Genomic DNA, 72089 nt, shown 5'->3' on the forward strand with positions numbered 1-72089 from the left:
GTAAGAACTACATTTTGGTGGAGGGTGTTTAAGTGGGTATAAGCTGTAGAATTACCCACAAAGGATGCTAAGATTGTGGTAAAGTTTCTGAGAACTAATATCTTCGCAAGGTTTGGAGTTCCAAGGGCACTAATAAGTGATGAAGGTACACATTTCCTTAATCTTCTTATGGAAAACTTGCTTAAGAAATACAATGTGAAACACAAGATTTCAACCCCATATCATCTTCAAACAAGTGGGCAGGTGGAAGTTTCTAACAGGAAAATCAAGCAAATTCTAGAATAGAATGTGAATGACTCTAGAAAAGATTGGGTGACAAAGTTGGATGATGCAATGTGGGAGTACATAATTGCGTTCAAAACACCCATATGTATGTCCCCTTATCAGTTTGTTTATGGAAAAGCTTATCATTTACCTTTGAAACTGGAACACAAAGCATTATGGGCCTCAAAATTCCTGAATCATGATATCTCTAAAGTTGGTGATTCCATAATTCTTCAGCTGCATGAGCTAGGAAAATTTAGGAACCAAGCTTACGAGAATGCCAATATTTATAAAGAACAAACAAAAAAATGGAATGATCGAAAGATTCAAATAAAGGAATTGTTGGAAGTGTTGGTGTAAGCCCTAGAGGCCAATACTTTTTGGTACTTGTATCGAATTATTTATTAATAATAAAAGGCTTTTTCTTTATTATGGTTGATTAATAAAGTCCCTGGAATAGATAGTCCGTTTAATGTATTAAGTGTGACTTAATCATGAGAACACATTAAACATAAGGACACTATTCTTAAAGTATCCGTAGTCGAGCTTTAGTGTGAAGTGGGATAACATTAAAGCATTAAGACTATTATGTTTGTAGACTGATGATCACATCTCATGGATCATGGATAAAGAGTTATCAAGTCTTAAACATAGGTATGAATATTAGGAGTAATATTTATACCGGATTGACCCGCTATGAGAATACTATATAGAAAGTTATGCAAAGTGTCATAAGTTATTCTCATGGTGATAATGGTGTATACCACTCTTCGACCTGAAACCACTATGGACCTTAGATGTGGAGTCGAGTGCTTTATTGCTGATCCAACGTTGTCCGTAACTGGATAACCATAAAGACAGTTGATGGGTACTCCACGAAGCATGCTGAGGGACATGAGTGACCTAGATAGAATTTGCCCATCCTGCATAACAGGATAAATGTCTATGGGCCCAATATTGAACTGGACAAGGATGACATGATCTATGCCTTGTGTTCAATATAGACATAAGGGAAAAAGGGTAATTATACACATAAGTATTATCACAGAAGGAATTGTAAGATCACATGACATTTTCGTGTCTTGGGTAGCAGTGATGTGTTGCTAGATACCGCTCACTGTTTATTATGTTAAATGCGTGATTTAATATAATTGCCAACGTCACGAAAACCTACAGGGTCACACACAAAGGACGGATTGATGAGAGGTAGAGTAACTAAGGAAAACCGTAAGGTACGGTGCCCTTAAGTGAATTGTAGAACATCGTAAGGTACGGTGTACTTAAGTAGAATACGAAATATGGTAAGGTACCATGGGCTTAAGTGATTTTGGGCATATTATAAGATATGGGCCAAAATACACTTAATTGGGCCTTTTAGCTTGAAGCCCACACAAGTGGTTCTATAAATAGAACCCTTGTGCAGAAGCATTGATAGCGGTTGCATTAATTTCATTTTCTCTCTCTCTCTCTCTCTCTCTCTCTCTCTCTCTCTCTCTCTCTCTCTCTCTCACTCAAAGCCTTCATTCGTACCAGCTAGCACTGAGATTGAAGGAATCCGTTCGGTTGGACTGAGTAGAGACGTTGTCATCGTTCAACGTTCGTGATCGCTCCGTGGATCTGCATCAAAGGTTTTGATCGTCACAAGAGATCTGCACCAAAGGTTTCAATTGTCACAAGAGGTAAATATTCTATCACTGATCATGACCATTCGTAAGGATCTCTAAAGGATAAATTTTTAATTTCCGCTGCGTTTTGGATCGCAATTCTCCTTCAGGAAGGACAATTGGTTCTCTTGTTTAATTTCAGGTTGAAGTTGTTCCTTGGAAAGCTGAAGTCGAGATGGTCTGGCCCATTTATTGTCAACAAAGTGTTCCCACATGGAGTAGTTGAGTTGAAGAATAATATCAATCGAGACACCTTCAAGGTAAATGGGCAGAGGTTGAAACCATACCACCTAGGACAAGAGAGTGGTTTGGTGGAAGAGGTGTGGCTCATAGAACCATAGACTGATCATACATCAAGCTATAGATGGTAAAAATCGCTTCTTGGGAGGCAACCGAAGGGAGGTAATATTAGCTTTATTTTCAGTTATGTGATTTAAATTCTTGTTTGTCATTTACCAAGAGTCGTGTGTCTCTAAATCGAGCGAAAAGGGGAAAACTCTGAAAGGCAGGGAAAATACAAAAAAGAAAAAATTCGGAATCTTTTTTGCCTTATGCCCATACGCGTATGACCCATCCCACACACTTATGGGAATTCAAAATCTGCATTTTTCAAGGTCTATGCTCCTACGCGTATGGAGGTCCCCATACGTGTATGAGAAATCTCAAAGGTCACACGGAAATTGAAAAAACTAGGGCATACACGTATGGCCAAGTGATACACGTATGCAACGGTCACTTGACAACATACATGTATCATGCGTGATATGAAATTTGTACTAACTTTTGCCTCTATTCATACACGTATGGGATGTGTCATACACATATGGCTCTGTCAGGCAGTGTATCATACGTGTATGGCCCTTACTGGAAGCGTACCATACACGTATGGAGCGTACAAGGTAATATATATATTTTTTCTGACATTTTCCTGCCATTTTCCCCTAAGCCATACACGTTGCTTCATTCTCTAACAGATTTCTCTTAGTTTTTATATTTTCGAAGTTTTTTTCTATGATACAAAATAGATCTGCTCAACACCAACATCCATGGACACTTCTTCTTCTTCATCTTTTGATTCTGTTAGGTTTATCTCTGTTGAGCATCAAGAGAGATTTTTAGTTTGTTGGACATGAAAATTATTGAGGAAAGGGCCTCTAATCTACACCCAAATGAGCATCCTTGCATCCATGCTATTCTGAAGAAGCACAAACTAACTTATCTGAACAGTCAAATCCAGATAGTGGCTAAGGAGCTGGTGCTAGAGTGTTATGCTAATTCCTATAGACCCCTCACTGAGGACATTATTGTAGAGCCTGAGTTAATTTCTTGGGTTAAAGGGAAGCAGATCCAGTTTTATTGGAGGATGGTGAACAGATTACTGAAGATGAAGTTTAGGGTACCTAATTATGAGTATTTACTGCATAAGACTGCCTCTACGACTGGATGGACATAAAGAGTGATGTTGGATCTCCTTGCATTAGAGGGGAGAGATTGGAAACCTGCATCTACTCCTATTCCTAAGAATATTGAAGTTGTTGACTTAGATGTCATCCTGAAGGTGTTGATGTATTTTTTGCATCATACTCTAGATACAAACCTGAGTGGATATGAGCTCATCACCATGCGAGCTCATGATTTGTATTTGATGTTGACCCAACGCCCAATGAACATCGGGTGTATTATATCTGTTGATATGGATGAGATGGCCAAATCATGAATAAGAAGTCTCTAGGAAATGCTTTTGTGAACCTCTTGCTGTGCAAGAAAGCATGAGTCTAGGAGTTTATAGATGGCCACATTATAAACTTGGCATGGGCATTGGATGCTGCTTTGATTGTTGATCACCCTAGGAGGGTAACACAGGCTGAAGAGGTACCAGAGACAGAGGAGTATCCAACAAATACTATGGGACCCAACATACCTCATCCCCATCACAGACCTGAGGGAGTACCTCTTATTGATGAGGTCTCTTAGTCACATAAGGACCGAATTAGCATGTTCTTCTTCTTCATGCAGGACTTCTATGCGCACACTGGACTACCAGTGCGCTTTCTCACTCATCAAGTGGACACGTGGGCAACATCTCAATTCTTCAGAGACTGCTTCTCAGGAGATCCTCCAACACCATATTATAGATGCTAGCAGTATCCATGGATTGAGACCATGATTCATCTTGGAGGACATGTTCAGCAGCAACCCCATCAGACTCCTTTCACTCAGCCCACTCTCCAGCAACATCAAAGTCCCTTCAAGAGTCCATGGAAGAGAGACCATCAGGGCCAGATGTCCCCTATCTATGCCTTTGTGCACCATTGCCACCCGACTGCCATGATTAGGTTTGACCAGCATATGACAGACAAAGAGTAGATGATAAGAATTAGTTTTATTTTTCTTTCTTTCATCATATTTGTTTTATTTTTAGTTTACTTTAGATGTTTTTTCTTCTTCTTTTTCTTGATTTCAATTCTAATGTATTGTCCCAAACTATGATTTGAATATTATATCTGTTTTGTTTCAGTCAATTTATTTTATGTTTTTTGTTATTTAAGTGATGATTACTAGCATGAGTGGTTGAAAAAGATTGTCTAAATGAATTTTTTTAATGCCATTTCCATGTCAATACCTATCAATCGTGATATCTCTGAAATGATTTGATGTGGTTTTCTAGAGTTCTATTGAATGAGGTGCCGAATTATTGTAATTTTGAGTGCGAAGCTGCATCATACAAGAGGTATTGTTGACACTGTTAGCTCTTACCAACATGGTGAGGATAGAAAAATTCAAACACAATATTTATCATAAGGGAGAGCATTCAAGTATGTTTTTTTTATCATCTAGAACTTCTATTTGCTCTATTCTGATATCCATTGCATGATTACACACACTGAGGCATGTTGTTTCTTTTAACCCTGAGTTGTTCTAGCCATCCCATATATTATATTTATCCTTTGTTAGCCCAATTTGATCATGTACCCCATTGTTTGTGATTTTACCATATCATTAGCCCATGGCATAAATACCTCCATACCCTGTTCAGAGTTTTTATGTTTGTTTTGGATGTGTTCCATTCTAAGTTTTGGGTTGTTGCTGGAATAACAACATTTAGGTTTGGGATAGTTGTACAACAAGAAAAACAAGGTGAGTGCACCTGAAAAAAAAGAGAGAAAATTTGAAAAATCAACTTAAAAAAGAGTTTCTATAATAAAGAAAAGCACTCATATCAAGGAGAACTCAGTTGGATATTAAAAATTAAAGAATAATCCAAAAACTAAGGAAGCCAGGCCAGCTAACCCAAGAAAAAGCGAAGCCTGGAGAAATTCCAGCAGTGATACTTTGGAATGAACATAGTGAAAAGAATGATCACAGTTACTCTTAACCATTAACCTACTTATCCATATAATATCCCACCATAGTCCAAGCCCCATTACAACATGAAAATACATCAAAAGTGTGTATATTATGCATTTGGTAATTGAAAGGGAGCATATGCAAGCATATGGTGTGGTATTGCATACTATGAATCTGATGTGTATATACATTAACACCTGAGAGAATTGGTGAGAGTGTAAATAGAGCTGACAGAAGAAATAATACCATCAAGTGTAGGTGTGACAAATCATTCAACCTCGATGATCAGGCCAAATGGAAATTAACAACAAAGGAGAATCATGGAAGATCTAAGAGGTATGTGTTTAAAGTCTTTGTTTTGTTGATGACTGATGACATCATGTTGTTGTGCTAAAAGTTGCTTGAGGAAAAACAACAAGCTAAGTTCGGGGTTTCGATCATTCACCATCTGTGTTAGATTTATCATCATCTGAATGTCAAAAAGCATGTGGATTACTGTTAGTTTGGTAGAAGTTTGGGTCTCTTTTTAGTCGATTTCTATCATGTCTTGATATGCTTAGGGTGTTATTGTTTTTGAGCCATTTTACGCTCTTGAGATAGTGTTTCATGTGTTTACAGGTCAGAAGAATCAAGAGGAAATTGATCAGAGAAGATCTCAGACAAAATAACACGTGCGGGAGAAAAAGAGAAAAATTGAGCACCTCTTGCCCATACGCGCATGAGGGGTCTCATACGCGTATGGCCACCCAACACTACCAGACACCATACGCATAACATCAAAGATACTAAAAAAGCAGGTTTTTGCCCATTCGCGTATGGGAAGGTCCATATGCGTATGGAGCCAACCACATAAAGCCCTATTGTGCATGCCAAACCCTTACGTGTGTGGCTCTAGCTAGGCTGTACGCCTTACCCTGGGCCATGCGCGTATGAGGAAGTGAAAAATGTGTCATACGCATATAAGAGAAGGTGATACGCGTATGACATGACACATATTTGAAAAGCCCGAATTTCACTTATTTAGCTGAAAAACAAGAATTTTCAAGGGTTAGACTAATATTCAGTGCAAAAACATGTTTTGAACGCTGGAGAACTCATAATTTCGTGGTGGATCAAGTATTTCATGAATCCTAAGTGATTAATGACCTCTTTTCATCTCTTAATTTGTAATGTCTACATCTTTTATTTTGTTTGTCTTTACTATTATGAGTAGCTAACCCCCCACACACACACAAAATGGAAGGGGGTGTCCCTGATTCGGATTTATGAGATAATTTTGATTTGAACCTTGTAATGACAATAATTTGGTGATATTTGATTTGCTTGCAATTTATTCTTAATGCTTTCACTTTTAGAATAACTGAGTTTGATTTATGATTAATATTTAGGCTAGATTGTAACACCCTAAAAACTCGTACGTAATTATCAAAGAATTTAATTAACGAAATATAATCACTTAGGGTATCACTCACAATAATGGATGCATTGCATGGTAATAATGCAATTAACATAACAATTATAATAATATTTAGTGATCCATAATCGATCACACAATTTCAACCATACGTAACATAATCCACCCTTTTGGACTATCACAAATATAATTAAACACACAATCCCAATTATTCATAACACATCAAATAATTTGTCAATACGGACCTCGTCCATATTCGTCACATCATACACTTCTTTCCTACGTACTACCAACCTCTGATAAAATCATTAAAAATATTTTATCCCTAAAATAAAGTTACAGCCCCCTGTTTCAACTACCTAATGCTTCTAATCCCATCCCAAAATGATTTACGAGTTGAAAGTTATTATCAAAACTGTACATGAAGGCATTACCAAAAAGTTGATGTCTTCTGAAATTTCCAGCACGATTTTCATCTTCTCCAACCCCAAAAACGTCCATGAAATCATCACCAAAAATATTTTACCCCTATAATAAAGTTATAGCCCTCTATTTCATCTACCCAATGCTTAAAAGCTCATCTCAAAATAATTTACAAGTTGAAAGTTACGATCAAAACCGTGCACGAAGGCGTTAACAAAAAATTATTGTTTTTCTGAAATTTCCAGCATGATTTTCATCTTCTCCAACCCCGTAAACGTCCATGAAATCATCACCAAAAACATTTTATGGTTTTAAATTTAGTCATAGACATACATATATCAATTATTATTTATATTCATATAATAATTGATCTATATACTATATCAATCTCTAAAACCTTAAAACATCCTCAATGATGGACATACATGAACACTTTAAAATATAAATTTCATTCAACAAATATCAACATTCATCATCAATCCAAAGAGAATTAAACTTTCCTCTACCCTTCCATTCATAACCCTATTATTGAACCAAATTCTCACCCTTACCTTGTAATTCCAGAAAAATTCAAGCTTTTAGTTATTCTTTCCTTAGAGCTCTCATGAAGAAACTTTTTCTTCAATTCCAAAACTTTCACCTACTGTAAACTTTTTTCTCCACTTCTCTCCTCCTTTCTAATATTTCATAAGACCCAACTTATTACTAACTTACATTATTTATTTTAATTTTTCACAATTCGCACTTTCCACCCCAAACTCATTATTTCCTTTTATTTTATTATTTTATTTAAATAATAACACTAAAATATTATTTTAATCAATTAAATAATTATAAATAAATCTATCAACCTCTAATCACTCTCCACACTTTCTGCCCAATGGTCACTCACCCTTGTTTCCCTAACACATCTCAATCATCACATAAATAATAATTAGATACACACATAAAATTATAATTAATTAATATAAACAATATTTAGAAAAATAGGGTGTTACATGGACCACCATTGTTAACGCTCAATTGCGAGTATTTCATAGTAGATATCACATAGGACTAGGGATATCCTATGGAAATCAGAATATTCTTGATTAAATTAATGTTTGATTTCATACGTAATTTACTATGGTCATATGAGATAATTTAAATGATTAAAGAATTTCTCACTAAGGACTTCGGAGCAAACACCGTTAAGGACCAGTAGCAGAATTGTTAAAATAAGTTGTTGCAAGGTCAGATTATTATTGTCAAACAATTCAATCATACATATTCCCTAGCATGTTCACTCATAATTTTTTTACACCGTTCAACTGCACTATTTACTTTTAATTGCAATTTATTTTTCTTTACTAAAAATACCAATTCAAAATTCTCAATATTTTGTTTAACTAAATTAAAACACGAACTTTGTATTGTTAAACAGTTCTTGAGATTGATACTTAGATTTCACATTATTATTATATTGACAGATTAGTACACTTGCTAATTTATCGATCAATTATGCATCCGTTATTGCTCTCGACTTCTCCGAACTTTCTAACAAGTGAGGCGGGGATTCAATTGGCTGCCAATTTTACCTCCATTGATCTAATCTCTTTGAGCTTTTCCTGTCTTAACTTCATTCTCACATAAAATCAAGCTATTTATATTTACAATAGAAATAAATTTGCCCTATTTTAGATTTACTCCTTTTTGAAGGGTGTGGTTTGGTCCCCTTCCTTTTATAGAAAGGACAAAGTAATAAAAGAGAACATGAGAGAATTCTTTTAAAGATAAATTGATTTTGGCCTATAATTCTATTTTTTAAATATGTCTTGAGGAATAGTTATTTGGTTTTCTTTAGGGTAACATTGATTGAGATTATGACTCGATGTACATACTTTTCATTTATAAACAAAGGTGTCAAATTTTCGTTTACTTACGTGGTAGGTTTTTTTTGAGAGAATAAGGGACTCAACTCTATTAATCGTCCAACTTCAATTATAATCAAACTAAATTATTCAATATTAATATAATATAGATAAGGTATTTTATAACATGGACTAATAATAAAAAGAGAGACAAAGGGAATATTATGTAAGTGTCTCAAAAGTTGAGCAGAAGAAATTATGTATAACCTGGATGTCACTTTATGATGCAGCATCAAAGGAAGTCTATTAGAAAAAATTGAAGTCACATATTAGACAAATGATAGTTATATTCTTTTCTAACATAGAAAGTTTATGAATATATGACAACAAATTTGTAAAGATATGCACGTAAATGGCCCACAAGTGGAATTGTGGTAGAAATTTCTGTTTATTCTATACTTCAAATTTTGGCTATATAGTTTTAATTAACAAATTTTTATAATTGATTCTTTCTTGCTGTGTGATGAAGCATATAATATATCCAATCATGAGCAAATTTTCTTTTTACATAATATGAAAGTTTTTTCATCGGTTGACATTTCGGATAGCTATCAATTCTTTCATTGTCAAAAATGTCAAAAATAAAAGGAGTGTCCAAGAGTTTATCTCAAAAAATAAAAGGAATACTAACAAATTGGTACCTAGAGCTTTGGTTAGGTTTTTGATCGTGTTTTCAAGAATCACACATCAGAGGTCATGTTTCTGGGAACGTGGGTTGTTGTTGACCAATCGCTGCAAAGATGAATGGTAACATAAATTTACCAAACTCCCTTCCAACTCTTGACGGCAAGAATTGGCTTCGATGGAGAAAACATATGCAATCTTTGTTTGACTTTCATGAAACCCTAGAAGTGGTTACTAATGGTGTTCCTGCGATTGATGAAGAAGCAACCGACGCACAGAGAACCGCTCATAAGGATGCCAAGAAGAAGGATTACAAGGCGGCGTTTTACATCTAATTGGCGGTTGATGCAACTAATTTTACAGAATCGTTTATGCTGAATCGACGAAGAAGGCATGCGATATTCTTATCAAGTACTATGAAGAAGGTGAGAAAGTCAAGATTGTCATGTTGCAAACTTTGCAACGACAATATGAATTAGTGTCGATGGGAGAATACAGAAAGATTACAGACTATATGTCGAAGGTACAGAAACTCGTCCATCTCATGAAGGGTTATGGTGAAACCCTAACTGATAAGATGATAGTTGAGAAGGTAATGCGTATGTTGACCTCTCAATTTTAAATTATTTGTATGTCATGACAAAATAATATATTTCTATTTGATAATAATGTAACAAAATTTATACTGAACATCGCCATTAGAAAAAATTGTAGTCACATTTTAGATTAATGATAGTTATATTCTTTCCTAACATAGAAGATTTATAGTGAATAGAAGGTTTATGCTGAATATATGACGACAAATTTATAAAGATATACACCTATTCTCTACTCAATAAAACCAATTCTATTTTGCTATAAAAAAACTGAACTTTAATAAATAAATTATTTCAAAAACATCCCTACAAAGTCTAAAACAATCACATATACTTCATATAATTTCAACCCGAAGATTTCACATCTCACACAATCATCATGAGTTTAAATACATGATACAAATAAGCATCAATGGACAAGGAAACATTAATAATAGATATTTTTATTTCTTCTTTATTTTCCGTCCATTGTGCTGATGATTTCAATTATGACATACTTCCATGGTTTGAATTTTCCATAACTGTAAGTTTGAATGAATCAGCAACATTTCCACATTCTTCATAGATTTATCTTCATTTGATAAAATGATAGATGATGAATTTTCTTTACAAGAACGAGCTAATTTATAGTGCATGTTAAAGCAACACAATGAATGAAAGTTCCAAGTGGAATTGTGGTAGAAATTTCTGTTTATTCTATACTTAAAATTTTGGCTATATAGTTTCAATTAACAATTTTTTATAATTGATTCTTTCGTGCTGTGTGATGAAGCATATAATATATCCAATCATGAGCAAATTTTCTTTTTGCATAATATGAAAGTTTTTTCATCGGTTGACATTTGGGCTAGCTATCAATTCTATCATTGTCAAAAATAAAGGAGTGCCCAGGAGTTTATCTCAAACAATTGCATACGTTCTTTTGCTGCATTACTTTTTCCTTTATAGCGTACTAGACTTGTCGGAGACAATAAAAGTTGAATGGCTTAGTTGAATTTTAATCACTTAACTAAATTGTCTGAACTAGACTCTGGTGTTTTCTATATCCTTTAGGGCATCCTCTGGCTTAGTTCCCAAATAGTTCACCATCATCGTCAGTGCATCAGCTCTGGTCATTCTAGAGTGGTCTTATAATCTTCCAATGATCAGAAGATGTAGTAGGCATGACACATCATCCAGTGTGATTGACATCTCACCATGCGGAAGATGAGAATACGACATCTCAAAGTGCCATCTCTCAATGATGCTGATGGAAATACCATGGTTTATAGTAGTATAATCGGTCATGCACAAAACTCGTAGCCCAAATAACTGCATGACATCTTAAAACCACTACTCCTATGGATGCTGCAACCTTACAATTTTCTGACCATGGTTGATTCATTTTAAAGCGTCACATTATTGAAGAAAAATACATTATCATCAGATAAATACAGATAAATTTTATCTTTCCTCCCCAAACATGCCTAGCAGTATGGTCTTCATACAGAGGCAACAATGATAAGTCATGTGGGCCTCCTCCAAACTCCTCAAGAACGGAAGCAACATGTGTTTCAAACCTGGACTAGTGGGGCTTCTATGGCATAAACATATGACACTTGCCTCTGGGAAGACGAAAATGGCAGAAACGCAAAGTACCAAAAATATGAAAATACTAGTTTTAGATATCACTTGCCTGAAATAATACGAAAGTGTATTTCCATATTTACATGTAACTCAGAAAAACGAAAAATGACATAAACGGAAAGTACGAAAAATGCACAAAAATAATTTCTTAGTTACACTATCTAACAATAAATATAATTACCTATATGTTGATGTATAATACACCATCTAATGTTCCTATTTATTAAAGTATGTATAGAAAATTAAATTTGAAAAAAATCTTGAATTCAAAAACTTACCAAATGTATAGTTAATGTTGAGCACTTCGATTGATTGGATTGATAAAAAAAACTCGGAAGTGAGAAATTGAAGTGGTAAGTGAGTTCAAGTGTGTTTTATTGGAAATGAGGAAGGGCGGGGAATGGGGGGTCTGGCAGGTTTTTGATTAAAAACTTATCCGGAGGTGAACTTCCATAGGCTATATAGAGATACATTTCCATATTAATTTTGTCAAAAATGAGGGTCTGACTCACTTACGAATGAATTCATCATGCCCTAGGGTGTGTCCAGAAGTAAATTTCCAAATTTTAAGGGAATTTTTTATTTTTCATAAGGGTGCGTGTGCACCCTTTAAGGTGGGATAAGTAATTCCCTGGATGTTTTAGGTCCACACTCTTTAAAATGTCTGATCCATTTTTTTATCATCTCTTAACGAACAATCTTGTTATACGGATCTTGATTAAATAATTAATCATGAATCAAACACAATAACGATTCTGAATTACCCTTTGAAGAATACTTTAACTTTGATCACGAACGTCGAAAATGTCATTGTCTCTTTGAAGTCCACACGGGTGCAAAGTCGAAAGTGGTGCTACCCGTTTTCTGAGAATGGCCAAAACTAAAACTAAGATTGGAGGAAAAGGAGCTTATTTATTTATAGAGAGCCATTAAAATCCTAATGTTCTTATTTTGGACTTTTTCAAAGATAACCCCAATCTTATTTATATTCAATCTAGCTCTTTCAATAAAATAAAACAAAATAATTAAATTAAATTATATTTAGTTTAATTAATTGTTAATTCTCATTTACATAGTTAAATCATATTTAATAAAATAAATTATATATGTGTTAATGTATTAAATTATTTAAATACTAGTACACGTAATTAAATAAAATATTATTTAATTTAATCATCCATTCCACTATAAGTACTCTAAGTGTGTGACTTTGTAGGCTCTCATAATGTTGGCAATAATATTAAATCACATATTTAGTATTATAAACAGTGACCAGTATCTAATAAGACACAATTGCTACCCAAGTGATGAGAATGTCGTGTAATCTGACATAATCTTTCTATGATAATGATCATGTATATAATTACCCTTATATCTATATTGAACACAAGACATAAAATGTATAACCCTTGTATAGTCCAATATTAAATTTATTGATCCACGAGTATACTTGATAACAAAAAATAAGCTCAATATCTTATATTGACTTATTTGAGCACGACCATGCATTTTATAGTCATACTCGATCAAGGGCCCCATAGATATTACTCCCGTATATGTAGGAGGAGAAATCTCATCTAGATTACTCATATCCGTTAGCATTATTTGTAGAGTACTCATCAACCATTTTTATGGTCATCATGTTGCAGACAATGTTTGATTGAAAATAAAGTACTCGACTCCACATCTAGAGTCCATAGTGGTTTCAGGTCGAATGGGTGATATACACCACTATCATTATAAGAATAACTTATGATACTTAAATAATATACTATGTAGTATTCTTATGGGTGGTCAATATAGTATGACTATTACTCCTAATATGTATACTTATGTGAAGACTTGATATTTTATATCCATGACCCGTGAGATACGATCATTAATTTACTCACATAATAGTCTTAATGCATTATTATTGTCTTATTTGACAGTAAAGATTGACTACAGATACTTTACGAATAACGTCTTTATGTTTAATGGTGTCTCACGGTTAAATCACACTTAATGTATCATTAAACAAATTAATTATTCTAAGGATTTTACTATATCACATGCAAGTAACATAGTAAATACAATGCCTATATATATATATATATATATATATATATATATATATATATATATATATATATATATATATATATATATATATATATATATATATATATATATATATATATATATATATATTAACAAACAACATATCAAGATCATGATACAAAAGCATATACAACTAATATTGATCGGCTATTAAGGCTTACTCCAACAAACTCCTAATAGCACTAGAGCTTACTAGATATCCTCTTAACAACTATATGTAAATTTTATGCATCAAGCATCATCTAAGCATGCTAATTTATTCGGGTTTAAGGAAATTTTTCCTATGTGGTTAACATACACCTTTTCCAATTTCAACTTTCGATCGTTTATCGAAAAGAAATTGAAGTGCCAAAATATACATACATGGATCACTAGTGCGATCTTGTTTTCTATACTTATAGGATTAACCTATTATCATTGTGAATGAGATCAATAGGTTTTGCAATACAGGAAATACAGATTTCTTCTCAAGAATAAGCAAAGCAGTTATAATTAAATATTTGACTTTTGTATTAGAAAATAAAATTATCTGAAGCATTTTACAACTTACACAGTTTTCATCTAAGCAAAATATTTATTTTATATTGTGATATGGATATATTGTTCATCGATTTTGGAGTAACATCACTGTAACTCCTTTACAACGATTATTTCCAAATCCTCTCAAGAAAATGAACAATGGGTACTTTTAAGGTATCTGTGGACCTTCAATATAGTGATCTAGTCATGAACACTTTAATAAGTTTTGGTAAGTATTGTTTTTGCTCACATTACAAGGTGAATCTAGTGCAATATATATATCATGGTGTACATGATTGATCTAATCACCAAAGTATATAGATTCTTTTCATGTGTCCTTCTTCTCATATAATGAGATAAGGCATTGTCCATCGGACAAAACATCATATGACACATGTAATAATTTTAATGTGAAATCATGCATATTAAGTGTCTCAACATTATGTCAATATACGTACCTAGGCTAAGGTCTAGGTACATCAACAATCTATCTCTATATATTTTGATTCCTAACCTTTTACAAAACCTCGCCTAAGTATTTCATCAAAACTATTTCCTTAACTATGTCCTACATTTGTGGTGTAGAGAATCTGTTTTGATGATTAGTATGTCACCTACAGATTATACCATATTAATGCAATTACTTCCACTAGCCTTTTTGTGTGCACGAGATTTAAAATTGAAATTAATTAATCCAAGTTTTCACAAAAAATCATTAATAAAAAGATTAAGCTCAAAGATGTTTGCTCTAATCCATAATTAGATTTATATAACTTATACACTTTTTTAAAACCGAGATCATTTATGATCTTCTTTATCTCTCGTGCTACATGAACCAATTATCCAATAACAAATTCCTTGTTGAATTGGTTCATGTTCCATTCTAAAAAAGATATGTATTTTCTGGTGCTTGAATTTCTTCAAATTCTATATCACTTCCACAGGCTTCTTTAGATACATAATATCTCTAAAGGAAGACTCCAGTTTTAGTGACAAAACAATTTCGTCTTATGAAGTGTTTTAGAATATGTGTCCCTTATATTTCATTGTAATACATCCATAAATACATCTTTATCTAAATTGTGACCAAGTTTACTTGCTAAGCCTTACAACCCATATTATCATAAAGACAACTGAGGTACTCTTACCTCCATATAAAATATGGTGTCTCTGCGATTACTTTAAATGGAACTTGTTATGGATAAGAAGAATTGTATGTAAACCCAATTTGTAAAAACACTTACAAAGATATAATAGAACTATGTTAGATCGAACAATGTCAAACTTGATACAACTTAAATAGTCATTATATTTTTATATGAGTATTTACCATAACTAACCATTTGTTTGGTTTCAATACCTTTTCAACTTGTTTCCTTCTACTTCATTCTTTAACTCTTCTCTAAAGAATTCTAACTCGTGTCACATATAGAAATCCATAATTACTGAATTTTTCAGTAATATAAATGAAGTAGGAGAATCAAAATTCATCCGGTAACTATCTTTAGAGGTTCATGTAGATTACACATGTATACAATTAAGATATATCATATGTCCTTTCACTTTATTGTATGATTGAGACATTAGAAATATCTTTCAAAATCAAAACTTGCATCTATCAAATGATGTAAAACCAAATGAGTCCAACAGTCCATTGATATATATATATATATATATATATATATATATATATATATATATATATATATATATATATATATATATATATATATATAAAAGGTTCAAATCTTATTTTATCCTTCCCATATTTTTTTTATAGAAGATCTTATCAATATCATAAAACTCAAACCCATAACTCGATTAGTATAGAAAATATTTTTTAGATAATCGAGGCATCATTTATCCTATTATTAAAATATTCATTTTTCTCTCTTGTCAAATCAAGACTTGGAATTAATGTTTTTATTACTAATGAAACTTAATAAAAATTTTTTGACTTCATTTTGAGAATTAATTTTAGTCTAACTATAAGCTCTTATAATCAATGAAAACCCGTTGTTCCATTCTTGACGTAAGCTGGATTAAATTATAATCAATGTCCTACTTCTTTAAAGACTTCCCACATTAATATAAGTGTGAGATCAACATCTGGTTTCACATACCCATGATGTAGAAGTAGACAATTTATCTTTTTATAACTGAATGTATGAAGAAGAAGTCTTCTACTTTGACTATTTGGATAACCATTAACATTTTTCTTATTTCAAAACAAGAAGAAGAAAGCAAAAAGAAATCAAAAAATGTTACAGAGTTGAAATAGTTACATGAGAATCTGAAATATGTCTTTCTGGACACTGAAAAGAACTATCTGACAACCATAAGATTCGGGCTATAAGAAAACGAAGAAGAGAAATTGGTGCAAGTACTTAAGAAATACAAAAGTTTTATGGGATAGACAATTGGGGACTTAAAAGGGATAGACCATTGGTAATAAAGGAAGTGGTGAAATTGTTAGATGCAGGGTTGATTTATCCTATATCAGACAATTCATGGGTGAGTCTGGTGCATGTGGTGCCCAAGAAGGGAGAAACAACGATGATTATGAATGAGAAAGATGAATTAATTCCCACTCGAACGGTAACTAGATGGATAATATGTATTGATTACAGAAGGCTCAACACTGCAACAAGGAAATATGATTTTCCTTTCCCTTTCATTGATCAGATCTTAGAGAGGCTCGTCGGTCATGAGTGCTATTATTTTCTGGATGGATACTCGAAGTATAACTAGATTGTTGTGGCTCTAGAGGATTAAGAGAAAAAGGTGTTCACATGCCCTTATGGTATCATTGTCTACCGAAGGATGTCATTTGGGTTGTGCAACACCCCTGCTACTTTTCAAAGATGTATTACATCCATATTTACCGACATGCTTGAAAATCATATGGAAGTGTTCATGGAGGATTTTTCTATTTTTGGTTCTTCTTTTGATAACTATTTAAATAACTTGTATCACGTCTCAGAAAGGTGTCAGCAAACAAACATGATTCTTAATTAGGAGAAATTTCATTTTATTGTACAAGAAGGTATAATGCTAGGTCACAAAATTTACTACAAGGGAATAGAAGTTGTAAAAGAAAAAGTGGAGGTGATTACTAACCTCTCACCTCCAGTGAATGAGAAAGGAATAAGAAGTTTTTTAGGACATGCAAGTTTTCATTGCAGATTCATCAGAGATTTTTCAAAAATTGCTAAACCTTTGACTAATTTGCTAGTAAAAGACAAGTCGTTCACTTTTGGAAAATAGTTCATGGTTTCATTTAAGACATTAAAGAGTAAGTTGGTTTATGAACTAATTGGGATTGCCCCAGACTGGTCTCTCCCTTTTGAGATCAGGTGTGATACAAGTGACATTCTTGCAGGGGCAGTTTTAGGACAAAAAAGAGAAAAGTTATTGCATGTGATATATTATACTTGTCATGTTTTGAATCATGCGTAGATGAATTATGCATCTATCTAAAAGGAGTTGTTAGTTGTTGTTTATACTTTTGACAAATTTAGGTCTTACTTGCTAGGGTCTAAGATAATTGTATATATTGATCATGCTACTTTAAAGTATTTATTTGTTAAATAGGAAACAAAGCCAAGGCTCTTGAGCTGGATATTATTGATTCAAGACTTTAACCTTAAGGTCTAGGATATAAAAGGATGTGAGAACATTATTGCTGATCACTTGTCCCGCATATCCCCGATTAAGGAAACAAGGAGAAATATCTCATACAGGATGCAACTGCTGATGAATGCGTCTTAGCAATTATTAGTGTTCCATGGTTTGCACACTATGCAAACTATTTGGTAGGTGGTGTGATACATGATGATTTTGATTATAACAGAAAGAAAAAGTTTTTACATGAATGCAAGTTATATCTATGGGATGATCTATTCGTATACAAAAAGGGGTAGATGGATTAATCTAAAGGTGTGTCCCAGAAGGAGAGCAAAAGAACATCCTCAAGGATTGTCATAACTAAGAATATGGATGACATTTTAGTGGAGATAGGACAACAACCAAAGTGCTCATGTCAGGATTATATTGGCCCACTTTGTTCAAAGATGCTCACTTCATAGTTTAAGAAGGTGATAGATGCCAGAGGACAAGTAACATTTCAAAAAGAAATCAGATGCCCCAAATGCTATGTTGGAGTTATAATTGTTTGATATTTGGGTATAGACTTTATGGAACCATTTCCACCATATTTTGGTAAGAACTACATTTTGGTGGCGGATGTTTAAGTGGGTATAAGCTGTAAAGTTACCCATAAAGGATGCTAAGATTGTGGTAAAGTTTCTGAGAACTAATATCTTCGCAAGGTTTGGAGTTCCAAGGGCACTAATAAGTGATGAAGGTACACATTTCCTTAATCTCCTTATGGAAAACTTGCTTAAGAAATACAATGTGAAACACAAGATTTCAACCCCATATCATCCTCAAACAAGTGGGCAGGTGGACGTTTCTAACAGGAAAATCAAGCGAATTCTAGAATAGATTGTGAGTGACTCTAGAAAAGATTGGGTGACAAAGTTGGATGATGCATTGTGGGAGTACATAACTGCATCCAAAACACCCATATGTATGTCCCCTTTGTTGGTGTAAGCCCTAGAGGTCAATACTTTTGGTACTTGTATCGAATTATTTATTAATTAATAAAAGACTTTTTCTTTATTATATTTGATTAATAAAGTCCCTAGAATAGCTAGTCCGTTTAATGTATCAAGTATGACTTAATCATGAGATCACATTAAACATAAGGACATTATTCTTAAAGTATCCATAGTCGAGCTTTATTGTGAAGTGGGATAACATTAAAGCATTAAGACTATTATGTTTGTAGACTGATGATCACATCTCATGGATCATGGATAAAGAGTTATCACGTCTTAAACATATGTATGAATATTAAGAGTAATATTTATACCGGATTGACCCGCTATGAGAATACTATATAGAAAGTTATGCAAAGTGTCATAAGTTATTCTCATGGTGATAATGGTGTATACCACTCTTCGACTTGAAACCACAATGGATCCTAGATGTAGAGTCGAGTGCTTTATTGCTGATCCAACATTGTCCGTAACTGGATAACCATAAAGACAGTTGATGGGTACTCCACGAAGAATGCTGAGGGACATGAGTGACCTAGATGGAATTTGCCCATCCTGCGTAACAGGATAAATGTCTATGGGCCCAATATTGAACTGGACAAGGATGACACGATTTATACCTTGTGTTCAATATAGACATAAGGGCAAAGGGGTAATTATACACATAATCATTATCACAGGAGGTTTTGTCAGATCACATGACATTTTCGTGACTTGGGTAGCAGTGATGTGTTTCTAGATATCGCTCACTATTTATTATGTTAAATACGTGATTTAATATAATTGCCAACGCCGCGAAAACCTATAGGGTCACACACAAAGGACGGATTGATGAGAGATAGAAAAATTGAGGAATACCATAATGTATGGTGCCCTTAAGTAGAATACAAAATATGGTAAGGTACTACGAGCTTAAGTGATTTTGGCATATTGTAAGATATGGGCAATATACACTTGAGTGGGTTTCTTAGCTTGCAGCCCACACAAGTGGTTCTATAAATAGAGCTCTTGTGCAGAAGCATTGTATGGGAATACAACACAACTGAAGAGTTGGAATTTCGTATCTCTCTTTCTCTCACTCAAAGCCTTCATTCATAACAGCTAGCACTGCGATTGAAGGAATCTGTTCGTATGGACTGAGTAGAGACGTTGTCATCATTCAACGTTCGTGATCGCCCCGTGGATTTGTATCCAAGGTTTTGATCGTTACAAGAGATTTTCACCAAAGGTTTGAATCGCCACAAGAGGTAATGATTCTATCACTGATCATGCCCATTCGTAAGGATCACTAAATGGAGAAATTTTAAATTCCGCTGCGCCTTGGATGACAAATCTCCTTCAGTGGTATCAGAGCCACTTACGAAACCATGAATCTGATAACTGTTTTTGTTCTGTATTAATATGATTAAAGACAGAATGAATCAAAGATTAAATTGAGATTGATCAAGTTATATATATGATATATGTAATCCTAATGAAAAATACATTATATATGATATAGTGTTCTCGTTTCGTTCATTCAAACACTCAATGGTTGTTTTCCTTTGAGCGATCAATGGTCATTCGCTTCTTGATCCGACATTAGTATGGTGAAGCAATGACGTATTGATCAATCATACTGAATCAACAATCGAGATGTGTTTGACGGTCTGAAATTGGTGCATCAGGGTTAGTGACGGCACAAGGGTTGTGTTGTCAGAGAGTTATGCGATTGGGGTTGTGACTGCACAAGAGTTGTGCTTTCTAAACACTTTTTGGAACAGTGTTAACCGGTTAACGCATATGGTTAACCGATTAACGCAATACGAAATAATTTTTTTTAAGTTTTTCAAACAGTGTTAACCGGTTAACGCATTTGGTTAACCGGTTAACGCAAGACGGAAAACAGTTTTCCAAGAAATTTTCAAACAGTGTTAACCGGTTAACGCATTTGGTTAACCGGTTAACGCAAGGCAGAAAACAATTTTTGAACAGATTTCAAACAGTGTTAACCGGTTAACGCAAGGCAAAATTCACCCGTTCGGCTAACTCAGTGCTTTAAAAGTATCAAGTGTTGATGCGAAAAACGACGTCGATTTTAAATGAATTGTTCATTAAAATTTTGGCTTTGCGTAGTGTGATCGGTCGTCAAGATTTAATTTGATCTTAATTAATTAAAGGAATTAATAATAATAATAATAAAGTGTTTATTATTGTCTTGTGGTGATCAGTTATGGCCTTAGTTTTCCTTTATTCTGCTTTGGGTTTTAAAATATGACCTGCGTGTCGTGCCTCTCTCTTAATCTCCCAAATGTAACTTCTTTTCTCATCTCACTCCCTCGTATGTAAAACGAGTTTCTTTTATGTAATGTAATGATATGAAGAAAGCAAAGAAGCCAGTGCCAAAGGAGGACAACCTTGAAGATCTTGCTTGGAGAAGCTTAGATCATTGTTAGGTTAGCTTAGGTTCTCTCATTGGCTTGGGAGAACAATTGCGCTAGGGGCCATAACTGTTTCATTATGTATGTATGTATGTTGATGCATGTGAATGTATGTTGATGCATGTGAGAGATGGTTTATATGATAAACAAGCCGGTGAGATCAGAAAAATTGCAATTCCCTCAAATTAAATATTAAGTTTATGATTTCCAAGTTTTAACACTCATCAAGACTAATATCGGATAATGTAGGTTTCCCCTACGCGAGGTGCATGATCTATATATTAGTAAGGTGCGATGGGATAATTGTAATATCCAACTGTTAAAACAATGGGTCAAACTTAACTAAACAAATTATGAGAATATTATATATGGTTGCTTTCCAAGTTTTAGCACTCATCAAGACTAGTATCGAATAATGTAGGTTTCGCCTACGCGAGGTGCATGTTTTGTATTAGTTAAGGTGCGATGGGATAATTGTAATATCCAACTGCTAAAACGATGAGTCAAACTTAATTATAATTTTATTATATATGTTTAGAAGCAAGAGTTGGGAATGATCCATATGATGGATTGGAATAAGGAGTTATTCACCCAACTAAAATTTTCGAGAGTTGTATGAGATACAATTGGAAGGAGTTCCTACCTAAATAACCTAGTTTTGTGTAATCCGCCTACGCGGACTTAGAACGAAGTGAAATATGGATCTCGACCCACTAGAAAATCTTCCAACGGGATTTTTCGAATCAAATGATGAAGGTCATTTATTTTGAGTAAAATAGTGGGAGCATATTTAATTAAAGGCCTAATTAAATATGTCAATGATACTTATATTTTCATTAATCCTTGTGTAGATTACCATGACAACAAACACCTCTAACAACATTTTACGATCAATCCTTGATAAGGAAAAATTGTCTGGGACAAATTTTCTGGATTGGCACCGAAACCTGAGGATTGTCCTCAAACATGATAAAAAGCTGTATGTCTTGGAGACACCTGTTCCTGAAGAGGAACCTCCTAGTTCTGCACCTAAGGCAGAAAGAGATGCTTATAAGAATCATGTCGATGATGCCAATGAAACTGCTTGTCTCATGCTAGCTACCATGAACTCAGAATTGCAAAAGCAACATGAGAACATGTCAGCGTTCGATATGATCGAACACCTGAAGATGATCTATCAAGAGCAAGCAAGGCATGAGAGGTTTGAAGTTTCAAAAGCCCTTTTTCAAGGAAAGTTAGCTGAGGGATCCCCTGTAGGTCCCCATGTGCTCAAGATGATTGGGTATGTGGAAAACCTTGAGAGATTGGGTTTTCCCCTCGAAAAGGAACTTGCGACTGATTTGATCTTGCAATCGTTGCTAGATAGATTCAGTCAATTTGTCCTAAATTTCAATATGAATGAAATGGACAAATCTCTTCCAGAACTGCTCGCCATGTTAAGAACTGCCGAGCAGAATCTGAAGTCAAAAGGGAAGTCCATTCTAATGATCGGAAATGGAAAGAGACAAAACAAAAGGCCCACTAAGCAGGGTGATAAAGGGAAAGGCAAGGAAGTTGCCAAAACGAAACCCACCGTTGCTGCTTTAAAGCCTAGTGGAGGCATAGCAAAAGAAGGCACCTGGTTCCATTGCGGTAAGACCAGACACTGGAAGAGAAACTGCCCAAAGTACCTAGAAGATAAGAAGAATGGAGTAGAGACTTCAACTTCAGGTATTTTTGTTATTGAAATTAATTTATCTACTTCTGCATCATGGGTATTAGATACTGGATGCGGTTCTCACATTTGTACAAATGTGCAGGGACTAAAAAGAAGTAGAGATTTGGCAAAAGGTGAAGTCGACCTACGAGTTGGCTATGGAGCAAAGGTTGCTGCTTTAGCCGTAGGAACTTATGTATTGACTTTACCTAGTGGTTTAATAATTCAGTTAGAGAACTGTTATTATGTACCTGCAATTAGCAGGAATATTATTTCCATTTCTTGTTTGGACAAGTTTGGTTTTTCATTTATAATAAAGAACAATTGTTGCTCAATTTATTTGAATTATATATTCTATGCTTCTGCACAAATGAACAACGGACTATATGTCCTTGATCTTAAAATGCCTATTTATAACATTAATACTAAAAGGATGAAACCTAATGAGTTAAATCCAACTTACCTTTGGCATTGTCGATTAGGCCACATAAATGAGAAACGCATTTCCAAACTCCATAAAGATGGACTGTTGGACTCTTTTGATTATGAATCATATGAGACATGCAAATCTTGTTTAAATTGGAAAGATGACAAAGTCTCCATTCACAGGAAAAGGTGAAAGAGATAATGATCTTTTGGCCCTCATACATACTGATGTATGTGGACCACTGAACATGCCAGCCAAAGGAGGTTTTCAGTACTTCATCATATTTACTGATGATTTCAGTAGATATGGTTATGTGTATTTAATGAAACACAAATCAGAGTCCTTTGAAAAGTTCAAGGAATTCAAGAATGAAGTACAAAACCAACTAGGTAAGGATATTAAAACTCTTCGATCAGATCGAGATGGTGAGTATTTAAGCCTAGAGTTTGATGACCATCTGAAAGAGTGTGGGATCCTATCCCAACTCACTCCTCCTGGAACACCCCAATGGAATGGTGTATCTGAGAGAAGAAATCGAACCCTGTTAGACATGGTCCAATCCATGATGAGTCACGCCGATCTTCCAAACTCCTTTTGGGGACATGCACTATTGACAGCAGCTTACACACTTAACTATGTTCCATCCAAATGGTTGAGAAGACACCATATGAGATATGGAGTGGTAAGAAACCACATATGTCTTACATGAAGATTTGGGGTTGTGAAGTTTATGTGAAACGACAAAATTCAACTAAGCTTGAGCCTAAATCTGACAAATGCTTATTTGTGAGGTATCCTAAAGAAACAAGAGGGTATCACTTCTACAATCCTTCTGAGGGCAAAGTGTTTGTCGCTCGAACTGGAGTTTTCCTAGAAAAAGGATTTTATTTCCAAAGGAATCAGTGGGAGGAAAGTAGAGCTTGAAGAAATTCAAGAATCACAAGGCATTGATACACCTATGGATGAATAAGAGCAGGAAACACAAAATAGTTGTGTAAGAGCGACCTGCTTAAGTAGAACAAGACCAACGTTGGTCAGGCAGGATACGTCACCTACCTGAGATATATGGATATCTGATCAAGGTGATATATTACTCATGGATCAAGATGAGCATGTGACCTACTCATGGAATCTTCGTTTTGATGAAACAGTAAAACAATATGGATTCATCAAGAACGAAGATGAGCCTTGTGTCTACAAGAAGGTTAGTGGGAGCATGATCGTGTTCCTGGTATTATATGTAGATGACATATTACTCATTGGAAATGATATCCCTACCCTGCAACAAGTAAAGTCTTGGTTGGGGAAATGCTTTTCTATGAAGGACCTAGGTGAAGCAGCCTATATATTAGGAATCAGAATCTATAGAGATAGATCACAAAACTGCTTGGCCTAAGTTAGAGTACATACATAAACAAAGTGCTGAGACTCTTTAATATGCATGATTCCAATGGTTATGTGTTTTTGCTTAAATGGTGGCACTGTGAGCTAGAAAAGTTCAAAGCAAGATACAGTTCCTGACTCTACAACCGAGGCCGAGTATATTGCTGCCTCAAGTGCAGCAAAGGAAGTTGTTTGGATCAAAAGTTCCTTAGTGAACTTGACATAGTTCCTAGCATAGTGGTTCCCATTGGTCTCTATTATGATAACAATGGCGCTATCGCACAAGCTAAGGAACCTAGATCTCACCAACGATTCAAACACATACTTAGGCGTTATCATCTCATTCGACAGATAATACTTAGAGGAGATGTGAAAATATGTAGAGCACCAACACTTGACAATATTCCGGACCCACTAACAAAGCCTCTTGCGCAGCAGAAGCATGATGGCCATACTAGATCAATGGGCATTACGGGTATGCCTGATTGGCTCTAGTGCTAGTGGGAGATTGTTGGTGTAAGCCCTAGAGGCCAATACTTTCGGTACTTGTATCGAATTATTTATTAATTAATAAAAGGCTTTTTCTTTATTATGTTTGATTAATAAAGTCCCTAGAATAGCTAGTCTGTTTAATGTATCAAGTATGACTTAATCATGAGATCACATTAAACATAAGGACATTATTCTTAAAGTATCCGTAGTCGAGCTTTATTGTGAAGTGGGATAACATTAAAGCATTAAGATTATTATGTTTGTAGACTGATGATCACATCTCATGGATCATGGATAAAGAGTTATCAAGTCTTAAACATAGGTATGAATATTAAGAGTAATATTTATACCGGATTGACCCGCTATGAGAATACTATATAGAAAGTTATGCAAAGTGTCATAAGTTATTCTCATGGTGATAATGGTGTATACCACTCTTCGACTTGAAACCACAATGGATCCTAGATGTAGAGTCGAGTGCTTTATTGCTGATCCAACATTGTCCGTAACTGGATAACCATAAAGACAGTTGATGGGTACTCCACGAAGAATGCTGAGGGACATGAGTGACCTAGATGGAATTTGCCCATCCTGCGTAACAGGATAAATGTCTATGGGCCCAATATTGAACTGGATAAGGATGACACGGTCTATACCTTGTGTTCAATATAGACATAAGGGCAAAGGGGTAATTATACACATAATCATTATCACAGGAGGTTTTGTCAGATCACATGACATTTTCGTGACTTGGGTAGCAGTGATGTGTTTCTAGATATCGCTCACTATTTATTATGTTAAATACGTGATTTAATATAATTGCCAACGCCGCGAAAACCTATAGGGTCACACACAAAGGACGGATTGATGAGAGATAGAAAATTTGAGGAATACCATAATGTATGGTGCCCTTAAGTAGAATACGAAATATGGTAAGGTACCACGAGCTTAAGTGATTTTGGCATATTGTAAGATATGGGCAATATAGACTTGAGTGAGCTTTTTAGCTTGCAGCCCACACAAGTGGTTCTATAAATAGAGCTCTTGTGCAGAAGCATTGTATGGGAATACAACACAACTGAAGAGTTGGAATTTCGTATCTCTCTTTCTCTCACTTAAAGCCTTCATTCATAACAGCTAGCACTGCGATTAAAGGAATTCGTCCGTGTGGACTGAGTAGAGACGTTGTCATCGTTCAACGTTCGTGATCGCCCCGTGGATTTGTATCCAAGGTTTTGATCGTTACAAGAGATTTGCACCAAAGGTTTGAATCGCCACAAGGGGTAACGATTCTATCACTGATCATGCCCATTCGTAAGGATCACTAAATGGAGAAATTTTTAAATTCCGCTGCGCCTTGGATGGCAATTCTCTTTTACCCTTTTCAATTTGTTTATGGAAAAGCTTATCGTTTACCTTTGAAACTGGAACACAAAGCATTATGGGCCTCAAAATTCCTGAATCATGATATCTCTAAAGTTGGTGATTCCATAATTCTTCAGCTGCATGAGCTAGAAAAATTTAGGAACCAAGCTTACGAGAATGCCAATATTTATAAAGAACAAACAAAAAAATGGAATGATCAGAAGATTCAAATAAAGGAAGTTTTGGAAGGACAGTTGGTTCTCTTGTTTAATTTCAGGTTGAAGTTATTCCTTGGAAAGCTGAAGTCGAGATGGTCTGTCCCATTTATTGTCAACAAAGTGTTCCCACATGGAGTAGTTGAGTTGAAGAATAATATCAATCGAGACACCTTCAAGGTAAATGGGCAGAGGTTGAAACCATACCACCTAGGACAAGAGAGTGGTCTGGTGGAAGAGGTGTGGCTCATAGAACCATAGACTAATCATACATCAAGTTATAGACGATAAAAATCGATTCTTGGGAGGCAACCGAAGGGAGGTAATATTAGCTTTATTTTAGTTGTGTGATTTAAATTCTTGTTTGTCATTTTTCAAGAGTCGTTGTCTCTAAATCGAGCGAAAAGGGGAAAATTCTGAAAGGCAGGGAAAATACAAAAAGAAAAAATTTGGAATCTTTTTTGCCTTATGCCCATACGCGTATGACCCATCCCACACGCTTATGGGAATTCAAAATTTGCATTTTTCAAGGTCTAAGCTCCTACACGTATGGAGGTCCCGATACATGTATGAGCAATCTCAAAGGTCACACGGAAGTTGAAAAAACTAGGGCATACATGTATGATCAAGTGATACACGTATGCAATGGTCACCTGACAGCATACATGTATCATGCGTGATATGAAATTTGTACTAAATTTTGCCTCTACTCATACACGTATGGGATGTGTCATACACATATGGCTCTATCAAGCAGTGTATCATACATGCATGGCCCTTACTGGAAGCGTACCATACGCGTATGGAGCGTACAAGGCAATATATATATATTTTTTCTAACATTTTCCTGCCATTTTCCCCTAAGCCATACACGTTGCTTCATTCTCTAACAGATTTCTCTTAGTTTTTATATTTTCAAAGTTTTTTTCTATGATACAAAATAGATCTACTCAACACCAGCATCCATGGACACTTCTTCTTCTTCATCTTTTAATTCTGTTAGGTTTATCTCTGTTGAGCATCAAGAGAGATATTTTAGTTTGTTAGACATGAAAATTATTGAGGAAAATGCCTCTAATCTACACCCAAATGAGCATCCTTACATCCATGCTATTCTGAAGAAGCACAAACTAACTTATCTGAACAGTCAAATCCAGACAGTGGCTAAGAAGATCCAGTTTTATTGGAGGACGGTGAACAGGTTATTGAAGATGAAGTTTAGGGAACCTAATTATGAGTATTTGCTGCATAAGACTGTCTCTACGACTGGATGGACATAAAGAGTGATGTTGGATCGCCTTGTATTAGAGGGGAGAGATTGGCAACCTGCATCTACTCCTATTCCTAAGAATATTGAAGTTGTTGACTTAGATGTCATCCCGAAGGTGTTGATGTATTTTTTGCACCATACTCTAGATACAAATCTGAGTGGATATGAGCTCATCACCATGCGAGCTCATGATTTGTATTTGATGCTGACCCAACTCCCAATGAACATCGGGTGTATTATATCTGCTGATATGGATGAGATGGCCAAAGCATGAATAAGAAGTCTCTGGGAAATGCTTTTGTGAACCTCTTGCTGTGCAAGAAAGCATGAGTCTAGGAGTTTATAGATGGCCGCATTATAAACTTGGCACGGGCATTGGATGCCGCTTTGATTGTTGACCACCCTAGGAGGGTAACACAGGCTGAAGAGGTACTAGAGACAGAGAAGTATCCAACAAATACTGTGGGACCCAACATACCTCATCCCCATCACAGACCTGAGGGAGTTCCTCTTATTGATGAGGTCTCCTAGTCACATAAGGACCAAATTAGCATATTCTTCTTCTTCATGTAGGACTTCTATGCGCACACTGGACTACCAGGGCGTTTTCTCACTCATTAAGTGGACAAGTGGGAAACATTTCAATTCTTCATAGATTGCTTCACAGGATATCCTCTTACACCATATTATGGATGCTAGCAGTATCCATGGATTGAGACCATGATTCATCTTGGAGGACATGTTCAGCAACAACCCCATCAAACTCCCTTCACTCAGCCCACTCTCCAGCAACATCGAAGTCCCTTCAAGAGTCCATGAAAGAGAGACCAGCAGGGCCAGATGTCCCCTATCTATGCCTTTGTGCACCATTGCCACCCGACTACCATGATTAGCTTTGACCAACATATGACAGACAAAGGAGTAGATGATAAGAATTAGTTTTATTTTTCTTTCTTTTATCATATTTGTTTTCTTTTTAGTTTATTTTAGATGGTTTTTCTTCTTCTTTTTCGTGATTTCAATTCTAATGTATTGTCCCAAACTATGATTTGAATATTATATCTGTTTTGTTTCAGTCAATTTATTTTATGTTTTTTGTTATTTAAGTGATGATTACTAGCATGAGTGGTTGAAAAAGATTGTCTAGATGAAATTTTTTAATGCCATTTTCATGTCAATACCTATCAATCGTGATATCTCTGAAATGATTTGATGTGGTTTTCTAGAGTTCTACTGAAAGGGGTGCTGAATTATTGTAATTGAGTGCGAAGCTGCATCATACAAGAGGTATTGTTGACACTGTTAGCTCTTACCAACATGGTGAGGATAAAAAAATTCAAACACAATATTTATCATAAGGGAGAGCATTCAAGTATGTTTTTTTATCATCTAGAACTTGTATTTGCTCTATTCTGATATCCATTACATGATTACACACACTGAGGCATGTTGTTTCTTTTAGCCCTGAGCCTTTCTAGCCATCCCATATATTATATTTATCCTTTGTTAGCCCAATTTGATCATGTACCCCATTGTTTGTGATTTTACCATATCATTAGCCCATGGCATAAATACCTACATACCCTGTTCAGAGTTTTTATGTTTGTTTTGGATGTGTTCCATTCTATGTTTTGGGTTGTTGCTGGAATAACAACATTTAGGTTTGGGATAGTTGTACAACAAGAAAAACAAGGTGAGTGCACATGGAAAAAAAAGAGAGAAAATTTGAAAAATCAACTTAAAAAAAAAGAAGAAAAAAAGAGTTTCTATAATAAAGAAAAGCACTCATATCAAGGAGAACTCAGTTGGATGTTAAAAATTAAAGAATAATCCAAAAACTGAGGAAGCCAGGCCAGCTAACCCAAGAAAAAGCAAAGCTTGGAGAAATTCCAGCAGTGATACTTTGGAATGAACATAGTGAAAAGAATGATCACAGTTACTCTTAACCATTAACCTAATTATCCATATAATATCCCACCATAGTCCAAGCCCCATTACAACATGAAAATACATCAAAAGTGTGTGTATTATGCATTTGGTAATTGAAAGGGAGCTTATGCAAGCATATGGTATGGTATTGCATACTATGAATCTGATGTGTATATACATTAACACCTTAGAGAATTGGTGAGAATGTAAATAGAGCTGACAGAAGAAATAATACCATCAAGTGTAGGTGTGACAGATTATTCAACCTCGATGATCAGGCCAAACGGAAAGTAACAACAAAGGAGAATCATGGAAGATCTCAGAGGTATGTGTTTAAAGTCTTTGTTTTGTTGATGACTGATGACATGATGTTGTTGTGATAAAAGTTGCTTGAGGAAAAACAACAAGCTAAGTTTGGGGTTGTGATCATTCACCATATGTGTTAGGTTTATCATCATCTGAATGTCAAAAAGCATGTGGATTACTGTTAGTTTGGTAGAAGTTTGGGTCTCTTTTTAGTAGATTTCTATCATGTCTTGATATGCTTAGGGTGTTATTGTTTTTGAGCCATTTTATGCTCTTGAGATAATGTTTCATGTGTTTACAAGTCAGAAGAATCAAGAGGAAATTGATTAGAGAAGATCTTAGACAAAATAACATGTGCGGGAGAAAAAGAGAAAAATTGAGCACCTCTTACCCATACGCGTATGAGGGGTCTCATACGCGTATGGCCACCCAACACCATCAGACACCATACGCATAACAGCAGAGAGACTAAAAAAGCAGGTTTTTTCCTATTCGCGTATGGGAAGGTCCATATGCGTATGAAGCCAACCACCTAAAGCCCCATTGTGCATGCCAAACCCTTACGTGTGTGGCTCTAGCTAGGATGTACGCCTTACCCTGGGCCATACGCGTATGAGAAAGTGGAAAATGTGTCATACGCATATAAGAGAAGGTCATACGCGTATGACATGACACATATTTGAAAAACCCAAATTTCACTTATTTAGCCGAAAAACGCGAATTTTCAAGGGTTGAACTAATATTCAGTGCAAAAACACGTTTTGAATGCTGGAGAACTCATAATTTCGTTGTGGATCAAGTATTTCATGAATCCTAAGTGATTAATGACCTCTTTTCATCTCTTAATTTGTAATGTCTGCATCTTTTATTTTGTTTTTCTTTACTATTATGAGTAGCTAACCCCCCATATACACACAAAATGGTAGGGGGTGTCCCTAATTTGGATTTATGAGATAATTTTGATTTGAACCTTGTAATGACAATAATTTGATGATATTTGATTTGCTTGCAATTTGTTCTTAATGCTTTCACTTTTAGAATAACTGAGTTTGATTTACGATTAATATTTAGGCTAGATTGTAACACCCTAAGAATCCGCACGTAATTATCAATGAATTTAATTAACAAAATATAATCACTTAAGGTGTCACTCAAAATAATTATAGTCTGCTCCGTAACACGGTTTACAACAAAATATTTTATTTTCACTTAGGATGTTTACACGACATCCAACTCATCTGAATATTTGCATAATGAAATCATAATAAAGAAAACATAACAATTTAAAATCTCATAATAGTTTTCAAAACAAAATTAAAAGCAATGACTCACGAGTCTTCTCCAAGTGCTATCACACCAAAGCATAAAACAAATACGAGAGCATGCATTGTCTCTTAGGAAATTTCAACATAAAATAAATAATTCGCTCCTCAGTGTTACATATCAAAGCATAACTAAAGCTAACACGAATAAACTAAAAGAAATAGCTCTAGGAGCTAACTTCCACTCACAACAGTGTCTCTACTCTTGAGTATCAGCATGATGCCCATGTAAAGGCAACATTCAAACAGAAGGGGTGATAACTCATTTCAATAATAACAACATAAAATGTAAATAGAGTACAACATCTACACAATCATGCATAATACCATATCACATTCTCACTCCTAAACTATGATCAACATCACATACAACAACACCATCATCACACATAGTCATATTTCACACATATAATTCATTCATGTTATGCGACTCACGACAACGACAACGACTCATATGTATGTGGTATCAATTCAATATTTGGTTCTTCTTATGAACCTGATTTCCTCTTTGGAATCCTGAATTCCCTCTTATGAGTTTCGGATAAGTCTTTCGTCCCCCTTCGGACCTATGACTTATCTCCTTCAACATATCAACAATGGATGCATGACATGGTAATAATGCAATTAACATAACAATTATAATAATATTTAGTGATCCACAATCGATCACACAATTTCGACCATACGTAACATAATCCACCCTTTTGGACTATCACCAATATAATTAAACACACAATCCTAATCATTCACAACACATCAAATAATTTGTCAATACGGACCTCGTCCATATTCGTCACATCATACACTTCTTTCCCACCTACTACCAACCTATGATAAAATCATTAAAAATATTTTATCCCTAAAATAAAGTTACATCCCTCTGTTTCAACTACCTAATGCTTCTAACCCCGTCCCAAAATGATTTACGAGTTGAAAGTTATTATCAAAACTATACGTGAAGGCATTACCAAAAAGTTGTTGTTTTTTCTGAAATTTCCAGCACGATTTTCATCTTCTCCAACCCCAAAAACGTCCATGAAATCATCACCAAAAATATTTTACCCCTATAACAAAGTTATAGCCCTCTATTTCATCTATCCAATGCTTGAAAGCTCATCTCAAAATAATTTACAAGTTGAAAGTTACGATCAAAACTGTGCACGAAGGCGTTAACAAAAAGTTGTTGTTTTTCTGAAATTTCCAGCATGATTTTCATCTTCTCCAACCCCGTAAACGTCCACGAAATCATCACCAAAAATATTTTATGGTTTTAAATTCAGTCATAAACATACATATATCAATTATTATTTATATTCGTATAATAATTGATCTATATATTATATCAATCTCTAAAACCTTAAAACATCATCAATGATGGACATACATGAACACTTTAAAATATAAATTTCATTCAACAAATATCAACATTCATCATCAATCCAAAGAGAATTAAACTTTCCTCTACCCTTACATTCATAACCCTATTATTGAACCAAATTCTCACCCTTACCTTGTAATTCCAGAAAAATTCAAGCTTTTGGTTATTCTTTCCTTAGAGCTCTCATGAAGAAACTTTTTCTTCAATTCCAAAACTTTCACCTACTGTAAACTTTTTTCTCCACTTCTCTCCTCCTAAATTAAAAACATAATTTCTATCTTTCTAATATTCCATAAGACCCAGTTTATTACTAACTTACATTATTTATTTTAATTTTTCACAATTCGCACCCCAAACTCATTATTTCCTTTTATTTTATTATTTCATTTAAATAATAACACTAAAACATTATTTTAATTAATTAAATAATTATAAATAAATCTATCAACCTCTAATCACTCTCCACACTTTCTGCCCAATGGTCACCCACCCTTGTTTCCCTAACACATCTCAATCATCACACAAATAATAATTAGATACACTAATAAAATTATAATTAATTAATATAAATAATATTTAGAAAAATAGGGTGTTACATGGACCACCATTGTTAACGCTCAATTGCGAGTATTTCATAGTAGATATCACATAGGACTAGGGATATCCTATGGAAATCAGAATATTCTTGATTAAATTAATGTTTGATTTCATACGTAATTTACTATGGTCATATGAGATAATTTAAATGATTAAAGAATTTCTCACTAAGGACTTCGGAGCAAACACCGTTAAGGACCAGTAGCAGAATTGTTAAAATAAGTTGTTGCAAGGTCAGATTATTATTGTCAAACAATTCAATCATACATATTCCCTAGCATGTTCACTCATAATTTTTTTACACCGTTCAACTGCACTATTTACTTTTAATTGCAATTTATTTTTCTTTACTAAAAATACCAATTCAAAATTCTCAATATTTTGTTTAACTAAATTAAAACACGAACTTTGTATTGTTAAACAGTTCTTGAGATTGATACTTAGATTTCACATTATTATTATATTGACAGATTAGTACACTTGCTAATTTATCGATCAATTATGCATCCGTTATTGCTCTCGACTTCTCCGAACTTTCTAACAAGTGAGGCGGGGATTCAATTGGCTGCCAATTTTACCTCCATTGATCTAATCTCTTTGAGCTTTTCCTGTCTTAACTTCATTCTCACATAAAATCAAGCTATTTATATTTACAATAGAAATAAATTTGCCCTATTTTAGATTTACTCCTTTTTGAAGGGTGTGGTTTGGTCCCCTTCCTTTTATAGAAAGGACAAAGTAATAAAAGAGAACATGAGAGAATTCTTTTAAAGATAAATTGATTTTGGCCTATAATTCTATTTTTTAAATATGTCTTGAGGAATAGTTATTTGGTTTTCTTTAGGGTAACATTGATTGAGATTATGACTCGATGTACATACTTTTCATTTATAAACAAAGGTGTCAAATTTTCGTTTACTTACGTGGTAGGTTTTTTTTGAGAGAATAAGGGACTCAACTCTATTAATCGTCCAACTTCAATTATAATCAAACTAAATTATTCAATATTAATATAATATAGATAAGGTATTTTATAACATGGACTAATAATAAAAAGAGAGACAAAGGGAATATTATGTAAGTGTCTCAAAAGTTGAGCAGAAGAAATTATGTATAACCTGGATGTCACTTTATGATGCAGCATCAAAGGAAGTCTATTAGAAAAAATTGAAGTCACATATTAGACAAATGATAGTTATATTCTTTTCTAACATAGAAAGTTTATGAATATATGACAACAAATTTGTAAAGATATGCACGTAAATGGCCCACAAGTGGAATTGTGGTAGAAATTTCTGTTTATTCTATACTTCAAATTTTGGCTATATAGTTTTAATTAACAAATTTTTATAATTGATTCTTTCTTGCTGTGTGATGAAGCATATAATATATCCAATCATGAGCAAATTTTCTTTTTACATAATATGAAAGTTTTTTCATCGGTTGACATTTCGGATAGCTATCAATTCTTTCATTGTCAAAAATGTCAAAAATAAAAGGAGTGTCCAAGAGTTTATCTCAAAAAATAAAAGGAATACTAACAAATTGGTACCTAGAGCTTTGGTTAGGTTTTTGATCGTGTTTTCAAGAATCACACATCAGAGGTCATGTTTCTGGGAACGTGGGTTGTTGTTGACCAATCGCTGCAAAGATGAATGGTAACATAAATTTACCAAACTCCCTTCCAACTCTTGACGGCAAGAATTGGCTTCGATGGAGAAAACATATGCAATCTTTGTTTGACTTTCATGAAACCCTAGAAGTGGTTACTAATGGTGTTCCTGCGATTGATGAAGAAGCAACCGACGCACAGAGAACCGCTCATAAGGATGCCAAGAAGAAGGATTACAAGGCGGCGTTTTACATCTAATTGGCGGTTGATGCAACTAATTTTACAGAATCGTTTATGCTGAATCGACGAAGAAGGCATGCGATATTCTTATCAAGTACTATGAAGAAGGTGAGAAAGTCAAGATTGTCATGTTGCAAACTTTGCAACGACAATATGAATTAGTGTCGATGGGAGAATACAGAAAGATTACAGACTATATGTCGAAGGTACAGAAACTCGTCCATCTCATGAAGGGTTATGGTGAAACCCTAACTGATAAGATGATAGTTGAGAAGGTAATGCGTATGTTGACCTCTCAATTTTATCACGTTATCATAACTATTCAAGAATATAACAATCTTAAAACCCTAAAACTTGAAGATTTGGTTGGTTTGTTGGAGGTGCATGAGATTAGGATCGTCGAAAGGAAAAGAATTCAAGACTCAATACAAGCACTACAAGCTCATACATATCTTCTAGTCGATCATACATATCTTCATCATCTTTATCTATTTGCGATGTCACATTTCTATTATTATCCACTTTTCCATGCCACATTCATGTTGTATAATTTTGACATATCACATCACAACATATGTGATGTAATATTTCTTTCTTTTACTGCTTTTTGATATTCCCGCAAATAACACAAGGACAATAAAAGATACCATTATTGTCGGAAACATTTTTACGGTGAATTCAAGGAATTCAAGAACTCCTTTCTCATACACCGGACCTAATCTACCAGCTTTCATCCAACTACGACCCATAACAAATTCTGAAATTTATATCAAAAGACTAATATGAATGATACACTAATACTACACACATAACATCCTAATATGATTATATGCATATGCATATTCAACACCAAAACCTAAAGCATATTCACAAAATGTGAATATAACATGAACATGGCAACATGAATAATACACATGACAATATCAATGGCGAAAGTATTGATTCATGAAATGAAACAAAAGCCATCATCATTTATCTATTAAAAAAAGAAACAAGTAACCCTAGCGATGAACATAAACATCTAGAAGCGTCAGAGAAAGAATGATAAATAATCTTAGCGAAGAAAATAAACATTTAGAAGTGTTAGAGAGAGCGAGAGAGAGAGAGAGATAGATAGATAGATAGAGATATATAGATAGATAGATAGATAGATAGATAGATAGATAGATAGATAGATAGATAGATAGATAGATAGATAGAGAGAGAGAGAGAGAGAGAGAGAGAGAGAGAGAGAGAGAGAGAGAGAGAGAGAGAGAATGGTAATGTTCCGTAACTCGAAGAGGATGACAACTTTGTTTCCATAAATGATCTTTGTTTCTAGAAATGAATGAAGATGGTGAAGATTTCTCAATCGGTATCGTCTCGTTCGCTAGGGCACCCTTGTGTGTAATGAACAAAATAAAGTACTTGTTATGTTTTAATTTTGTGGGAAATAATTTCACAAGGATTTCAAGCTTCAACCATAGTGAAATATGATATGATTACTACTTGCATAATAGATAATCGATCTAGAAATACACCCTCAGATAGTACAAAGACCATTCAAATATGGTATAAATATCACTCGTAGTATTTGGTATAACGACTAGTCATAATAATTTCTCAAATCAAGATAAATTCTAATAATTGTCCAAAGAGAGTTCAATAATGTTCATTTGACCATTCAAAATAATTTCTCAAACAAGAGAAATTCAAATAATTCTCCAAAGAGAATCCAAAAATTAATACTTGTAATTTCTCAACTCAAACAAGGAGAAATGAGCATAATTCTCTAAAGAGAATTCAAGAAAATACTCATAAAATTCAACGAGTAGAAAGAAAGGGGAAAAAGTTGGTGCTTCAACAATTCGAAAGACGTAGAATTATGAGAGTGAGGATGGAAAAACTCAACAAAAAGAGTTTTTTGGTGTGTTTTGGAATGAAACAAAGAATTTCCTTATATAATGAAGTGAGGTAGCTAAGATATCTCACCTAAGCAATGTGGTACTGAGTTTTTTCAACTAACGCACAATGTGGGACTTAAGGAACTTTTCAAATTCATCTCCCCATATTGGATTATTGACATAATGTTTCAACAATACCCCACTTGAATTTAAAAAAGTGTTTTAGAAGTAACATCAAACGTTTATAAGATTATACATAAACAAATGTGTCTACCACTTGAACCTTTACGTAGCAAGTAGGACTCATATTCAACAAGAGTGACACAATTAGTACCATCTTCTTTGATGTATTTTGGACTTTCTCTCTAGCAAATCCTTTCGTCAAAAGATCTGCTAAATTTACATCAGTGCATACATGATCCATTCTTAGATCTCCTTTAGAGATACAATCTCTAGTAGTGTTATGCTTTCTTCTAATTTGAAGTCTTTTTCCATTATAATAATTGTTCTTAACTTTTACAATGACCGTGGTAGTATCGTAGTTGATCAACACAGCTGGCATAGGTTTTCCCCACAAAGGTATCTCAGCTAGCAAGCATCTTAACCAACTTACTTATTCCTTAGCAGTCGCTAATGCTATCATCTCATACTCCATAGTGAATTGAGCCAAGATAGTTTATTTCTTTGATTTCCAAGATACTAAATATATATCCACTCGTTGCTTTGAAATCATCAGATAAGGTATTCCAATCCTGCATCATTGTATCCTTCAAGTACAACAGGAAATCTCTGATAATAAAAACCGAGATTCATAGTCCTTTTAAGGTACCACATGAATCGCTCTATAGCTTTCCAATACTCATTACTCAATTTACTAGTAAACCTGCACACCAATCCTATGACATATGCAATGTCGGGTCTAGTACAATCAGTGGCATACTTGACTGCCAATGATGCTCGCATATTCTATTTGTTTGAAACTATCATCAGTGTTCTTAAACAGTTTTTCACTTGGATCGTATGGTGTGCAAGCGGGTTTACAATCAAAGTAGTTATATTCATTTAAGATCTTCTCTTTATAATGATTCCAAGAATCACACTCGCTTCTTTGAGGTTTTTCCTATCAAAGTTGTTGCTCAACAATGATTTCACATCATTAACGACCTAAATGTTTAATCTAAATATGAATAAATAGTCTACATAAAGACATATGATAGTGCAAATGCGATTCTCATATTTGTAATAAACATATTTGTCACTTTCATTCACTTTGTACCCATTCGATATTATTAAGTTTTCAAACTTTTCATTTTATTGCATAGACGCTTGTTTTAGACTATACAAAGACTTGTTTAACTTACAGACCTTATTTTCTTTCTCGTGAATCATAAACTCTTATGGTTGGTCCATATAGATTTCTTCATCTAAGTCACCATTAAAAAAAGTTGTCTTTACATTCATTTGGTGTACTATTAAGTTATAAATGGCGAAAATTGAAATTAATACCCTAATGGATGTAATTCTAGTGACTGGAGAAAATGTGTCAAAGAATTCTATATTTTCTCTTTGCCTAAAACCCTTGGCTACAAGCCAAGCCTTGTGTTTATCAAGAGTTCCATCGGGTTTTAGTTTCTTTTTCAAAACCCATATACAACCAATTGGTTTACAACCAGGAGGCAAGTCTACTAAGTGTCAGGTCATGTTAGATTCTAGAGAATTTATATCATAGTTAATAGCTTCTTGCCATAAATATGCATCCAGACATTACAAGGCTTCTTGAATATTTGCTAGATCTTCCTCTACTATATAGGTTGCATAATCGGCTTCATAATCTTTAGTAACTCTTACGCATTTACTTCTTCGAAGTTATGTTTTTACTTCGTTGTTGTTTTAGTGCTTCTTATCATAGGAATGTGATTCGATTCAGTGCCTCCATTATTTCTCGATTTGAAAGGAAATTTGTCTTCATAGAATTCAACATCATTTGATTATATGATCACTTTAGCATTTAGGTTATAACATTTATATGCTTTACTATTTGTTGTATACCCAATGAATACACATTCATATGCTCAACTAGCGAGTTTGACTCACTTCAGATCCGGAATTCTGACATAAGCCAGACAACCCCAAGTTATTAAATAATACAAGTTTGATTGTCTTTTCTTTAATATCTCATAAGGAGAGATCTTGCTTTTTGACTTGGGAACTCGATTCAGGACATAGCAAACAATAAAAAAATTCCCCCTATTAGTGAGGTGGAACACCAGAATTTAACATAATTTCAACAAGTTCAGTAGAGTTCTATTCTTTCTTTCTTCTTTACCATTCATTTCAGGAGAATATGGTGCAGTCGTTTTGTGTATAATTCAATGTTGTTTTTAAAATTCATTAAATAAACTAAAATAATATTCAGTTCCTATATCACAACAAAGTCTCCCAATCTTGTTACTAAATTGAATTTCAATTTCATTCATAAAAGTCTTAAACATAGCAATTTCACAAAAATATCATGTTTAGTGATTGTGTACAAATCTACGCCAATAGAATGACTAAACCTTGACTTTTTTCGAAGAAAACCATAAACAAGATTCTTTATAATCTTTGAAGTATACATGATATCCTTCAAGATTAAAGTCTTTTCAGAGGTGGACACTGGTCCACTTCTCCAATACCGTCAACTTTAGTGTTATGGAAAACTCCCAAAAACACTTTCTTATTCGTGTATGTTTTGAACATTACACGATCATAACAAACATGACGAGAAGAGACAATGTCTATCCACCAACCATCAGATTCACCAATCATGTTGATTTTAGTAATCAAAACAATAAATTACTCATTAATTAAGTTAACCTATGCATTAGGGGCAACACAAGGTTTAGACTCGATCTTAAATTTCTTAATTATATGACCTAGTTTTCTACAATTGAAGCAAGAGAAAACACCAGTGTCATTTCTTTATGGTGGTACTTGTTGCCTATCAATTGGAGTAACAGGGGCCCTTGAAGGGTTCTCATTCTTAATTCGGTTCACACATTGTGGTTCTGATTCTTTAATCATTTGCCAAATGGCTTTAGAACTAAACCAATTTTTTTTTTTTGAAACAACCAAGACTTTTCTTTTTTATCTTTTCTATGAGATTCTTCTTCAACTCGAAGGCGAATAATCAGACTCTCAATTAAAAATTATTTTATCTTGTGGTGAAACAAAATTTTAAAAAACTTTCAAACTAGGGGGTAATTTGTCAATAATAAAAGCAATTTAAAATTGTTCATCTAAACACATACCTTTTGTAATTATTTCATGAGAAGTATTTTGAAGTTCATGGCCTTGTGCTTCCACGGATCTTCTACCATCTGATATTTTAAGTAGTGGCTTATGACACACTTCTTTGTTCCAGCTTCTTCATTATCATATTTCTTTTATAGAACTTCCCATACATGTTTAGCAGTCTTGCAATTACTGTAGTAATCACACAGATTGTCAATAAGCCTGTTCAGAATATGGTTTTGCAAAGATAATCTTTATCTTTTCAGATGAAAATTTCTTTTTTGAATTGTAAATCATCCACTTTAACTTTTGCTGCAGAGTCTAATTCATACGAGTTTAACAGGTTTGTCCCTATTAATTTGTTCAGTTGATCCATAAGGAATAACAAGATTGTCCTGAGTCAAAACGTGGGCAACCTTCTTTAAGGTATAATAAAATTTTCATTTTAGTTGACCAATATTTGAAGTGAGAATCCTCAAAATTAAATTGTTTGTCAGAGAGAGAGAGAGAGAGGCCACATAATTACCAATAACTTCTTCGGTAGCCATGACAGTTTTTCAAACGTCTTAAAATTATTGTTTTACGATTTTGAAAATCAACCACAAAAGAAATTACTGGGTCGAACTGCAGACTATGTCGCTCTCTTTAAGACATTTCGTAGTACTACCTAAAATTATGCAAAACAGTCGAATTGTCGCGTCACCTTCAAGATTAAACAGATCAATTCAATTATAATCAAACTAATTTATTCTAAGATATTATAATATAAATAAGATATTCTATAACATGGACTAATAATAAAAAGAGAGACAAAGGGAATATTATGTAAGTGTCTCAAAATTTGAGCTTAAGAAATTATGTATCACCTGGATGTCATTTCATGATGCATCATCTAAGGAAGTCTATTAAAAAAATGGGTGATGCACTGACGGACAGTGTAAATTTATTTTATATTGTTAATCAATGACGATCATGCATTCGTCAAATAAAATTAAAAATTTTAAACTATTTGTATGACATGACAAAATAATATATTTCTATTTAATGATAGTAATATTCTTTTCTAACATAAGGTTTATGGTAAAGATATACACATATTCTCTACTCAATAGAACCAATTCAACTTTACTATCAAAAAAACCAAACTTTAATAAATAAATTATTTCAAAATCATTCCTACAAAATCTAAAACAATCACATATACTTCATATAATTTCTACTCTAAGATTTCACATCTCACACAATCATCATGAGTTTAAATACATGATACAAATAAGCATCAATGGACAAGGAAACATTAATAATAGATATTTTTATTTCTTCTTTATTTTCCGTCCATTGTGCTGATGATTTCAATTATGACATACTTCCATGGTTTGAATTTTCCATAACTGTAAGTTTGAATGAATCAGCAACGTTTTCCACAATATAATATCCGCATCGTAACCGCGAGACAATCCCAATTTAAAAACTTGCTTAGGTCTAAACCATTTCTTCACTATGGCATGTTGATGAAACAGGTTTAGCCAAGTATGTAGGGTTACTATCTCCAGCCATAATGACAACAATCTTAGGCTCTAAATCCACCACCATTTCCACATTCTTCATAGATTTATCTTCGTTTGATAAAATGGTAGATGATGAATTTTCTTGACAAGAACAAGCTAGAATAACTAATGCAAATGTTACAATTGCAAGCATGAGAACTATGCTACCAAAAATGTAAGGAATAGGAGAAGCAACGTTTTTGAAACCACCACCAGCAGCTACATCCATATTTCAATTACTAACACTTACAAAAGAAAACAAAAAAATTTCCTCGATTAAAAAAGAGGGAATTAATTTATAGTGCATGTTAAAGCAACACAATGAATGGAAGTTCTATGATTTATGAAGTTGCACGTAAATGGCCCACAAGTGGAATTGTGGTAGAAATTTCTGTTTATTTCTTACTTCAAATTTTGGCTATATAGTTTTAATTAACAATTTTTGATAATTGATTCTTTCGTGCTGTGTGATGAAGCATATAATATATCCAATCACGAGCAAAAAAAATTTCTTTTTGCATAATATGAAAGTTTTTTCATTGGTTGACATTTGGGCTAGCTATCAATTCTATCATTGTCAAAAATAAAAGGAGTGGCCAGGAGTTTATCTCAAACAATTGCATACGTTCTTTTGCTGCATTACGTTTTCCTTTATAGCGTACTAGACTTGTCGGAGACGATAAAAGTTGAATGCCGTAGTTGAATTTTAATCTCTTAACTAAAGCGTCTGAATTAGATATGGGGTACAAGTGTAAGACCTTAAATTTAATACCGCCAAGAAGGCAATCCATACCCTAAAAAGAAGGCAATTATAGAGTATCCCTTTAGAGTATAAACAAAGTTTTGTTTGTAAAAAAAACACCACTAGAAAAAACATCTATTATGGTTGGGAGAAAAATTTCGCTTCAATTGATGGTCAGTAATTACGTATAATGCAATAGAAAGTGCACTACTTTTCACCTAGGCTAATGGCCGATGTGAAATACAGGATATCACACCACTTTTTATCATGGTTGAAATATCTGACTGTAGAGAAAAGTGGAATGATCATGAGTTTGATATCCAATAACAATATTTTTTTCATTTTTAAAATAGCATGTATCACTAACTTGTCACCATGGCTGTGGCTTTCAACCAAGGTGATAGATAGAGGAAAATCACTTTTCTCCGCACTGTGGTGAGATACTTGGTTTTATTAAAATATATTTTTTAAATTTACATAATTTTCATGATAACCTATATTTTAATGAACTAGAATAGGTATAAAAAACAACAACTGAACATTTGTGAACCAAAACCAAAATGGAAAATGTTATGAACCAAAATAGCACACACTTTATACATTATTACATCAAACAAAGAAACAACCAACATACAAAATTAGTGCGCACTTGATTTATTAATCAAAAGGAAGCAAGAAGCATAACATGAACGAGCGTCTTTTGGTATCTTGTCTTTAGACACCTATAAGTTGAAATAATACTACTTGTGAGTCTAACACTTATTGACATACATGTACAAAACACTTAGAAATTATAACATCAAACAAGGAAACAATCAACATATAAAATTAGTGTGCACTTGATAAAAGAAGCTAGATGCACAATGTGAATGGACGTATTTTGGTGTTTTGTCTTTAAATACCTATAAGTTGAAATAACAATACTTCTTAGTATAACACTTGTTGGCACACATGTAGAAACCCTTAAGAAATTATAACAAACAACGAATTATAAATAATCAATAAAAAATATTTACTAATTAGTTTTTTCATATGTCTTCTTGATGATATAAACAAATAACATGTGCATCATCTGTATCATTTTGCTCGTATGAAGTATGCACATGTGTTACAAAAGAAGGGGTCTCGGGAATATAAGAGTTAAATCCTGAATTTTGTCATTATGAGGAATTTGTTTTTCATGGAGAATAATTGGTTATCTATTGTTAGAAGGATCAGTGAGATACAACACTTATTTTGCTTAGGATGCCATGATGAAAGGTTCGTTCATATAAGTTGCCTTGCGAATATTGACCCATGTGAATCCCAACTCATCAGTTTGTACACTAGTGTTATTGCCAATCTACTTGCATTTAAATAAAGGTACTTTTAATACAACATAACCAATCTCGCAAATCTCCTTAATAACCACAAAGTATAGTCTAGTGGCAATTAAAGGATTCTTATCTATCGAACTAGAGAAGTGCATGGATTCAGAATCAACCATAACTCCATTATTTAGCGTTGTACTAGGATCATCCTTTGATTTTCTATAAAAGGAAAATTTACTAATGTCATATGCAGTCCAAGTTATTACATTAAACTTAGGCATATATGACATCTATTTAATTGTCTCACATGCACTCCTATTATTAGAAATCCTTTCACTAAATCAATTTATGAAACTATTGTTATGATCTTTCAACAACCACTAGTCAATCATCCAGGAGAACTTTTCCTTGATAAGTGTTTTGTGAGCGGATAAGTAAGGTTGAATTTCATCAATATTATTCAATATATACAAATGTGTTTTAAAAACTAATCACGGGTGTTGTTTCTTTTGGATTGACTGATTTTGCAAAATAACAAGATGAATAAGTGTTCAAGTTTGTCAACTTGCTTCAAGATGATTTTCTGGCGCAAAAGGGACACATGTGGATATGACATATGAGCCTTTCTCAATAGGCAAGATTCCTGCATTTTGGAACGAATTTTCTGTTGAAGATTTAGTTAGATTTTATTACTTTTATCTAGCAATATGATTATTTGATTTGTTGGACAATTGTGAAGATCAAATAAAGTTTAAATGTGATTACAATTTGAATTTGAATTAAACCAAATCATATTTTCAGTTGGAGATATTTATGGATCAAATAATATTCAACTGATTGTGCAAAGATTTTGGACGAAATTAAGGATAATATACAAGGTGAAAAACCCATATTACTTTTGCTATATATGGAGCTTAAGACATGCATTGGAAGGCAAGCAATATTCATTGAAGATTTAGAGCGATAGGGTTTAGAGTCCTTGTTATTTATTTATGTACATCTCTATGTTTCAATAACTTGTCATAGAAGGTTTGTCTAGTTGAGGTATAATATTCAACATTGATAATTGGATTAATTACCAATCACTAGGGCTTAGCGATTGTAAGACCCCAATTTTGACCCTAAGATCTCTCATGCAATCTCATCATATGCATTAGCATTAGGATCACACATTGGCATCCTCCTTATCCCTCATTCATTGGGTTTGCATTGGGAGAGATCACCAAGCACACTTTTTATTGTATCATACTTTATTTTTCATTATTTACTAACCAAAATACCAAAAATATGTCAATGTATAGTTTGTTACTTTTGTAGGTAGTGTGTGTGCTCACTTATGCTCCATCAAGCTCACATCTAGGGTTTGAGACCCTCAATTCTAGGAGTTCAACCAAGAGATGGTTCACATTGGTTTTAGGCATCATATATGGAGCCCCATGATCTTCACATTTTGATCAAGAAATCATCAAGAATTTGGAGTTTGTTTGCTTTGGAAACCCTAATTCATCTGGGTATCTTGTGTAACTTCTTCAACAAGTTTCTTTAAGAATTGATCAAATATTTCAAGGTATACTCCATATTACATCATCCTACACATATATTATCCTCCATGAGTCCTAAAAGTCAAGAGAATGTCAAGTTAGTAAGTTGGTTCGTGCTGGTTGACCAAGGAAAGTCAACTAGTCAAAACTGGGGTTCCCTAGACCCTATCTCCTATAATTTTTGTCATATGAAAATGATTCCAAGAGAAATATTACTCAAAATGACATTAAAAACAACTTTCATGTTGAGGTAAAGATATATTTTTGCTTGGAAAATCATATTTTATGGTGAAAGATTATAGGTCATTTTGTCTGAACCCTAGTCTGGAGGTCAACTTCCCAAGACCATAACTTGCTAAATTTTTAGAGATGAAAGCTATTCAAATTCCATGATTAAATTCAAGATTTCTAATTTAACTTTTATGTGTGTAGGAAGTTCAAATTCAACTTGAAAATACATGTGCCAAGAGGAAACATTATAGGTCACTTTTGACCAATGTTATTGAACAAGTGATTTTCCTCAACTTCTAAAATGCATAACGCCTTCATTCCAAACCCAAATGAGGTTAAATTGGTGATCAAATTTAATAGGTTTGAAAGAGATACAACTTTGATGAAGGAACGTTTTTAATTTAAAGTCCAAAGAAAAAGTTATTCAAGGTGGAAGAAGTGAACATTTGATTTGGGACTTAGAAAATTTTCAAATATGTTTGATTTTCCAAACTTCCACCTCAAAATTCATCATGATCAAAGATTCAAATGAAAAAGTGTTCAACATGAAAGTTGTTCCCCTTGATCTCACATTTCCAGAAAGTCCAAGATCATCTCATTTGGATCAAAATTGAGGGACTTGTGCATGGCTCCATTGTGGGAAGTGTTTTGGCAAGATTCAGATTCAAATGATTATTCTTCTTTGCATGCTTCCGCATGATGATTTCAGTACACTTTGCACACGAACTGGAGTTGGATTACATCAGTCCTTAGGCCTAAATCATTGCCCATGCACCCATGCAATGAGGTTTCTAAATTTGGCCAAATTTCAAGTGGTACAAAAATCAAATTCATTGCCTATTTAAACAAGCTCAAGGCTTCAGAATCAAGATCAACACCTTGTCCAAACTTTGCTAGACTGATGCAAACCCTCACTGCCATAGAATTTCTGAAGGTTTCTCTTGAAATCGAGCTTGAAATTCATCTTCTGTTTGGAAGTTCAAACTCCAGAAATTGACTTCCATTTTCATCTCAATTGGTTTCTGCAAGCAAGAAGAAGAGAAAGCAAGCAAATCCAGATCAAGATCAAGTGAAATTAGACCAACTCGAAAGTGATTTTTCAGAAACTTCATCTCTTCGATTCTCTCTCAATTTTTCACCATTCTTTATAATTTTTTGTTGTCTGAAGTTCTATCAATGTAGGCAAGAAGATTGAGTTGCTTTGATGTCAAATCGAAGAAACTCAGTTCATGATCCTCAAGATTCAAATCCCTGTATCTTTTTATATACTTGGAATTGGAGAAAATTGAGGCCAGATTCGTGCTCCTGAGCATTTTTCCTTAAAATTAGTGTATTCACTTTTCATTTTTCATGAAGTTGAGCTTGAACCAGACCGGTGGTGATCATCGGACAAAGATGACCGGAGCTAGGGCTCCGGTGGTATGTTTGCATTGCCCAGACCATCTGATCTTGGTTCCACGTTTTAATCAGGACCCTTGCTTTTGATTACCACGCGTGTTGCGCTTTTACTTAAGCCCACCATGGGTAACACGCGTGTGGCCATCAAATCTTCCACCTTAATTAATGAGGGAGAACGGATGGCCCTTGACTTTCCATATTTTCTGATTTTTCATTTAATCCATTTATTTTAATTAATTCATATTAATTTCATTTATAATCTGAAAAATATGGGACTTTCACCAAAAATCTTTAAATATTTTCCTCTTTCATTTTCTGAATCAAAATTATTTTTGGGATTAATTTTGATATTTTTCATGATTTAATTGTTTTTGTGCATATTTTTAATTGTTTAAAAATACTTATGAAATTTTTTGTCTAAGGTCCTTTGACCTTTTTTGACCTAGGATAAATCTCTTGGCCATTTATTTGGTGTTTTGAAGAGGTTTTAGGTTTTGACCAAACTAAATTTTATTTAAATGCATTTCTAATTTGATATTTTAATTGATTAATTGTATAGAAATTATGTTGAGCTATTTTCATTGACTTGTGATGTTTGACTATGTCTTTGGGTCTTGGTCAAGGTTGATTTGACTTTTGTTAAGTTAAAATCATTGGATTTAGGGGATTGATGAAATCTACATTTCATCTCCCAAAATGAATGAATGATTTTAATTTGATAAAATTCCTCCCATGACCAATTTTTATTTCTCTCATCTCCCCTCCCTCTTCATCTTCAATCCCATTTGTAAGTCTGAAATCAGTCTAAGAGGGGGGTGAATTAGAAACCTTGAATTTTTCTTGTTGTAAGGATTATTTTTCTGGTTTATAATGGTGTTTAGGAAAGTGGTAAAGTGCAGAACAATAATGACACGGAGATTTATCCTGGTTCCCTTCACAATCTGAAGGTACATCCAGTCCCCTTTCCAACAAGAAAGATATTTCCACTATTTGTTAGGACTTGTACAATGACCAACAAAGACCACCAAGAACAAACTCTTGGATTTCCAACAAAGTCCACTTATGAGAACAATCCTCTCAAAGTGACTCTCTTGTTTCTAAACAACAAGGAAACCTTCTTAGTGATAAGAGAACAATCATCTCCTATGCACCTCTTACTATCAAACAAGTAAGGATAAAACACTCACTATCTTAATTCCACTAATGCTGGAAAAATTAAGATGTGAAGAACAACAAGTGTATAATTTAAATGGAAGTTTGAATAATCTGGAAATATCTACACATCAATCAAAGGATTGATCTTCTCCTTTTGGAATAATCAATCTCACAATGTTTATAGAAGTGTTCAAATGATGCATATGAATTTTGGACACTTATCTTTGAAAATAGTAAACAAAAAAAGATTGTGAAAATTAACTTTTAAGGAGGTGATTTGCAATCTGAAAATTTTTAGTTTAAATATCCTTCTATGAACCTCTTTAAACAGGTGCAAACAACCAATGGGTGCCATGGTTCATATAGAAGAAGCATGAACTGAAAATATGAAAACTTGCAATTTTTCTACAAAAATTCCCAGTAGTAACCGGTTACCCAAATTGTGTTAACCGGTTACATTAATTGTAACGTTAAGAAAAATTCAAAATTTAAACTGTGTAACCGGTTACTGTTAGATGCCTGTCGCAACGCGAAAAACAACCGGCGGAAAAAGACACAGACAGAGCCGCCACCGTGCGTTATTTATCCCAAAGAAGGGAAAGGAAACGCTCGAAGTAAACCTGGAAAGGAAATGGTCTTGCGACCAGAGATGCAAGGCACGGGAGTCGGTTACGCAAGGGGAAGGTATTAGCACCCCTCACGTCCGTCGTACTCGACGGGATCCACGCTCAAGAGAATAGAAAAAGGTTGTTGATAAACTGCTCAAAGAATGCACACACACTGGAATAATAAAACACAGATGGAAAGAGATGGAGGCGGACTCGGCAAGATGTCGCATCCTGGGCCTACTTAGTTTGTCAGAAACAAACATCAGAGTCGACGGGAAATGGGAAACGGGCTCGCTAGGATATCGCATCCCATGCCTACGTATCTCATCTGGAATGAGAATCAGAGCTACCGTAGTTCAGCTAACGCACGCCAAAACAAAACACACGCAAAGACGCTGAGACGTCAAAAGAAACATAAATGGAAACAGACTGCCAATGGCTGGTCTTACGTCCGACTCCGAACAAAAGAAACACTAACAGGAAACCGAATGCCAATCGCTGGGCTTATATCAGACTCCAAACACACAACAAATAGGAAACGGAATGCCAATCGCTGGTCTTACATCCAACTCCTAACACACACACAAAAAGGTTAACAAATTGACAAGCTAACAGGGAGTTTGGTACTCGGACCTAAAAGCTGTGAAGCAAACACCAAGAAGACGTTGAGACGTCAGAAGAAACAAAAAGGGTGAACACACAGACTAACAGGGAGTCAGGAACTCGAGCCTGATAGCTGTCAAGCAAAACACACGCAAAGAAGGAAAAGGGTGCCCGGAGAGATCTCGCATGATCTCATGCCTACGTACCTCATCTGGTATGAGGATCAGGGCGACGTAGTTCCCCTTAATAGGGAAAAAACTCTCTCCTAACCAGAGACCGGGAAATAACAAACTAATAGGGAGACTGACTCGAGCCTAAAAGTTGTCATGCAATCCACAATAGTCCTAGGTTGAGGTATCTGAACAGAACCTAACTCGCACAGGCAGTAAGTCAAGCAAACAACAAATAAACAACCAGTAAACATCGCAGGTGAACAGGTATCACACACTATATGCAAACAAGCGGCTCATACAAGGCTGGGCTTTAGTCAAGGGGTCATATCAACCTCGACAAACAAGCCAACTGGAAGGGGTATCTGACAAAGCTCTTAACCACTGACATTGACCGTCAGGGTGAGCAGATGAAAAGGTAATGAGGGTTGGACCTCATAGCTCTTAACCCAGGCCTGGGTGAGCTTCAAACAATGAAGGTGTGGGAGTCCAGAATGGGGAACTCTACTCCACATGACTGACTCTATATACAAGGATCTTGGGTGTTTATTCAAAATGCATCAGCACGTAGTACGAGCAAGATGAAAGACTCAACTGAATAGCAGGGGATGGATTGCACATCCTTTCTATCTGCCAATGCCTCTTCACTTAGGAGGTCTTTACATGTAACCATGCCTCATTGAGGTCTTTAGCACAAAATTAAACAATCAAGAACATGGCCTCTTAAGGAGGGCTTCAGACAGGTGCCTGCCAAAGATAGCAGGTCTTCCAGACTACATGGAGTTAAAGAAATTACCTAAGTGGTATGCCAACCAAAAGCAAAGCAAAGCAACTCAAATAATGAGTTAAAGCGGCTAAATTACCTGTAAGAAAAGCTAAACCATCAGTATTCTATTCAAACAAACAACCAACAGTTAATAGATAACAACAGACAGACAATCCCAATATGTAAAACATGCAAGCCACAAGAGGCAAACACTCAAGTGATTCACCAAAGGACCTCTTGAAGATCAATCAATGGCAGCAATGTGTTCAAGGCCTTGCAAGCTCCAGAATTACTCCTATATTGATGTTATGAAGTCTGAAGTTGAAATTGAAGCTTGAAACGAACTAGATCTTGATTAATTTGCCATTTCCATCTTCATGTTCATGTATGGAGTATGCATAATTCTTCACCAATTTCCACAAAAAATGACTGATTCATGCTCCAAATTCCATGCAGATGATGGATCTATCAAGAAAATGTGTGGTTGTGTGGAGAAAATTTGAATTCCAATAAGAGAAAAATTTGGAGGGAAGAGAAAATTCTAAATCTAGAAAATGTGTAATCTGAAAATTCTGTTATGATTTACTATTTATAGGCCATGTTAATTACCATGCTAATCCTAATTTGTAATGGTTAATTAGGATTAGTGATAATTGGAATGGAATGCAAAAAATGGAAAATGATGTATCATGGCCATGCACCACGTGAATAGTAGCATGAAAATGCTCACATTCACTTAAAACCATCTCATAAACATAATGCAAGTGGAATTTTACTCATGTGATGCACCAAATTTGAATTTCTCAATTTCCCTCCAAAATGCACTTGAATTAGCACATGATCACATGATGAAATTTCATGCAATGCCATGAATGATTTGGAAAATATATGTCATGAGGAGCAAAGTGCAAAAAGAGGCACTCAATTTGGAGTTATGAGTCAAAAGTTATGACACTTTGAAGTTCCAAGCATACTTGATGATCATTTGGCCATATCTCCTCAATAATTCATCATAAATTCATGATCTTAGACTTTTTGGAAATGGGAGAGAGAGATATACAACTTTCATGTTGGACAAAATTTCATTTGAAGCTTCTTTGATGATGTAAGATCAAGTTGAATTTGGACCAAAATCGTTCCATTTTTGGAAACTTGAAATTACAGGTCACTTTCCATTTTGGGAAACTTTTGCCATGACCTCAAATTCTTCAAGACATATATTTGTAATGACCAATGAACCCCCTTTGAACATGAATGAGATGTTGAAACTCATTTTTCCACCTCACAACCCTCAGTTGACTTTCTGTTGACTTTCTGGTTGACAGATGACTTAGAAGTGCTATGATCAGCTTAAGCCTCAACCACTTGAGGAATTGGCTTCAAAATGAACCTTGGCTCATATAAACTCAATAGGATGATCATGCGATCCCACTCTCCATAGAATACCTCATCTTCTTGCAAAACCCTGACTGAAAGAATGCAATTGATTAGGGTTGACTATAGGTCAAAACCCTAATCCCAAGGAACCTGAGCATGAATTCTGAAACCTTTGATAAGGACATAACCATGATGATGATGGTGTACCCTTGCAATCAAGATAATTCTCAACCTCCTTGAGGAACCAAGAAAACCCTAATTGAAGCACAAACCCTCAGATGGTTGGTGATCAATTCAATAAGACCCTCAGGCTTGAACTATACAACTTCTCCATCTCTGACAAGACCTTAGAGGATGACTTGATTATTATTCACATGATATGCAAAGATGCAATGCCTAATGTCCTAAAACATGAAATACAATATGCTAAGCTAGTCCCAAGAAGAGGAGGGCAAATTTTGAGGTGTTACAATGCCCAAAAGTGCTTATTTGAGCTATCAAATGTGGGCATCTTTCACTCCTTTTTGTTGCTAAAGTGTTCGAAACCGCCTTTGTTTTAGATGAATTGCAATACAATGTTAAACGATCTTGGTACCTTTAATTTGTGCGTTATTGTGCAGGAATTAGGCATGAACTAATAGAAAATGAAGGCACAAGGAAGTTGGCAAAGGAACCAAGAAGAGAATGCTTTCATCAGCTTGCTCGCTAGGCGAGGGCTGTGGAGAAGGGCTCGCTAGGCGAGCACCTAGCGAACTGCCAGCGAACATCCTCAGAATTTTACAGTAGCAAATGTCAACAAACTCGCTAGGCGAGCAGCCAGCGAAGGTGGTAGCGAACACGCCCAGACGTGGTCAAAAGAGCAGCCAACACTTACTCGCTAGGCGAGCCACTAGCGAGCTCTCAGCGAGCAATTCCAGTAGCAAAACCTTCTGAACTCGCTGGAGCGAAGGTGGAAGCGTAGGCTTCGCCTAGCGAACATGAAATCTGGCCAAAGATATTTCTCTGGGCGCAGGTGCCTCTGGTGCCTCATTTTGGGGCTCCCTAGGCGAACCATTCTGCCCGCCTAGCGAGCATGACAACTCAGACAACAATACTATAAGTAGCAGGGGCTACTTTTTGGGACCATACTTTTATACTTTGTACTTTTACTTAGCATTTTCTTAGATATTTTCCAGCATTGCTCTAGAGATATTTTGTAACCTAGAAACCCATTTTTCTTCATCTCTTAACATTATTCTACAAAAAGAAGGTGGATTCCCATCCAATCTCGATTCTTCGACGTGGATGTTGATCAACCTTCAACCGAGACTTGTTGTACAAGCCACCATGAAAATGAGTGGCTAAGTTCTTCATTTTGTCAAGGTTAGATGTAGATGATCATAAGCTTTGTGTGTATATGGGATGATCTTCATTTGTAAACTCTTTAATGATGAATATATGGTGAAAACTTTGTTTTATTGATAATTCTTTATGTTGGTTTATGATCGAGAGATGTTTACCAACTCTTTACCAAGGTTTTCATCCAATCTTGTTTGTTAGCTAGAGATAGTAATGAATGATTTTGTTCACCATAAAGTTGAACCAAAAAGTTGTCATTTTGATAGATTGTGTTAGAGATAAACAATGGATCAAAATGGGAAAACCCACAATGTGTGTTAGAGATAAACACATTGGGAGGACTTTGTGAAATAGTTTATCATCTAAAGGAGTTTATAAGTTTTGTTAATCGAACATATACATGCAAAGTGATCGTCGAACCCTAACTTTGACAATATTTCTCAAATAGAAAAACCAAAAATTTTACGGCATTTTCTTACACTTTTATGCAAGCTACCGTGACTAAAACCAAAACCCCCCTTGTTACTACGAGTTAAGAATTAAAACAACTGTCGAACGGCAGCGATATCTCACAATCCCTGTGGAGACGATAACAAAAACCCGACATACCAAACCACTATCCAACAGTTACCATGAAAGTGTTAACCGGTTACATGCTAACAAAATCTGCCCAGAAATTGAATTTTGTTTCGGGTTAACCGGTTACCCCAAAAGTGTTAACCGGTTACCACTATTGAAAAAAGGAAAAATTGAGAACTTTTAAAAGCTTTAACCATTTTGAAATAAATTCTAAGTGTCCATATCAAATTATGCATGCAACAATCAATTGAACACTTTATATATAAACATTAACTAAGATTAAATTCCAATACCTTTGTGATCAATTTCTCGAGCGACTTTGAGCTATCTATGATTGAAACTTTGTGTGAATTTGCTCTATTGAAGTATTGATCCATTCTTTGATGATTGACCCTGTACGTGCATCGTTGTCTTCATCAAAATACTCGAGAAGCCATGTCTTCACATTCTCCCCCTTTTTGATGATGACAACCCGATTCAAAAGGCGGTTCTTGAAAGAGTCATCGGACTTGACGTTCTAACACGTTTGCTCCCCCTATGATAACGCTCCCTCTAAATTCTTGATTTATTTGGAGACTTTGAAATTTTGAGTTCCTGCAAGTTTGTTAGATACATACAATATATGCTAGAGAATCTCTTCTCCCCCTTTGTCATAATCGAAAAGGATGGGACAAGACATATTAACAGTTTGGAGATCATGCATATAAAAAGCATACAAAACATCATATAATTAAAAGCCATAATATATTTAAAAAAATGAAATTTATTTTTCAAAAAAAACAGAACAGCAGCGAGGTAACCGGTTACACGTAATGTGGTAACCGGTTACGTTAAACAAAAAGTAACACAGAAGTCAGAAGCACTACTGGTTAACCGGTTAACAGAAATGTCGTAACCGGTTACCTGATAGAAAAAATGCCTCAGAATTCAAATTTGCTACTGGTTAACCGGTTAACAAGGATGTGGTAACCGGTTACTTATTGAAAATTTTGTAAAAAAGTAGCAATTAAGAGTTCAAAACACCATTTTTTCTATTCTTTGGTAAGATAATAATGTTTTTGCATACCTTTTCCCTGGTTCATCATAAGACAGGTTATGACGAGTTTATATGTCACCTTCATCCAATATTTCCGAGCTCTCTTCGAATTTTGTAAAACGGTTCCTTTGCGAGAGGCTTGGTGAAAATGTCGGCCAGTTGGTTATGAGTATCCACAAATGTAACTTCAACATCCCCTTTGAGTACGTGGTCACGAAGGAAGTGATGGAGGATGTCGATATGCTTCGTTCTTGAGTGCATGACTGGATTTTTTGTAATGTTGATGGCACTTTTGTTGTCACATCTTAGCGGAATACATCCGAGATCTATTCCGAAATCTCGAAGTTGTTGCTTTAGCCAGAGTATCTGAGCACAAGAGTTGCCTGCTGCTATATATTCTGCTTCGGTTGTACTCATAGCAACACACACTTGTTTCTTGCATGCCCATGAAACTAGTGCATTTCCGAGAATGTGACATGTTTCACTCGTGCTTTTCCTATCTGTTTTACATCCTGTATAATCCGCGTCAGAGTAACCAATTAAATTGCACATACTACCTTTAGGATACCATAGGCCAACATTTGTCGTTCCCTTGAGATACTTCATGATTCGTTTGATGGCGGTGAGATGTGATTCCTTTGGATTAGCTTGAAAACGAGCACAGAGACATACACTAAACATTATGTCAGGACGGCTTGCCGTCAAATACAACAAGGAACCAATCATACCTCGATATTTGGTGATATCAATTGAAGTACCAGATTCGTCTTGATCAACATAAGTTCCGGATCCCATAGGGGTAGACATTTGCTTGCAACTATCCATGTCGAATCTTTTCAAGAGTTCTTTGTAATACTTGGATTGATTTATGAAGATACCATCATCTAGTTGCTTGATTTGTAAGTCGAGAAAATAATTCATTTTACCCATCATGGACATCTCGAATTCTCCTTGCATCATTGAGGAGAATTCTTCACACATATCTTTGTTTATTGATCCGAATATGATATCATCAACGTATACTTGTACCAACAATGTGTTGTTCTTGATTCTTTTGATGAAGAGAGTTTTGTCAACCTTGCCTTTTTAAAAACCTTTTTCACAAAGAAAGTTTCTAAGTCGATCATACCAAGCCCTGGGCGCTTGTTTCAATCCATAAAGAGCCTTTCTTAGCTTGAAAACATGTGAGGGATTCTTGAAATCTTCAAAGCCCTAGGGTTGCTTTACGTAAACTTCTTCGTTGATGTAGCCATTAAGGAATGCGCTTTTGACATCCATTTGAAAAAGCTGAAAGTTTAGTGAGCAAGCATAAGCAAGTAAAAGGCGTATAGCTTCTAACCTTGCTACCGGAGCGAATGTTTCTTCGAAATCAATTCCTTCTTCTTGGTTGTAGCCTTGTGCGACCAACCTTGCTTTGTTACGAACAGTGATGCCATTTTCATCAAGTTTGTTTTTGAAGACCCATCGAGTTCCAATGATGTGTTTATTGCTAGGTCTTAGAACAAGTTCCCAAACTTGATTTCTTTCAAATTGATTGAGTTCTTCTTGCATAGCAATGATCCATTGGTCGTCTCCTAAGGCTTCATCAACTTTGGAAGGTTCAATTTGAGAGACAAAATCCATGTTTAAGCAAGCATCCTTTAAATTCAATCTTGTTGAGACTCCTTGACTAATGTCACCAATAATCTTGTCGATTGATGGCGAGCACCTAGCGAACTGCCAGCGAACATCCTCAGAATTTTACAGTAGAAAATGTCAACAAACTTGCTAGGCGAGTAGCCAGCGAAGGTGGTAGCGAACACGCCCAGACGTGGTCAAAAGAGCAGCCAGCACTTACTCGCTATGCGAGCCACTAGCGAGCTCCTAGCGAGCAATTCCAGTAGCAAAACCTTCTGAACTCGCTGGAGCGAAGGTGGAAGCGTAGGCTTCTCCTAGCGAAGGTTTCTTCGCCTAGCGAACATGAAATCTGGCCAAAGATATTTCTCTGGGCGCAAGTGCCTCATTCTGGGGATCGTTAGGCGAACCATTCTGCTCGCCTAGTAAGCATGATAGCTCAGACAACAATACTATAAGTAGCAGGGACTACTTTTTGGGACCATACTTTTATACTTTGTACTTTTACTTAGCATTTTCTTAGATATTTTCCAGCATTGCTCTAGAGATATTTTGTAACCTAGAAACCCATTTTTCTTCATCTCTTAACATTATTCTACAAAAAGAAGGTGGATTCCCATCCAATCTCGATTCTTCGACGTGGATGTTGATCAACCTTCAACCGAGACTTGTTGTACAAGCCACCATGAAAATGAGTGGCTAAGTTCTTCATTTTGTCAAGGTTAGATGTAGATGATCATAAGTTTTGTGTGTATATGGGATGATCTTCATTTGTAAACTCTTTAATGATGAATATATGGTGAAAACTTTGTTTTATTGATAACTCTTTGTGTTGGTTTATGATCGAGAGATGTTTACCAACTCTTTACCTAGGTTTTCATCCAATCTTGTTTGTTAGCTAGAGATAGTAATGAATGATTTTGTTCACCATAAAGTTGAACCAAAAAGTTGTCATTTTGATACATTGTGTTAGAGATAAACAATAGATCAAAATGGGAAAACCCACAATATGTGTTAGAGATAAACACATTGGGAGGACTTTGTGAAATAGTTTATCATCTAAAGGAGTTTATAAGTTTTGTTGATCGAACATATACATGCAAAGTGATCGTCGAACCCTAACTTTGACAATATTTCTCAAATAGAAAAACCAAAACTTTTACGGCATTTTCTTACACTTTTATGCAAGCTACCGTGACTAAAACCAAAACCCTCCTTGTTACTACGAGTTAAGAATTAAAACAACTGTCGAACGGCGGCGATATCTCACAATCCCTGTGGAGACGATAACAAAAACCTGACATACCAAACCACTTTCCAACAGTTACCATGAAAGTGTTAACCGGTTACATGCTAACAAAATCTGCCCAGAAATTGAATTTTGTTTCGGGTTAACCGGTTACCCCAAAAGTGTTAACCGGTTACCACTATTGAAAAAAGGAAAAATTGAGAACTTTTAAAAGTTGTAACCATTTTGAAATAAATTCTAAGTGTCCATATCATATTATTCATGCAACAATCAATTGAACACTTTATATATAAACATTAACTAAGATTAAATTCCAATACCTTTGTGATCAATTTCTCGAGCGACTTTGAGCTGTGTATGATTGAAACTTTGTGTGAATTTTCTCTATTGAAGTCTTGATCCATTCTTTGATGATTGACCCTGTACGTGCATCGTTGTCTTCATCAAAATACTCGAGAAGCCATGTCTTCACATTCTCCCCCTTTTTGATGATGACAACCCGATTCAAAAGGCGATTCTTGAAAGAGTCATCGGACTTAACATTCTAACACGTTTGCTCCCCCTATGATAATGCTCCCCCAAAATTCTTGATTTATTTGGAGACATTGAAATTTTGAGTTCCTGCAAGTTGGTTAGATACATATAATATATGCTACAGAATCTCTTCTCCCCCTTTGTCATAATCGAAAAGGATGGGACAAGACATATTAACAGTTTGGAGATCATGCATATAAAAAGCATACAAAACATCATATAATTAAAAGCCATAATATATTTTAAAAAATGAAATTTATTTTTCAAAAAAAATAGAACAGCAGCGAGGTAACCAGTTACGTTAAACAAAAAGTTACACAGAAGTCAGAAACGCTACTGGTTAACCGGTTAACAGAAATGTGGTAACCGGTTACCTGATAGAAAAAATGCCCCAGAATTCAAATTTGCTACTGGTTAACCGGTTAACAAGGATGTGGTAACCGGTTACTTATTGAAAATTTTGTAAAAAAGTAGCAATTAAGAGTTCAAAACACCATTTTTTCTATTCTTTGGTAAGATAATAATGTTTTTGCGTACCTTTGCCCTGGTTCATCATAAGACAGGTTATGACGAGTTTATATGTCACCTTCATCCAATATTCCAAGCTCTCTTCGAATTTTGTAAAACGGTTCCTTTGCGAGAGGCTTGGTGAAAATGTCGGCCAGTTGGTTATGAGTATCCACAAATGTAACTTCAACATCCCCTTTGAGTACGTGATCACGAAGAAAGTGATGGCGGATGTCGATATGCTTCGTTCTTGAGTGCATGACTGGATTTTTCGTAATGTTGATGGCACTTTTGTTGTCACATCTTAGCGGAATACATCCGAGATCTATTCGGAAATCTCGAAGTTGTTGCTTTAGCCAGAGTATCTGAGCACAAGAGCTGTCTGCTGCTATATATTCTGCTTCGGCTGTACTCATAGAAACACACACTTGTTTCTTGCATGCCCATGAAACTAGTGCATTTCCGAGAATGTGACATGTTCCACTCGTGCTTTTCCTATCTGTTTTACATCCTGCATAATCTGCGTCAGAGTAACCAATTAAATTGCACATACTACCTTTAGGATACCATAGGCCAACATTTATCGTTCCCTTGAGATACTTCATGATTCGTTTGACGGCAGTGAGATGTGATTCCTTTGGATTAGCTTGAAAACGAGCACTGAGACATACACTAAACATTATGTCAGGACAGCTTGCTGTCAAATACAACAAGGAACCAATCATACCTCGATATTTGGTGATATCAATTGAAGTACCAGATTCGTCTTGATCAACATAAGTTCTGGATCCCATAGGGGTAGACATTTGCTTGCAACTATCCATGTCGAATCTTTTCAAGAGTTCTTTGCAATACTTGGATTGATTTATGAAGATACCATCGTCTAGTTGCTTGATTTGTAAGCCGAGAAAATAATTCATTTTACCCATCATGGACATCTCGAATTCTCCTTGCATCATTGAGGAGAATTCTTCACACATATCTTTGTTTGTTGATCCGAATATGATATCATCAATGTATACTTGTAGACAACGACAAGAACAAGGAGAAAGTTCTTCTACAACACATCCATCACCTTTCATACCTATCATGGATCAACCACCACAACCACCGCCCATGTCCACACCTTGTGTCAACAGTCCAAGGAATACTTCTCAGTTTGCTAACCACACGGGAAGGCAAGCCGAGATGAAGACGGGAACTCTTAACCTACTATATGGAAGTCCATTCACTGGAATGGACCATGAAGACCCCTTTGCTTTTCTCACCAAATTTTATGAGATAGCATTGGCGGCCGGAGTTGATCAAGCTCAAGAGCTACCGTTGTTCAAAAGACTTTTTCCCCACGCTTTGCTCGTCAAAGCGAAAGATTGGTACTTGGATCAAACACCTGCAGTCATGACGGATTGGAACGTGTTGGAAGAGAAGTTCATTGAAAGATTTTTCTCCCACAACCGTTTCATGGAATCCAAAACGACAATCTCCGTGTTTTCACAAGGGACCAATGAATCATTGAACGAGGCGTGGGAATGATTCAAATCCATGCTTCGGAAGTGTAAAGGGCATGGTTTTGATGAATTGACTAAAATCCACATTTTCAAAAGTGGCCTCCAACCGAATTGTAAGACTTTGTTGGATGCTACCTCGGGTGGTTCTTTGTTGTCTAAAAGCGCCGAAGAAGCTACAGATATCATTAACCGAATGGCTCTAAATGACCTCCAAAGTCAAAGTAGAGGCAACTCTTTGAAGAAACCGAGAGTGCTTGAACTTGGGATGAATGATGCCATTCTTGCCCAAAACAAACTCATTTCACAACAAGTTGAACTCTTAACTCAACAAATAAAAGAGTTGAGAGAACCTTCAAAAGCTAAACAAATAGCTTGTTGTGAGCTTTGCAAAGGTGAGCATGACACCAGATTTTGTCCACCTCCCGGGTTCGAAGAAGTGAATTACATGGCGAACCAACGAGACTACCAACCGAGGTAACTGTCGCAACCTGAAAAATACAGAGCTACGAAAAAACAACCGGCGAGAAAGAAGTGACAGAAGAGTCGCCGCCGTGCGTTATTTATCCCAAATGAGGGAAGGGAAACGCTCGAAGTAAACCTGGAGAAAGGAAAGGAAAAGACAAGGTCTCGCAACCAAATCTTAGGTTCGGGAGTCGATTATGCGAAGGGAAGGTATTAGCACCCCTACGCATCCGTAGTACTCTACGGGATCCACTCTTGTTGTTCTTGTCTAAAGGGTGTGTGTTTATCTAATGTACTATTTACTAAAAGAAAGGGTCAAAGAAAATGACTCGCACGGATGTCGCATCCACTGCATACGTATCTCATCTGAATATGAGAATCAGAGTCTTCGTAGCTCGGGTACCTATGGGTGAAAGAGATGTGTGCCCGCTAAGACATCGCGTCTTATGCCTACATATCTCATCGGGAATGAGAATCAGAGCATAATGTAGTTCGGCTAACTAACGGGAACAAAGGTCTCGATTGCAACTAGGGCAAGAGAAAGGGAAGGTCTCAATCGCTACGAGGGCGAAAACAAACAAGGATTAGTTGTTAGTTGTTAGTCAAACTCGGCAAGACATCGTATCTTGTGCCTACGTATCTCATCTGAACATGAGAATCAGAGTTGCCGTAGTTCGGCTACATAGGGCTTGCCATCTGAACATGGACTTACAAAGGAGGACACCAGTTGTGTCAAAGGAGAGTGGGCGATGTGTTCACGTCCTAGCAGTAGGTGTCGCAGCTCGCTGAATCGAGTCTTAGGCAGTTACCTCTTTGCAATAGGACGGACTACATGCCACAAGATCGAAGACGCTCGGAAAGGTCTAAAAGAAAGGGGGAAGTTCTGCCCTAGAGTTGTCGTGCAATATGTACTTAGGTGTTAGGATTTACAAATCTACATTCGGAAAAGCGTCATTTATCTCTACTCGACAATCGTGGCCGAAACATTGTTTTGTATCTCTTAAGATAATATATTTTTCATTTTAAAAGGTTTTTGATTGATCGCACGGCGACGAGGAAAAAGAGTTTGATTGGTTGGATGTGCTTTGAGTGATGGCGAGAACTAGGATTGGCGAGATGTACATCTCGAATCCTAGCCTCAGGAGTGCATGGTATACACCATGTTCCATTTCCATCTTTATTTGCAAAAGGTTAAGATAGGAATTAAGTATTTTGGAATTTTGATTGAGAAAGGGTTTGAAGGAACCGCATTGACAATTTTAGACGATGGCGAGAGCTAAGATTGGCGAGGCATACGTCTCGAATCTTAACCTTAGGAGTGCATGGTATACACCATGTTCCATTTCCACCTTTATTGAGAAGGTGTTAAATCAGAATTAGGTATTTTTGAGTTTTGTTGTGAAAAATGACTTGACCTAAATCAAGTATTGATGGACGTTTGAGAAAGATTTGAATGAGTGTTTGAGAAAACAAAGTGGGTAAATTGGATGATGGCGAGAGCTAGGATTGGCGAGATATACATCTCGAATCCTAGTCTCAGGAGTGCGTGGTATACACCACGTTCCACTTCCATCTTTATTGAAAAAAGTCTTGACTATGAATTAATATTTTTTGAGTTTTTATTAGAGAAAATGGCTTGACGTTGAATCGAGCATTTGATGAAAGTTTGAAAGAAAAGGAATAGAGTAGGAGGGCGAAATGAATTGATTTGTTTATTGAGAAAACACTCGACGTTGGATCGAGTCTTATTTTTTTTATCTTTTGGAAATGGTTGATTTTATTCTTGTGTTAGTAGCTAACTAAACAGTCAAGCAAATAAAGAAATGAAAAGCAGTAGAATTATTACACATCGAGGGAGTGGGGTAGATTTTGTCAAATGGGGATTCAAAGTATTGGAATAATTAAATCGGGTCCAAACAATAAATAATGCAATGTATGAGTGTAAGTGCAAAGGAACTGTCTCATTATAAGAAGGCCCAAGAGTAAGCCATGTGCAGAAAATAACACAACAAGTTATATTTACAACACACTTAAAAATTAAATCGAAAAAAAGATAAAATCGGGATTTGCACGGATGGAAATTGAGGGACATACAAAACCTAAATAATGTGCTCAAAGCCGGTTTGCGCATGTTGACAATAATCGAAATGTCATATGCGATTAATCGAAACGCGGCGAAATACTATCACTATATCGATAAAAAATAATCATGGATAAATAACAAGAAAGATGTCAAATCCATAAATTAAAAAAGTCGATGTTTAACATTAAAATCAAAGACAAAGACAAACATTTAAAATCAACAAGTGTCTAGAAAATGAGAATAATAAAATAAAATAAAAAGGAGTAAAAAAAAAGAAAAAGAAAACAGAATGTAAGAAATGGGGTATCGAACCCGTACCCTAGGGCTTGCCAAACGACACCCCTACCAACTCAACCAAACTGAGTTGTTGATATTAATTTGTATTCATTAATACATATGTTCAAAACTTGCGTTGTATTGGTTAAAAGAAAAACAAGTTAACAAACCAGAAGCATTAACAGCAGACAAGTTCAACTTAACACAGAAATCATGTTTCTTTTCATTTTTGAAGAACAAAGATTTAACAGCAATAACCACACAAATGGAAGCATCAAGGAAGCGGAGATGGAAATAGAAACTCGAAAAAGAAACTAACCGGTTGCGGCGAGATTGACCGACGGATGTAGGTAAGGTTTCGTCTGAACCGGTTTTTGATCTTCCACTCTTCACCACCAAGAACCACTATGGTTTTCGTTTCTCCTTGCCGTCGACCTCTTTTTCGTTGGTGAACAGTAGCGCGGCTCCTCCAAAGAATTAGGGTTTTTCCTTTTTGAAACTTTTTTCGCCGTTAATTTCTCCGTCCCCTTACTGATTCGCTTTCCCCTATTTATGTTCTGTGAATTAGGGTTTTCGGATTGCTATGGTGGATCCAAGAAGTATCCCAGCCAAGTCCTTTCGGTGCTCAGAAATTTGAGCGGTCCTTTTTGATGCTAAATTTCGGAACGGTAATCTGAACTCAAGCTTTCTCCCTCTGTTTTGTCTTAATGCCAATTCGGGTATTCTTTGAAATTTTACTGCTTGGTAATTATTTTGTAGCTTCGGAATATCTAACCTTGTCTCCCTTCTTGACGAGTTCAACAGGTGTAATGATTTCAACAGTACCCTTGTTAATCTTTGTGGGATGTTGAGCACCTGGAAGAAAGAGGTTTGGGATGGGTCGAGCCATGTGTTGCCTGGTGGAATAACAACATCAATGGGAGCAACCAAACCAACACGAGCAGGAGCTCCAACCTTGTACTTGGCAACTTCATCGCTAACCTCTTTCAAATCTCCTTTGGTGAAAATCAAACCAACGTTTCCAACAAGGAGAGAAATCAGGTTGATAAAAGCATTGTTCCCAGTCTTCTCAGCATGAATCCTAACAGATCTCTTCATCATAGTATTCTTCCCCATAAGAACTACAGAATCCCCACGTAGACCGCTTCGACTATTCTGAAGCTGCTTTGATCCAACATTGTCAGCGTTAACAATGAGAATCTGAGAAAACTCGTCTAGAAGCTGGCCTAGCTTGGCATCGTAAAATTGCTTCTTCTCGGCTTTTCTCCCTAGTCTATGCCTGTTCCTGAAGTAATGAAATAAACCACTGGAAAACCTTGTCTTCGTGTGGCCTTCATCATTTTGAAACTCCTCTGTTTCAGTTCTAGTTTTATCCACTTTCTGAAGCCAAGCTGTAACATCACTTTCAGTTATTCCCAGATTATCCTCAGTTTCAGCTACCGCATGTTCCAGCCTCTTTCTTTGAAGACTTAGCTTTTCATCAAGACTGCGTAGCTCATTAACATTTTCCTTGTAATAGAAGATGTAACCCACATGCCGAATAGTCAGGTCCAACACAACATCGACAGCCCTTTCTACAATTTTGGATGCACACTCCATACTTTCTTCTTGACCTTCTTGAACCAAGTATGACTACATCTCTTTTCGGCTAAGAAAACTGCTTGTCTTTCTTCATTTGTGGTTTCTGTTGTGAACACGCCCAGCTTATCACAAAAGTCCACAGCCAACTGCTTCAGTTTTGGACATTCTATATGTCCCCCATTATAGAAACACTTCACATTTGGCAGGCCGTACAGTTTCATGAAGGTTACTTCAGGAAACATTAATCGTGCTTGTGGTCCATCATGCCAAGTAACAATTTCCTCCATGCCATCACAAAGATTTACTAAAATGCCTGCAAGCCTTTTTAGATCTTTGGCCACAGAAGCTGGTAAGAGATAGCTCAGTTTATTACAGCGTGTAGCCTCTATAACCCGCAGATTTTTGAAGCAAAGAATTCCTTCTGGATCTCTATCCCATACTTGCTTTAGATTTGGGAGTTGGTCTACCAAAATAAGCTGCAGGTTTGTGACTTTCATAGATACATCTGGTTGAAAATCTTTGATTTCAAAAATCACTTCCACCAACATGCAATCAATAACCTTCAAGCTGTCTAAACTCCCAAACCATCCTGTCATGTGACTTGGAAAAACCTTGTTAAGTTGTTTACACCCTTCAATTTGCACAGAAATGAGACTAGAAAAGGAATCGGCACCAACTTCCACTTGCCATATGTCTGTCAACTTATTGAGTTTGGTTAGGTGGATTTCTTCCAACTTAGGAAAGATGCATACCTTGTCCACACTGTCTCCTTCACTGGTAAAAATCTTCTACATCATCCAACAGTCACTTATAAAAAGGCTTTTCAATTTCTTAAAATTGCTAGCCACTGACATTGAACATAAGTATTTTAAGTTATAGCATTCTTTCACAGTTAATTTTATTAAGTTTTGAAAGAAGAAATTTGACAGGAACAGTTGATTTCTCCACAACAATTTTGTCAGACTTTGAGACATCAGCAATCATGCGAGCCGCGCTCTCCCAATATGTCAAATCTGCTGCTTTGCCGGCACCGAGACCCTGAGTTTTAGTCGGGGTGTTAACAGAGACAAACACTATGTCAGCCTCAAAGACATGCTTTTCAACATCAGTTCTGAAGAAGAGATTCCTGCCACGACATTGCTTTACAACATCGTCAAGACCGAGTTCATAGATTGGAAGCTGGTCGCTGTTCCGAGCTGTGATGCGGGATACAGATATGTCGACAACAGCCACTTCAATGGATGGACATTTAAGTGCAATGACTGCCATAGTTGGACCATCAACATATCCAGCACCAATGCAGCAAATCTTCACCATTTTTCTTTTCTAAATAACCTCGAGAGATGAATGATGAACCCGTTTGACTAAGAGGGAAAAGAGAGAAAGAAATGAAGTTTTATGGTGTTGTTATTTTTCCATTGTGTTGCTCACGATTTGTGCGCTTGGCTTATGCTTGCAGGTTGACAAAACATACCGGTTTGAGGTCTGCTGCGAATTCTGTTGTGGTTGAGTGGTGATGGAGAGATTCTGGATGGGATTATCACAAGTAGCCGCGGAGAGGTTGAAAGAATTTGCAGTCCAAATGTGACGAGCTCCATTGTAACACCGTCCAATGAGTTTGCAAGTATCTCAAAGTCCATAGTTCCCGGATGAAGTATACAGCCCTCAACCTTTTGAGCTACTAATTTCCATGGAACAATTGCACTGTAACGTTCAACAACGGTAAGCAAACGATGGCTATAGTGTATACTGCGGTTTGCTTTTTATGAGGTCTTTTGAATTTTTAGTTTAAGCTTTTTATTGGCTTCAGGTGGGATCAATGCTGAAATCAATTATCTCAATTATCTCAATCTCAATGTCGCCAAAAGCCAACGGTGCTCAACTATTCTGTAACATCTGAACAGGTTTTGGAGCTAAGTGTACAACCTCCGGCATTATGCACTCTATCACGAAGCAATTGTTGTACTCATTGTGGATGATGTTGCAGGTTTATGAGAATGGATTTGTATCTTTTTTTGTTTAGAGTATTTCAAATAGGTCATATCGTAGTGACGTATGTAATGTGACATTGGTATTGTAACTTGGTTGAACATGAAGTGTGATTGAAATTTGAATGTATGGTTTGAATCTGTAACAGAAAAATATACATTGAAACAACAAGCATTTGATGTTCCACCAAATTTCCACACATCATTAGCCCCAGTTTGTTCCATTCACTATAGGATTTAAGGGCCAATACACCATTCCCAATCCTCAATGATTTTTCCCCTTGTTCTAGATCAGAAGCTTCAAAGATAGGAATTCCAATTTCCTGAACAACCACTAGAAAGTTCCTAACATTTTCAAAAATACTGGAATGCCGATGACGGTGCTCCATCAAGGATTAACCCAGAATCAACCGGACTCTCCACAACCTTACATACAACACCAGGTTGAACCTTGTTAATAACATTACAAAGAATGATTCCACTCCTCACACCAAGCCTAAACTCTTTCTCAGAAGGCTCCGCCGGTAAATCCTTAGCTGCAACAATTCCAACCATTTTCCTCAACCACCCCGCGACTTCATATCTTCTCAATGCAGCTTCTTCTGATTTTCTAGATTCCAAATCAAGATCTTTGAGACGAGTGCCATGTTGTTGAAGAACATCCTCAATAATAGACGCAACTTTATGAATGAATTTTCAAACATAGAGAGATACAGATTCTATTCTTCTTCATTGTAACCTTTTCCTTAAATCGATCATTTCCCCCAAATGCAGTCGTAGAGCCTCTTACTCAATTCTTACGCAAAGCAAACAAAACTCAAAGATGTGTAAAACATATCGCTACACCTCCTTTTACACAATTTGATCAAACACATGTTTATGGGTGTAAGCTCTTTAACGCAGCCTGACCAGTTATTACACCAAAGTAATAACTGATTTTATCACATGATAAAGGATCCCATGTCTTGCTTGACCAAGGGAAAATAATCACTCTATCTCAAGACAATACGACAAGGCCCAAAGGTTTATGGAATAGCAGGTGATAACAAGTCTCAGCGAAACAAGTCGGTGGATGGATTCATGACCAGATGAAATGATCATGAAAAAAGAATGCAAACGAATGGTTGATGAAAAAATTCAGGGCCAAAATCGGGGTATGACAGTAACAACAACAACAACAACCGTATCAACCACATCCTCAAAATCAACAACAACATTTTCAAGGGAATCAAGGGTTCCAACCAAGGAGTAACTACTACCATAACCAAGGTTATGGGGGTGGTAATTCTAGCCGTCAAAACCCTCCCCAAAATCCTTATCAACCTCAACAACCGCCGGTCGTGACTGCAAAGTTGGAAGAGACATTGACACAATTTATGCAAATGTCGATGGCTAATCAAAAGAGCAACGATGCGGCAATCAAAAATCTCGAGACTCAAGTCGGACAACTTGCTAAACAACTAGCGGAACAACAACCCGGTCCATCTTTCTCGGCGAACACGCAAACGAATCCTAAAGAGCATTGTAAAGCGATAATGACGAGAAGTGGAAGGGAGTTGATTAGTGAGAGTAAAAAAAGAGATGATAGTGAATAAAGAGAGGAAGAGAAAAAAGATGAGGAGAAAATAATAGAGGATAGTGTTGATGGTGAAGTTGGAGAGTGGAGTGAGGAAGAAGTTGAAGAGGATGAAAAGAATGGTGAAGTTGAAAATAAAGAAAGTGTGGAAATTGAGAAAAATAAGAATGATGAAGTGATAGTGGAGGAAGTGAAAAAGAAAAGAGCGAGAAGTTATAAAGTTGCTAAAGGAAAGGAGGTAGTGAGCGCTACTCCAATCCAAAACCTTCCGTATCCACATGCTCCATCTAAAAGGGAGAATGAACGGCATTACGCCCGGTTCATGGATATTTTCAAACAACTGCAAGTGAACATTCCGTTTGCCGAAGCACTGGAGCAAATGCCTAAGTATGCAAAATTCATGAAAGACATACTTACAAAAAAGCGGAGGTATACGGAACCGGAGACCATTGTCCTAGATGCAAGTTGTAGTGCAATCATTCACCGGACGCTTCCGAAAAAAGAGGTTGATCCGGGATGAGTTACTTTGTCGGTTAAAATTGGTGATGTCTATGTCGGAAAGGGACTAATTGATTTGGGGTCAAACATTAATCTTATACCATTGTCTATCGTGAAGAGGCTTGGCAACATTGAAATGAAGGCCATCCGGATGACTTTGCAATTGGCCGATAAGCCGACTACCCATCCGCATGGCGTAGCCCAAGATGTTTTGGTTAAAGTCGATAAATTCTTTTTCCCGGTCGATTTCATTGTGATTGATATGGAAGAGGATGATGATGCTCCGCTCATTCTTGGCCGACCGCTCGTGAAAACCGCATGCATGATGATAGACGTTGACGACGGTTTGATGAAGGTAAGGGTCCAAAATAAAGAAGTCACTTTTGACCTATTCGAAGTCATGAAGCATTCAAATGATAGATGTGATAGTTTTCGCATTGATGCGATTGAAGAGGCAACCTTTGAAGTTTCTAAGCATATTCATGAGATATCTCCTATGGAGTTAGCTCTTGATGACTCCTTTGAAGTTTTCACAGTTGAAGAAGAGCAAGCTCTTGATGAATGCTTAAGGGAACTCGATAGTTTAAACGAACTACAACCGTGGGAAGTTGAGGAGGAAGACTTGAAGAAGGAGGTTAAAGAGGAAAAATCTCCGATTGAATTGAAAATGTTACCTTCTACTTTGAAGTATGCATTCCTCGACGACACCGAAGCCAAGCCGGTTATCATAAGCAATCTTTTGACAAAAGATGAAGAAGCCCGTTTGATCAATGTGTTGAAAAAGAATCAAGAAGCCATGGGTTGGACTCTTTCTGATCTCAAAGGAATTAGTCCTTCCTATTGCATGCACAAGATCTTAATGGAAGAGGATTTTAGGCCGGTAGCTCAACCACAACGCCGCTTGAATCCTACTATGAAGGAAGTTGTTAAGTTGTTGGATGCGGGAATGATTTACCCGATTTCGGATAGCCCATGGGTTAGTCCTGTGCATGTGGTTCCGAAGAAAGGTGGCATTACCGTAATTCGAAATGAAAAGGATGAATTGATCCCGACAAAAGTTGCAACAGGGTGGCGTATGTGTATTGATTATAGGCGGTTGAATACCGCAACTCCAAAAGATCATTTTCCACTCCCGTTCATGGATCAAATGCTAGAAAGACTTTCGGGGCAACAATACTATTGTTTCTTGGATGGCTATTCCGGGTATAACCAAATTGCGGTTGACCCGGCCGATCATGAAAAGACGGCTTTCACATGTTCCTTTGGAATTTTCGCATACCGTAAAATGCCCTTTGGGTTATGCAATGCACCGACGACTTTCCAAAGATGTGTGCAAGCTATTTTTGCCGACCTTATCGAGAAAACAATGGAAGTCTTTATGGATGACTTCTCAGTATTTGGTGGTTCCTTTAGTCTATGCTTGGCAAACTTGGAAACGGTGCTTGAAAGTTGTGTGAAGACAAACCTTGTTCTTAATTGGGAGAAGTGCCACTTCATGGTGACCGAGGGGATCGTGCTTGGGCATAAAGTCTCTTAAAGAGGGCTTGAAGTTGATCGTGCTAAAGTTGAAGTGATTGAAAATTTACCTCCTCCGGTGAATGTGAAGGGAATCCGAAGCTTTTTGGGGCACGCCGGTTTCTATCGGCGCTTTATCAAAGACTTCTCAAAGGTAGCTAAGCCTTTGAATAATTTGCTAGCTAAGGACCAGGTATTTCTTTTAACTGATGAGTGTTTACAAGCATTTGAGATTTTAAAGGAAAAATTGGTTACCGCTCCAATTATAGTCGCTCCAAATTGGAATCTAAATTTTGAGCTCATGTGTGATGCGAGCGACTTTGCAATCGGAGCGGTATTAGGCCAAAGAAAAGAGAAAAAATTTCATGTGATACATTACGCAAGTAAAGTTCTTAATGAGACTCAAATTAACTATGCCACCACTGAAAAAGAATTACTTGCGATAGTGTATGCGCTTGAAAAGTTTAGGTCTTATCTTATAGGGTCCAAAGTCGTGGTGTATACCGACCACTCGGCGATTAAATATTTGCTCACCAAACCGGATTCGAAGCAAAGGCTCATCCGTTGGATCCTCTTGTTGCAAGAATTTGATGTTGAAATCAAAGACAAGAAAGGATCGGAAAATTTGGTGACGGATCATTTATCTCGCCTAGTTAATGTGGAGGTTACAGCTTCAGAGAAGGAAATCCGAGAAGAGTTTCCTGATGAAAAACTTTTCAAAATTCAAGTTAGGCCGTGGTTTGTGGACTTTGCAAACCACAAGGCTAGTGGTTTGGTGCCTCCCGACCTAACTTCGAACCAAAAAAGGAAATTTCTCTCGGATGCCAAGTACTACATATGGGATGACCCATATTTGTTTAAGTTGGGTGGTGACAACCTTTTGAGAAGGTGTGTTACCGGCGATAAGGTGCAAAGCATTCTCTGGCATTGTCATAACTCTCCTTACGGCGGACACTATAATGGGGTAAGAACGGCCACTAAAGTTCTTCAGTCAGGATTTTATTGGCTCACTATTTTCAAAGACGCACATGCCCATGCGCAAAGTTGTGATAGTTGCTAGAGAAGCGGTGGGATTGGTAAGAGAGACGAGATGCCTCTCCAAAACATCCAAGAGGTTGAACTATTTGATTGTTGGGGTATCGATTTTGTAGGACCATTCCCACCCTCGTATGGTAACGAGTATATGCTCGTGGCGGTTGATTACGTTTCTAAGTGGGTTGAGGCGATTGCCTCACCTCGGGCGGATGCGAAAACGGTAATAATGTTTTTGAAGAAAAACATCTTTTCCCGTTTCGGAACCCTCCGAGTGTTGATTAGTGACGGAGGGTCACACTTTTGTAATGCACCATTAGAAAACGTTTTAAAACATTACGGTGTAT

At 35.8% G+C, this 72089-nt stretch overlaps 3 protein-coding genes and 1 pseudogene across 3 annotated transcripts; all 4 read right to left on the reverse strand.

Annotated features, from left to right (window-relative positions):
* Positions 1-42030: 42030 nt before the first annotated feature.
* Positions 42031-42881, reverse strand: LOC127115507 (protein GLUTAMINE DUMPER 5-like). Its single transcript, XM_051047036.1, has one exon. The coding sequence runs from the start codon at positions 42692-42694 to the stop codon at positions 42401-42403; it is 294 nt and encodes a 97-aa protein (XP_050902993.1). The 5' UTR covers positions 42695-42881; the 3' UTR covers positions 42031-42400.
* Positions 42882-59291: 16410 nt separating this feature from the next.
* Positions 59292-60047, reverse strand: LOC127094729 (secreted RxLR effector protein 161-like). The gene has a single exon (XM_051033523.1). It carries the CDS (start codon positions 60045-60047, stop codon positions 59292-59294), a length of 756 nt encoding a protein of 251 aa, XP_050889480.1.
* Positions 60048-64300: 4253 nt separating this feature from the next.
* On the reverse strand, positions 64301-65256 carry LOC127094737 (60S acidic ribosomal protein P0-like; annotated as a pseudogene).
* A 750-nt stretch (positions 65257-66006) lies between these two features.
* On the reverse strand, positions 66007-66852 carry LOC127094747 (UDP-glucose 6-dehydrogenase 1). Its single transcript, XM_051033540.1, has one exon. The coding sequence runs from the start codon at positions 66448-66450 to the stop codon at positions 66007-66009; it is 444 nt and encodes a 147-aa protein (XP_050889497.1). The 5' UTR covers positions 66451-66852.
* Positions 66853-72089: the final 5237 nt, after the last annotated feature.

This window comes from Lathyrus oleraceus, chromosome 1, assembly GCF_024323335.1.
Source record: "Lathyrus oleraceus cultivar Zhongwan6 chromosome 1, CAAS_Psat_ZW6_1.0, whole genome shotgun sequence".
Lineage (NCBI taxonomy): Eukaryota > Viridiplantae > Streptophyta > Magnoliopsida > Fabales > Fabaceae > Lathyrus > Lathyrus oleraceus.

Excerpts from the sequence above, each read along its gene's own strand:
- LOC127115507 (XM_051047036.1), bottom strand. The coding sequence starts at position 42,694 with ATGGATGTAGCTGCTGGTGGTGGTTTCAAAAACGTTGCTTCTCCTATT.
- LOC127094729 (XM_051033523.1), bottom strand. The coding sequence starts at position 60,047 with ATGGATAGTTGCAAGCAAATGTCTACCCCTATGGGATCCAGAACTTAT.
- LOC127094747 (XM_051033540.1), bottom strand. The coding sequence starts at position 66,450 with ATGGTGAAGATTTGCTGCATTGGTGCTGGATATGTTGATGGTCCAACT.